General features: G+C 40.0%; 2 protein-coding genes across 5 annotated transcripts in view; both read left to right on the top strand.

Moving 5' to 3' along the window:
- The window catches only part of Ddx18 (DEAD-box helicase 18), a 25,178-nt gene extending 21,947 nt beyond the window's left edge, over positions 1-3,231 (top strand). For 2 of the 4 annotated variants that reach the window (XM_020172061.2, XM_074070567.1), the window contains exons 14-15: positions 1-1,865; positions 1,994-3,231. The exon at positions 1-1,865 is cut by the window's left edge and continues 6,563 nt beyond it. The gene's annotated coding sequence lies outside the window, so the exon portion shown is untranslated. The other 2 variants (XM_074070568.1, XM_020172060.2) reach the window with 2 other exon arrangements.
- Positions 3,232-21,841: 18,610 nt separating this feature from the next.
- LOC109691844 (5-hydroxytryptamine receptor 5B) lies at positions 21,842-71,749 on the top strand. The gene is made up of 2 exons (XM_074070572.1): positions 21,842-22,986; positions 70,219-71,749. The coding sequence occupies exons 1-2, from the start codon at positions 22,213-22,215 to the stop codon at positions 70,552-70,554; spliced, it is 1,110 nt and encodes a 369-aa protein (XP_073926673.1). The 5' UTR covers positions 21,842-22,212; the 3' UTR covers positions 70,555-71,749.
- Positions 71,750-72,089: the final 340 nt, after the last annotated feature.

Below are 72,089 nucleotides of genomic sequence, written 5' to 3'. Positions count from 1 at the left end.
TGTCACAACTGGAAGATGCTACTAGCATCTATAGGGTAGAGGCCAGGAATGGGCTCAACATCCTACAGTACCAAGGATAGCACCACAATGCAGATTATCCAGCCCCAAATGTCAGTAGTGCTGAGGCTAGAAAACCCTGTGAAGACCATCCTCGAGAGTGTCTTTGTACCCTCATGTCTTACAAGCACAGTATGAGTTCAATAAATAGATATTAAACAGAAAAGAAGTCAGAAAGAGGTGCTGATGTATGGGGAGAGGAAGATAGACTTAGTTTGGAGTAAGTCAGTTTTGAGAATTCAGGCACATATCCAGGGGTAGCTCTAACATGGGGACTACACATCTGAAGAGAGTTTGGAGCAAGACATTTAGATCCATTCATTCATGCATAATCATTCTTTGAGTAACAATTTTGTGTGAGGCACTCACCTAGAAGTGTAGCAACAGAGATGAACAACGTGATCCCTATATGTGAGGAACTCATAGTCCACATAGAGAAGAAGACAGAAGAGTAAATACATCATGAGCAAGCTTTTTGGGAGCCCAGAGGCTGGGCAGATAGAAGAACTCATGGACAACATGAGCATTGTCTGGAAATAGGAAGGATCAGTAATGGTGTCTTGGGTAAAGTAAGGGATGGGCAGGATATTCCAGGTAGCCAGAACACCTTGTGCAAAGAGAAAATGGTGGAAATGCCTGGCTGGGGCACAATGAGAGCACCATGTGGCAGAGGAGTAAGGTGAGCACAGCAGGTGGGACCAAGACAGTGCATTGATTATTATTCTATAATGGGAGATAGGTAGGAAGTATTTATATGTTTTTTGGAGACCCAGCATCCTTTTTTTTTTTTTTTTTTGTCGTTTTAGTAATAGCACCAATTTTCCTTGGAGAATTATCTCTGCTCCCTCTTCTCTGCCCCTATTGGAAGTGTAGGCATAAGAAAGAACGGGACCAATGAGGCTTTCTCAAATACAACTTAAAATTTCAGGAGTTGTAATGCAATCATTGGAAAAAATAAACAGTTGAAGTTTGTTAACTACAGCATCTGAATCCCAGTGGGATTGTCAAATAATTTTTGTGTCCCACCCCCAGAGCTGCTGGTTTCTGACTTCTCTAAGTCAGATTCTCAAGCTTTCTCTTTGATTCCATGAGCCTTTTTCTAATTTTTTTTCTTGAGTTAGGTAATCACTTTCTGTTACTTGTGACCAGGGCACCTTAATAAAGTCAGAGAGATCAAGTACAGAAAGGAAGCTTTCCAGTCACTATAGCAAATACCTAAGATAATCAACTTTCAAGAGAAAGGGTTTATTTTGGCTCACAGTTTTGGAGTTGCGAGACCATGATTGGCTAGCCTCTTTGTGTTTGGGCCCATGTGAAACAGTACATCATGGCAGCAGCCTGTGGCAAAGCAAGACAACTCACCTTATGGCCAGGATGCAAAAGCGAGGGAGAATGAGAAGGAGACTAGGGTCACACAATCGCTTTCAAGGCATGCCTTCAATAACCTAAAAACCTCCCATTAGGCCTCACCTCTTAAGGATTGTACCACCTCCCACTAGTTTATCCCTGAGGATCAAGTCTCCAACATGTGGGTCTTTGGGGGACATTCAAGATTCAAGTCTTAACAGAGAGAGCAAGTGGCCTGAGAGTTGGAGGAAAGACAATGAACCCTACTGATAACAAGCACAGTGGACACTTGTCAACTGTTTAGGAAAGGTAAAATGTAGCAGATACTCAACCCCTTTTTATTTGTGTGTTGAAGAAAAATAAAACCCCTAATTTCCATTGGTCTTCAGTTACAGAGTCCCTGGTTTTGACCCTACACATGGCTGCCTGGGCAAAGGCAACCCTGTCTTGCCTCCCCTCAGGTAAGTGTAGCCAGCTAGCTAAGTTCTAGCCACTAAGATGTCAGAAGAATCCATGTGTGACTTTTGAAAAGTTGCCTAGAAAGATACAGTCATGTTATTTTGTGTTATTTTCTCCCATCACCTTCCAGGTTGAAGGGCAGAAATGACACCTGAAGAGTGAGCCACCATAATGGACAATGCAGTTGCTAAACATGGTAACATTCCAGGTAGAAGGAACTTGAGTGCCTGGTAACCATGGAGTCACCACATTGGCATTGGACTCATTGCCTCCACACTTAATTTAGATGACACAGAAAATTAAGGTTTGTCTTATTTAAGCCTTGCTATCTTCTTTGTATGTGTGTATGCACACACATGTGCACGTCTGTGTCACATGTAACCGACATTACCTTAGCTGATTTGGATGTGGGGCCCTCCTTACAGTGTGTAGTTGTGGTGAAAGGCTATGCCCTATGCTGAGTCAGTATCCAAAATGGAAGGACAGTTCTTCCTTTTCCATGGATGTCAAGCCATGGGCCTGAGACCTGGGCTCTCTCATAGGTGCAAAGTAACTTACGGAAAGTCAGGACAGTGAAGGTTGCCATACAGCAGTCACATAGCATCCAACACAGCAGTGGTGTCCTAGCCACTCTCCTATTTCAAAAATGGTTGTTGAACTGCCAACTTATCTAGCTTAAGGTGTAGCCAGGAAAGATAACATTGTTAGTTATTTAGGATAGAAGAGTCTTTGGTATATCCTTAGTCAAAGGGGAAGAAAATTCCAAAAGGGAGAGAGATTGAAGATGAAAATAGCATGTTTTCCTCTTGTGAAAGGCACTGTAAATAATACTTCACATGGGTTTCTTTCATAAGAGCCACTCTGAGCGTCTTTGACATTTCAGTGGTAGGGTAGTATTCTAGCTCTCCTGACTCCAGATCCTGGAGAGTTTCTAGCTCCCCAGGAAACCATGTGAGACACCAAGCTTCTTAGAACAGGCATACCTGAGAGCTTTGGGGGTCTTTGTAGGCTGGATAATGGCCCCTCAATGATGTCTACATCCTAATGCCCAAAAACCATGAAAATGCTGTATTACCTTGCATGTCAAAAGGGACTTTGCAGATGTGATTAAATTGATGAGTTTGAGATGGGGACATTATTCCAGGTTGTCTAGATATATCTAATATAATCACAAATGTTCTTACAAAGACCATCCTAAAGAGTCAGAGAGGAAAGAAGGCTGTCAAAGCTGAAGCAGATAAGGAAATAGATTCTCCCCTAGAACTTCCAGAGGAGCTCAGTTCTGCTAACACCTTCATTTTAGCTCAGAGAGACTCAGTTTGGACTTGTGACCACTGTAAGACAATAAATTTGTATTGTTCTACACCACTAGCTTGCGGAATTTTTGTTACATGATAAACTAGTATAACATTTTCCCACCTCTTCCAGTTAAGGGACTCATTTGCACATGTGCACATTTGTGAGGATCCTTGTCAATCATTTGAAAGAGAGAAGGCACAAATGCTAGGACTTCTGTATTTTACCTTGGGGCAGGGTTTAACAGTAGTGGAAACTTGGATCTAAGTATTGATGGAACGCCACAGGATTTGAAGAAACTTTAAAACAAGCTATGTTTTGACCCTAAATTAGACATCTGCCAGTCTTATTACAGACTGTTCTGCAAACCCCATGTGGCTAGGATTTGAATTCGCCAACCTTCCCAGCTTTAAAGAATGTTTTCTCGTAATGCTAGCTGGATCAAATCCTTTCTCATCTGTAACAGAAGGAGACAACAAAGTACCAACGTTTTTTGTTTTCCTTAATTCTTTCATGGGCCTTTTGGTGATAAGTGGTTGGAGTACTCAGGGTTTTAGTCCAAATTCTTTTTCTTCAACTTGAAGTAACCTCTTTACATGACAGAATATGTGAGCAATAGGTGAACCAAATCACACTACTGAAGATGCCTGGGAGAAAATACTAATAACCTGAGAAAGTCTAATCATTTTCTAGAACCTCAGAGCTGCTAACACAGAAGGATGTTTGATTTCTCTGAGTGATCAGAAAGTGCTGTCACTGCCAGCTCTTATAAAAGACAGTGTAGGAAGCTGCACATCATCCCTAAGAGAAGGGATGGACAAATGGGACTATGTGAAAATTAAAAAGCTTCTGAAAAGCAAAAGAAATGGGCTCTAAACTGAAGAGACCACCCACAGAGTGGGAGAAAATACTCACTTGCTATACATCAGACAAAGGATGAGGATATCCAGTTGTTCCAGAACCATTTGTTGAAGATACTCTTTTCCCCCACTGAAAGGTCTTGACGTTATTGTCAAAAATCAGTTGACTTTAGACATGTGGGATATTCCTGGACTTTAAATTCTTTGCCACTGGTCTTTGTATCTATCCAGAGTGCCAATCACAACACTGTTGTGATTACTGTGGCCTTCTAGTAAGTTTTGAATCTTCAACTGCATTCTTTATTTTTTAAACTGTGTTTGATTTTCCCAGGTTCCTTGAGATTCCATATGAAAACTGGGATTTGTTTTCCCATTTTTTCAAAAAAGGATGTTGTGATTTTGATAGGGATTGAGTTGAATATGTAGATCATTTGGGGGGGTAGAGTATCGATATCTTAATATTATTTCCCAATACCTGTAAATGGGATGTTATTACATTTATTTAGGTCTGTTTAAATGTGTTTTAGCAATATTTTGCAGTTTTCATGCACAAGTCTTACATCTTTTTGGTTAAATTTATTTCCCCTCCACATTGCTCATTGCTTGTGTATAAAATGACTCATTTCTACATATTGATTTTACATCCCACAAATTTGCTGAGTTCATTGATTAGCTCCAATGATGTTTATTTAAACACATACACATTAGTGTTTTCTATCTATAAGGTCATGTCATCTGCAAATAGAGATCGTTTTGCTTCTTCCTTTCCCATTTGGATACCTTGTATTTCTTTTTCTCTTGCCTAATTGAGCTACTCAGTTGAACAGAGGTGGTGAAAGTGGGCATCCTTGTCTTATTCCTAATGATAGGTGGAAAGCTTTCAGTCTTTCACCGCTTAGTATGATATTAGCTGTGCTTTTATATACATCTTTGATTATAGAGAAAGCTCCCATCTCATGACCCTTCTAAGAGGCATTTTATATTTAAAGGGTGTTGAATTTGTGAAAAGCCTGCTCTACAGGCAAGCATAATTGTTTTTAAAGATTTGGAAACAACATCTAAAGGTCATCTTGTCCCCTCCCCTGTTCCATGTTGAAACAACACAGGAAATAGAACCAAGTTTTATTTTTCTCTGTGATGGACATTCATTGACTCTCTCTGGAGCTGGTAATGGAAATAATGGCTAATATTTGATGATGTTTTTAAAGAAACAGAAATTTTCCAGGCTTTTTCATAGAATTGGTCATAACACAGTGAAAGATGAGGCTGGTTGTAGATATTTCTATTGCCTGTATCATTTCACCTTCAATAAAGAACACCAGGTGCTGGGAATTTCATTTTACCAACAGAATATAAATATTACTCAAAAAAGACAATAAAGACTGGCATCTCTTTTGACTAGATGAGCTCAAATGTCAAATGGCTCAGGAAACAGAGAAATCTCCACTGGACCATACAAACATAACACAAGAAACTCAAAAAAGAAAGACAGAGAAAGACAGAAAATCCTCCATGACAAGATTATCTTGGAGGTGAAAAGCAATTTGAATGTAAAGCTTCAAAACACAAAATGTGCGCAGCTTAAGCCCAGTTGAGTCTTTTGGCTATTTTTTCTTCACTCTTTTATGTGTGATTTAAATTTGCCTACTTCCAGAAAGATTTATCAGGAAAAAATAAACAATAGAGATAGTTTATAAAATTATAGCAAAATAAAGGAAAAATACATTCAAAAAATTCTACAATAAAGAGTTAAATAGGGGCCACAATGAGAAACCACTTTACACCTAATAGGTTATTATTTTATGTTTTTCCTCTTACATATAGTATTATTTTTAAATGCATGAATTAACAAATGTTGGCCAGGATGTAAAGAAACTTAATCATTGCTGGTGGAATGAAAACAGGGCAGCTGTTGTGAAAAACAATTTGGTGATTCCGCAATAAGTTGAACATAGAACTATCATATGACCCTAGCAACTCAACTCCTAAGAGATGAAAACAGGGACTCTGACACTTACATTCATTGCAGAATTATTCACAATAGCCAGAAATTATAAACAAACCAAGGGTCTAGCTACAGATGAATGGACAAACAAAACATAGTTTATACATTTCAGTTGAAGATTATTCAGCTATAAAAATAGGAGTGAAATTCTGATACATGCTACAAAATGGAAAAACCTTGAAAATGTTATGTTCAGTGAAAATAGCTAAATACAAAAAGATAAATATTATACAAACCCACTTACATGAAATACCTTATAGGCAAAACTCACAAAGAAAAAAAATAAAGAGTTGAGGATACCTGGGTCTGGGGAGAGGGGAAAATGGGGAGTTATTGCTTAATCATTACAGAGCTTATTTGGAGGGATGAAAAAAATGGTGGTGGTTGCACACATTGTAAATGTAATTCATGCCTCTGAATTGTATATATAAAAATTATTAAAATGGCAAATTTATATCATATATGTATATACTTTACTACATTAAAGCACTAAACAAAAATTATCATTCTAAACATCCTGATGCCTAAGGCAAGACAGGAAATGAGATTCACAGGCCAACAAGTTCAAGGCTGCTGGCTCTTGTCCCAGAAGGACTAGACTCCACTTAGGGTATTGTTTAGTGGTAGAATGCTGTGTTAGGCACATATGAGGCCCTAGGCTTGATCCCTAGCACCACAAAAATAAATACATAAATAAACAAAGGACTAGCAAACTGAGGTCAGTTCTAATACTACCCAAGACTTGGTCTTCTACCAGATGCCCACCCCATTCGTACCCTTTGGTCACAACAAGTTATAGAAACTATGAACAGGTTGGTGCAAACCATGCACCTTAATGAGGAGGAAACTCAGGGTGGAGTAGTATGGCCCCTTTATGAACGTCAGTTCATCTCCCCCCAAATATGGAGTTTAGGACGTAAGATAATTTGGGAAGCAACAAAGAGAATTCGACACACTTGGGAACTTCCCAGGCGACAGCACCTTAGATACACTCAGAAGTTGTGGTCTGGAAAACCCTAAGCCCTCAGTTCCAACTCTCTCACCTTCATCCCCATTCCCTGGTTACAAACTAGGCACAATTGAAATCTCTTTAGCAATTCCAGTTCATCTGGCCAGTTCCATCAAGTGTTTCTTTTTCTCCTTCCCTCTGTGCCACCTGAGTCCAGGCTCCATTCATCCCCCATCAGATGAGTGTAATTACCACCTGTTATGGTCTAGATCTTCAATGCCCTCCAAAGGCCCATGGAGTTATTCCAAAATAGTGGCGCCTTTAACAGGTAGGGCATAGTTGAAGATCTTTAGGTTATTAGGGACATTCTATTGATGGAGATTGTGGAACCCTGGTCCCTTCCTCTTTTGGCTGCAAAGTAAGTGTTTTTGCTCTGTCACATACCTACACCATGAGGTGCTACTTCGCCACAGGCACAAAAACAATGGGTTAATCAATGAAATAAGAACCTCCAAACCTGTGAGCCAAAACAGACCTTTGCTCTTCATAAGTTTATGTTCTCAAGTATTTATTACAGTCATGGAAGATTGACTAACATACTCCCCAACAGATTTCCTTCCCCAAATTTAGTTCTAATGCCAGCCTATCATGTTATCTGCTGGTGAACTGATACTTCTGAGCACACAAACACAAGAGGGGGAAAATATGGTGTTGGGGCCTGGGAAAATCCTTCCAACTACCATCATGATCACCAAAATGTCAGGAGGGGCACATGAAACTACGATGGAGCCACCAAATGTTCATAAAACAGTGACCCACATTTTGAAATGAGTCACCATTCTACCTTACAATGAAGTAAGATGTAGAAGATTTTTGTTGAGCAAAATTAGGAGTGATTTTTCAACTGCTGGCATCAAGTGTTATCATGACATTTCTGTCCACCCAGCCCCAACAATTATTTAGTGTCACTTAAACCTAGGTAAGATTCATCATGTCCCTCTTCTGCTCAGTATACCTAATTGCTCCTCACCACTGGCTGTCAAAGTTCTTCCAAATTGATCTAACCACAATCTAGCTTAGCCAAACCACGGAGCTAGCTCTGCTTTGTCCACATAAAACTTACTGTTTTACAAGCTGGGGTGGTGGGGGAGAGCGGGCATTATTTTCAGATCATATAAGCCATTCTCTTCACCTGTAATGCCCTGTGTTGTGCCTCCTCCTTTCCAAATCCTACCCATGGACAAGTGCAGGAAGTCCAGGAAGCCTTCTCTGACTACTCTAACCCCTTTGATGTTTTTCTGTGGATGTGTTGTTTGAATGGTAAATTATGACACTACATTAGCCACTCATTGCTCTCAGCCTGTGATGTGCATTTCTTTTGTACATCAAATTGTGTCTTCTGCATTCATCTCATGTTGGGTATTGCTGGTCAAGTTCCCCAAAACACAGACTCTGAGACAGATTACTGTAGGAAGCTTTTTTGAGGGAGTATCCTTAGGAGAGAATTTTGTATAGGCAGTAAAGAAAGGTTTGGGCCAAGGTAGGAGCTAAACTATGACACAGTTTCAACAAAAATCCCAACTAACCCTACTGGGGCATTCTGGAGCACAGATGACCCTCCAGATTTGTCTCAAGTTGGAGTAAGGAACCTGGGTCTTTATACCCTGTATTGGTGGTGGCTCAGGGCTGCTCCTGACAGGTACTTCAAGCTTGGGTGCTTCGATTCTATAAGGTGCTGGGGGCTGAGGGTTGATTGTTACAGCTTCCCCAGCAGCAAGGGGAATAAGTCCTTTAGTCCTGATAGGAGGATCTTGCTGTCAACTCTGATGGCCTAAAAAGAGAGAGCAGGAAGAGAAAAGAATGGAGGGAGAAGAGGAATGAAGAGAAGTCCATCACCTCATCTGTAGGTTTTCTTTGGGAGCAGAGTGAGGTAAGGTAGTCATTTCAAGAGGGATGTGAGCCAAGAGCAGGCTGGGGGCAGAGTAGCCATGTGCAGAGCAGCTAAGCCTCCTGAACTCAGGACACTCCTCTTGACTGCCTTCTTTCAGCACCTAGAGTTGACAAATCAAGCCTTGGGTCATGCTACTGAATGAAAAGTGGGAATCAAACAAAGACAGAGAACCTTGGAAGTCTTCTCTGTTTCTCTATACCTCTCAGAAGCCAAAGAAAAATTTCATAGTAAGAAAATAATCCAGCACATAAACAATATTCTTAAAAGCAAAACTTGGCCAAAAAGAAGACTATCTAAAGACCAGACTTTCTATAAAACCCAGAATAAAGTTCAGACTTTGCACAATAAAAAAAGAGTGTGCTGGAATGTGTTGGAATCAGAAATTATGAGCATTAAAGAACCTCCCAGGGAGAGGTGAGATAAAGGCTCTCTCCTTTCACCCACAGGAGATCAAATTCTAGGAAAGAAAAGAATCAGAACAACTGAAGAGGGCAGAGAGCAGAGAGCAAGGATGCAGAGACCAAACCCAGCCAGCTGGGATGACCTCCACAACTTGAAAGTTTTATTCCCTCTTTCTAACTTAGAGCTAGCTGTCAGTCTTAGAGTACACCAGGGAAACTGGAACCTCCAAGGCCTTTCTCTGTGGCTCTAGAATTTGAATTTATTTCAGAGACACTCCAAGGAGAGATAAAAGGCCAGAGCTTCCAGAAATCAGAAACTTTTGCTCCAGAGATCCTGGGCAGAATTGGGTTTTTCATCTTGGAGAGTGAAGTAAGATAGCTATTGAGAGATTTTTCCTAGAATCTATACTTAAACCCATGCTTCTTTCAAAATATTTAATGCTTTTCTTTAAAACATTACAGACATAATTCATCAATAAACAACATATTGGAGGGATATTTTTATGGTTCTTTGTAAACATCCTGTAACTCTATACGTGAAATTTTTCAAGTATCATTTTGTCCAGCTTTCTTTTTCTAATCTATACTTCTCTCAATAATGCACTTCATAATTTCCAGATTACAAGCTTAGACTACTTTGATTCATGTTGTTATTTAAGCAGTTTTCTGATTTGCTTCTTTGGAGTGAGAAATTGCATTTATTGGTCTTTCTAGGGCTGGTGGTTCCATTACAAAATTTGGGACTCAATTCCCTGGTCCTTGCCACCCTCAACTCTGCAGGGCACAGGATGAAAATCAGTCCGCAGGGGGAATGTAGGTAACTCGCAGACTTCATTCCAGCCTTTCTACCTAAAGTTGCCTTCCTTGAACTACTTTTAAAATGCAGAAAAGGGCCAACTGAGACATACTCTCTCTTTTGTGCACTCCCTCTCCACCTTATTCTTCTTCTGTTCCCTCGCTACTGATAGGGATGCCAGATGAACCAGAGAGAGTAAGGAACATGGAATATCGGCTTGAGCAAAGCTCTCAGCTGCCTCTCATCCACATAGCACGTGACCTGCGTGACCTGTTTGTGCAGGGTCCTGGCAGCAGGTGGGTGGTCTTTATTATCATCGATTCTGAAGAGCTTTCAGATCTTCACCCAGGATCTTTGCTTGAAGTCTCTGAATGAGAAAGCTTTCAAGTTTAAGGACTGAGGTTTGAATGGATGGAAATATAAAAAAAATGACCTTTGGTCATGTAAAAGGAAGCATCTGGGGAGGTGGAGAGGAAGGAACACATCTGCTAATTAAAACTCTGAGCGAGTAGGAGGAGGAACAATTACTCAAAGGCACTATCTCTCCCCATATTCCTGCAAACAAATTAGCTTCAACACCCACACAGTAGGAAAAACAAACGCCAATTATGCCTAGTTGCTTCCTTGAACATGTTTTCTCTTCCCATATCCATCTGATTGTTAGCATTACTTTGATAGCAGGCTGGAGGTAGGCCGATTGCTTATTTGGAGAAATTATTTCCTCCCACTTTTATTCTAAAACAAATCTACAGCAGTGAGGAGGCTGGAAGCAGCATCAAGCCCAGAACAGTTTCCTCAGAGCAAAAGCCTCTGGATGGTTGAGTACCAATAATAATTGTTTATCGCATAGGAGAGGAGAATGCTTTTTTAATTGGTAGATTTCAGTGGAAAACATAATTAGAGGAGATGACACTATGGCATATGTATTATCATACATGTAACATATAAAGGATAAAAAAATCTAGATTTATCCTCATCTATAGATGTAATAGAGTATCTGGCTTAGACTAGGCCATGTAATTTTTTTTCTTGGTTGTTTCCAAGTTTTTGTACTTATTTAATAATGTGTAAAGCTACTATAAACAACCATGTACAGGTTTTTGTGTGGACATTTTATTTTCTTTTGTTTCCATGTGTTTTGGAAACCTTAATAAAGACATGTAGTGGGTGGGGAAGGGAGACAGCTATTTTAAAGTTGCAGGCAGCTTTTTGGTTTCTCCGGAGATGGAGGTTTGCCTTTCACCTCTGAAGACAGGCAGTTCCTTTGAGCCTTTAGATTATGTCGAGGTAAAGCAGCAATTCTTTCTAGAACACTAAGGAGAGGAACATTTCCTGTGTATAGCATGCTTTTCTGCTGATTATGTCCCCTTTGGGGGAAATATTCATTACTCTAAACATAGACTGCACTGTACCTAAAAAAGTTTTGTTTATTCTCAAGGTATATATGTATGTGTAAGTGTATACCTTATGTGTGTGTAGGGACTTGTATAGGTGTATGTGTGCATAGGTGTGTGTACATATGGATTCTTATTCAAAAAGTGGACCAACTGTGGATGGGAACTTAATGGAACAAGGATGGGAACAGGAGGAACACAGTGGTGCATTTTCATTTCATATTCTCTTATTTAAAGCTTCACACCAGGTATCAGGGCATATAGAGTAACTGTCACCTCAGGAAATGCATCTCTTTCGGGGCTTTGGTATTTTCTAGGTGAGGGGAAGGACAAAGGCAGGCCTCAGGAGGATCCTTCATCTCTGACGGGAGTGGACATTTGGGTGTCACCACCCTAGAAATGGATGGAAATGAGGAGTGAGGGGGCAAGGTTCAAACTCCAGGGTAGGGTGAGATCCTAAAGGACTCTGAGTATAGGGAGATGGCTATGCCTCTCAATGTGCAAACATGGAACAGCCATATCCAGTCCCAGTGATTTTGTCCATATGATTCCTTATAAAACAGATGGGTTCTCACTGGGAAACTGAGGAAAGGTGCCAATGCCAATGCTGCAGCTTACTTTGGGAGGCTGCAGGGGGGGCAACCTGGTAGGACTAAAACTTTCTGTGGTCTAGCAGAACAGTTAAAAGGGACATACCATCTGGAAACATTTGCATTACCTAGATTGATGGTTCTAATGGGTAATTCTGCCCTGTAGGGTACATTTGTCATGTGTTATGATTTGAAAATGAAATGTCACCCACAGTCTCCTGTATTAAATACTTGGTCCTCAGCTGGTGGGGCTATTTGGGGAGGTTTTGGAAACTCTAGGAGGTGAAGCCTAGTCAGAGAAAGTAGGTCACTGTGGTGGGCCTTTGAAGGCTTATCCCGTCCTTCCTTGCTTTCCCTTAGCTCTGTTTCCTGTCCACCATGAGGTGAACAACATCCTCTACCACATGTTCTACCTTCATGATGTTCTTGCCTCACCACAAGCCCAGAAACAAAGGAGCCAAGTTGACCATGGATTTAACACTCTAAAAACATGAGCCCAAATAAATGCTTCCTCACTTAAGTAATTCTTACTGATATTTTGTCACAGCAATGACAAAAGTATACAGAAAATTCTTGTCATGAGTGGGGTCATTATTGTGACTAAACCTGACCATGTGGTCCAGAAGCCTTTTTAACTGGTTTGTAGGAGTACTTTGGAAGAGTTTGGAGAAGGGGCTAGAGAAAGCCTAGGATGCTATAATCAGAAACTAATGAGTGATTCTGATTGGGAGCACAGAAGACCATAATGCTGAGAGGCATATAAAGAGTAAAGACTGTGCTCAGAAGGTTTCAGGTGGAAATGAGGACTCTACTGGGAATTGAATTACAGGTCATTCATTTTATATTCATTCTGTATTTATATAGAATTTGTCTATATTTTGTCCATGTCCTGAATCTTTGAGTGAGGCTAAATTTAAAAGTAATGGACTAGTATGATGGTTCATGCTCATAATCCCAGCACTAGGAAGGCTGAGGCAGGAGGATCAGGAGTTTAAGGCCTGCCCAGGCTTCATAACCCTGTCTCAAAAAATTAATAACACAACACAACATAAAATAGTAACAGACTAACTAATTTGGTAAAGGAGATTGTAAGACAGTGTAGCATTCATGCTGTAGCATGGATACTGCTGGCTGCTTTTTGCCAGGTTTATGGTGAGAACTGAAGGCAAAAATTAGAGAAGACAGACTTGAAAATTTTGCAATTTGACTAGAAAAGCCAGTGAAAAGTCGAGGCTAAGGAAGACATAATTTCTCAAGAAATTAGTGCTGTTAAAAGAAGCCAACTATTTTGGGAGGTTCTGGAAACTTTAGGAGGTGGGGCCTAGCTGCAGAAGGTAGGTCATCAGGGGCATTCCCTTGAAGGTTAAACCAGGTCTCTAGTCCTTGCTCTCTGTTTCCTGTCCTCTATGAGGTAAACAGTTTTCCCCTCCACATGCTTCTGTTGCCATGATGTCTTATCATGGACCCAGCATCAAGTCAGCCAAGGGCTAAATTCTCTCAAACTGTGAGCCAAAATAAATGATTCCTCCTTTAAATTTTCCTTTCAGGTTATTTTTGTCACAGCAATGAGAAAAGTAACTAATATAACATGTCTGGAATCATTTTTTTTGTTGTCACATCTTTGGGGCCATTAGCATCTAGTGGGTAGAGGTCAAAGGGGTCATTACACATCCAACAATGCACAAGACATTCCCCATGACAAAGAATCACCCACCCTACAATGTCCATAATGCTTAGGTTGAGAAACCCTGACCAAAGTAGAATTAGGAAATGCAGTTAGATGTTCATGTGCAAAAGTAATGAAAACTGAACCTGAAAAATATTGGCAGTGTTAATATAAAGAGGGAAGGTTACCTGCAAAAGACGACATGACAAAGTGTGTTTATTGATAGCTTCATGTGTGCCTAGTTTTTTGTTGTTGTTGTTCCCAGTAACAAACAGGACAAACTTCTTGTCCTCATGGAGTGTGTGTTCTAATTGAGAGGACAGACCCTAAAAATAATGCCCTTTTCAGGTTGTCATTATAGTAGTTGTCATGAACTACTTCATTTAATCCTCCCAACACACTTATGAGCTTTGTGCTATCAGAATCCACTGAGGCAAATAGGAGTAAGCAGCTTGCACAAGGTCTCACAGAACTGATCTGGGCGCTTTGTGGCATTTAAATTTCCTCTTATAATTAGATGGACTGTAGAACTTAACTGGTTACAAGATTTGGATAGCACGATTTAATATCTCTTGCTTCTTCATGCACACAGTGGAGGCAATAAATCTCATCTGATATAGATATCACAGAGGGTTGTGAAAACTAATTGCATTAATTTACATATATTACTTAGGACAGTGTTTGGCATACAGTGAAGATGAATAAGTTATATCAGGGAAATGAAAAGTAAAGAATGACTGAGAATTCCACCTAATACCAGTGGTTCTCAAAGTGTTGTTTCTTAGACCAGTGACATCAGCATCCCCAGGTACTTGTTGGAAATGTAAACTCTTGGCCCCCAGCCCAGACCTAACTCTGGGGGTGAGGCCAGAAATCTCCAGTTTAGCCAGTTCTTCAGATGACTCTGATGTGTGTTGACCCTTGAGAACCAAGGAACAACCATTCCGAGGAGGTGATGTTGTAGCTGTGTCACAGGAATGACTCCCAACCTGTGTGAATGTCTCCCCTGACTATAAATGTTAAAAATAAATAAATAAATAAAAATAAAATCAACTCTTTATATGTTTTCCCTTCTCTTTTGCTGCTTCTTTATTTTTACTTGCTTCATGCTCAGCAAATACCTTCTTTTCATCCTGTATGAGCCAGATGTTTTCCCTGATATCCTGAAACACCCAGAACTGTTCTTCATCTTCAGTGAGCTTTGTATCTTTCTTCCCCTTCCTTCCCTCTCTCATTCTTTCCCTTCTTCCATCCTTCAGATTTACTGAACCTTCTAGGGGCTTGAGAGGGCCCTGGTCATATTCTCAAGGTGTCTGCCATCTCGTGGAGAGGCAGAAACAGGTCCCTGCACAGCAGTGGCTTCAGGGTCTGGGGAGAAGGTACACCAGCGAGGTCAGGAGGTCTGAGGCTGGGGAAGCTGTGGGGAACAGGACCAGCTTCTCAAAGGAGGTAACACTTGGTCTGAGACTTGATGAAACAGGAAAAGGACTTGATAAAATAATATTAAAAATCATCTGGAAGAAAACACAAGAGCTATAATATCAAACAATGAATGCTTTTTTAATAACAGCACAAAAGATAATCATGGGAGATACACGGTAATAACAAAGAGAAATGAAAGGACCAACTGAATAAAGGATTACAAAAATGTTCTACTTAGGTCTTTTTTAAAATGAAACCTTGGCAGACCTGAAGTAAATGAACAATCATTGGCCAGAATTAATGAATTATCATTTAAGCATTGTTGAGCACTTTCTAATCATTCTCTGTTAGTGATTTTTTTTTCCTTTTTTTAATTGTTGTGCTGGGGAAACATTGCTGCATTTACAAAAGTTCTTACAATATGTCAAATATGTAACAGTTGAATTCACCCTCTCCTTTATTCTCCTTTATCCCCCACCCCCATTTCTGGAATAGTTTCAACAGGTCTCATTTTTCCATTTCCATTCATATGTACACAGAATTTGTACTACATTCACCCTTCTATATCCTTTCCCCTCCCACTGGCAATAACTCCTCCCACCCCAGACAGGACCTGTTCTGCCCTCCTGTTCTCCAATTTTGCAAAAAAGAGAAAGACACTTTTGTTTGTTTAAGATAGCTACACAGGGAGTTTCCTTGTGACATTTCCATGTATATATGAATTATAATCTGAATTGGTTCCTCTCTTCCATTTTTCTCCTTTCTACCTTAGTCCCTTTCTTACGATGATTTCAGCAGGTTTAAAAATTGGTTTTGTTTTTCTTAATTTGCTGGCAAGTCTTTGTTTACTCTCCTCCTTCTTCCAGGCATGCCTCCTTCCTCCTCTCTCTCCACCATTTCATAAAAATCTTCCCTGTACTTAAGGGCCAGGTCAAAAGGTGCCTTCCTCAAGAGATCTACTCTGTTCCTCCTACTTAGAAGTAATTTCTCTCCCCTAGAAAAACTGTATTGATACTTCTAATCCACTTTAGCACATTTTGCTGCCTTGCAGTTATGACAGAAACAGATTTGCTTTCTGGTAAATGGGAAGTCCTCTGGGATCCGAACAGCCTCATGCCTACATCTTTGTACCACCACAAAGTCTCACACTCATGTGATTAGGGGCAAGCCCCCATGGACAGGATTGCACACTGTGCAGGTTAGAAGACTGGGCCACCATCTCCTACTATATATAACAATGGCACCAGGAGAATTGAATAATTACATTTGTAATATATTCATAAACTTTAATAATGGAAATAGGAAAGAGTAAAGTAATTTGTGATTACTGAGTAAGTTGAAGATAGTGATGGAGATGAGATCTACTATAACAAAGAAAATTTCTTCAATAAAATATAAATAGAATAAATGCAAAAGAGCAACAGAAAAATTATGTGACATCAGATGAAAACATACTGTCTAACTGCATTAAAGCTGTATCCACAAAGTCAGTACCTACATTCCTTCAAAATGCGTAGGTGCAACAAAAGAATACAATAAATATATATATATAGATATAAATATAAAGATAATAAATCACCATGTAAGAAAGATGCACCCTGTTAGCCATTAGCAAACTTCAAATTAAACCAATTAAAGTACATTGTTCTATGCCAATTAAACATTTTTTCTAATGATAAAAATTGATTTTGGCAAGGCTGTCCATCTCTCTCTCTCTCTCTCTCTCTCTCTCTCTCTCTCGCTCATTTCTCCAAAGTCAGAGCTAAGAGAACAGTGAATCCATTAAATCTCTCAGAGGTACAATTTAGAAATATGTAAAAAGAAGAGTCATACCATTACTACTCAGTTATTAAATTTGGAAGAAAATGTAGCAAGGAAATAATCTCCAAAGAGGAAATTTTCTGTTATTAATTATAAAAAATCAGTAAACAGAATGCCTGCCAAGTACTGCTTAAGGTCTGTGATTTTACCCTACTGAAAGCTGACAAGCTGCCCTGTTTCTGTTTCATAGATGCTGGCAGAGGACATGAAACTCCTGGGTCAGAGATAAAGGACTATTACTCTAGGCAAAAGCTCTAGCCAGAGCTTCATGGTTGTTTGCACTGTTCCCCAAGTTTCCCAAAGGCCTGGGGGCATGACAGAAAGGGTCCATGCTGGAATCTTTCACAGGCAGTGCCTGGGTGAGTCCCAGAGGACCACCCAGCCTGGGATTCACCACTTTACTTGTAAGCTTTCCCTCTGCCCTGGAAGGGGGTGGAGGGAGATGCTACCTTATCTTTTAAGGCTTTCCACAAACTCAGCAATGAGAAATGGTCAGGGTAATGAACAGTCCTGGCCTTGTATTCTTTTTTAATGATTTTATTAGCATATAATAGTTGTACAGGGGATATATTGTGATATGTATATGTGTGTTTAAAATATATCTTCACTGGATTTACTCTCTCCATCATTCTCCCTCTTCCTCCCTTCCTACCCTTCTTAGAACAATTTCAACAGGATTCATTCTTTTATTTTAATATATGGATACTAAATGCATCCACCACATACACCCTCATTCCCCCTTTCCATGTGCCCACATCCCTCCCACAGGTACCCATCCCCAGAAAAGTTTTCCCTCCTGCCCTTCATTTTTTAAAAAATTAAATGTATATTAATAGTCTAAAGGGGTCTCTCCTTAGTACTTAAAGTCTGTGTTTATGGTGCTTTTATCAGGTTAACCCCCTCCCCTCTGTTACTTACTCATTACCTACCACCATGCTCTCCTAATACTCAACAGTTTACTATACAGTGCGCTGTATTATAATCATATATAGATAGGTTTGAGTATTTTTCACTTTCTAACATTTTCTTTATCCCTCCAACCTCCTATAGCCCCCTCAGACTCACTAATACAATTTTGTTGTCCCCATCACTATCTGTGTATGTGTGTATGTTTCTATATATACATTTACCTTATAGGTCTAGCTTTCATGTGAGCGAAAACATGTGACTTTTTTTGTTTGGCTTATTTTGCTTAACATGTTCCATCTATCTACCTGCAAACACATAATTTTATTCTTCCTTATGGCTGAACAAAACTCCATTGTGTATATATTCCACACTTTCTTAATCCACTCATCAGTTGTGGGGCATCTGGGATGCTTCCAAAGCTTGGCTATTGTGAACAGTGCTGTAGTAAACATGGGTGTGCAAGTGGCTCCATCATATCCTGGAGCACGTTCTTTTGCATATATCTGGGCTTGCATTCTTGACAGGCTCAACAAGATGTGCAGGTAGACTCAGGCTCACGGATGACCTCACCCAGCAATCTATCATTCATTCATTCATTCATTCAAAAAACTCATTTAAATGTGTTGAGTCACCTACTGTGACACTAAGGATACCACAGATTCCCAGCAGAAGAAGAGTTAACATTTTAGTGGGGAAGGCAGAGAAATGGAAGGAAACTAAATAAACAGTATGATGCCATCTCTGTGAGGAACTGTGAGGTGAAAGGAAGTTGAGTGGTGGGATAGAGAGCATTGTTAAGTAGCGTGATGGGTTGTGGATCCAATGGGCAGGGAAGGCCTGTCTGAGGGGAAGGCATCTAGGCAGAGGGCACACCTGAGAAGGGAGCATACTGTCATGCTCAAGGCAGCAGGAGTCAGTGTAGCTGGACTGCAGTCAGCAGGAGAAGCGAGGTCAGAGGTGAAAGGAGGCTTGGGATTGAGACACAATAGAGTTTTCTAAAGGACAAGCATGTGGACTTTTTATATAAAACTATTTGCATAAAAGAGTTAAATGAAAACCATCATACAGAACCTCCAGTTCAGTATGGAGGGCAGATTGGTGCTCTGGACGAGTGGGGAATTGGGGAATCAGAGAGCTGAAGTCCCACGAACAGTCTCAAAGCACAAGCTTTGAGTCAGCTTGGGCTGCTATAGCAAATATCGTTGATTGGGGGGGAGGGGATTAAACAATAGTAGTTTATTTCTCCCAGTCTGGATTAAAGTGCCAGCTGATCGCTTCCTGGCTTGTGGGCAGGGCCTTTCTGCCGAGTCTTCACATGATGGAGCAAGAGAGTGAGCTCTCTAGTGTCTCTTCTTAAAGGATACAATCCTATCAGGTCAAGGCTTCCCCCTCTATGGCCCTCCGCCCCCATAGGCCTCAGCTCCAAATTCAGTCACATTTGGGGTTAGGATTTCAACATGTAAATTTGGAGGGAGGGGGAATGTAATTCAATTAATTGCAGCAAGCTGGCAAATCTCTCTCCACTTTTTATCTACAGAAGGGAATGATGTCTAAAAAGACTGCTGATAAATTCAACTGTGAAAGTGTGTGAAATAGTATTTTTTACAAGTATTTGAGAGATTAAAACAAAAATATGATATGCATCAAAGATTAGAAGAGAACTGACTCTTAAGGTCTAGACTTGGATTTCAAAAGAGCAGGAACGGTCATTTTTATTGAACACTTACTCAAGCCTGTGTTGCCAGCTCTACCCAACTTGCATTTTACAACAATCTCATGACAAATACAATTATCCCCATTTTTTAAGATGAGAAAACTATATCAGCCTAAGTTTCTCAAAGTTTCCCAAGTGATAAATGATGTGATATAAAAAGTGAAACTATGAAGAGAATATACAGTAGCATGAAAAGTGTTGAGAAATCGACAAAATAAAAAATTGATATTAAGCATGAAAAATGTATGTGGAGAGGAGCAAAACCTGAGCATGAAAGCATGTCATCCATCTGCTGGTGCAATATGAATGTTTGTTCATATTTAATATTTTTGCTCTTCTTACCATGTTTGTTCAAGAAAATGGGGAGAGTATCATTATAAAAGTATTTCAAAGGCTAATCTCCATTTTTCTTTTAAAGGATTCTTCTCATTGCATTAACTCTCTCCAAATCTTCCAAAATCCAGCATCTCCAGGACCAACATCAAACCCTTCTCCTCAGGCAGTTATATTCTGAATGTTTATCTCTTCCCATTTCAACCACATCCATTCCCACAGCAGCCAGACCCACCTGCTTTGATGTTCTGTATCTCAGTTCCTTCCCTACACCTCAGGAAAACTTCAGTAGCCTCCTCCTTCAAGAAGCCTCCCTCAGGGCCCCCATCTCTATGACCCTGAACTGTACCATTTCTGACATTTTTATCAGGGACTTGAGGTTTAAGCCTGTAAATTCAAGTATTTTTACTTTGACTCCCTTGAACCTTGCTTTTTATGTCCTGTAAGTGTGCTGTTCTCGCTGTGTAAGCAAGAACTGTCATACCCAGTAAGAATATAGAAAGGACAGGCTTGTGAGCAGATGAGGAAGGGAAGAGAAAGGAGAAGGACATTCTTGGAGTGTCCTACCTGCAGGACGAGATTGCCCAGCTGCCAAGGGTAGGGTTGCTAGAAGATCAAGGCAAGAAAGTCCCTCTATCTGCTGCAGCTGGGTGGTCTTACCAGAACATTCTTTATGGGAGCTCAGTTTCAGGGCTCAGGGCCCACTGGCTCTAGGGAGCGTCCAGCTTGGTCAGTTCTGCTGCCCTGAAAAGGGAAGAGGAATGTGGGTGGGTTTTGGGTTCCTTGTTTTCTATTCCACTCCTAAGAACAGAGTATAGCTTTAGAGTGATTTAATTATGCACGTTTTAAAAAAGTGTGAAGCTGAAAAGTGTGAGGTTGGTGGAGGATTAGGGTAATTTCATCTTTCTAAACTGTTTTCTAAAGACAGTGTCTGCACAGTCTAGAAAACAAGCATTGATGTGAGCAGGTTCTGTGCAGCAGTCAGTCTGGCAATATGACCTAAAAATGCATTTGGTTTGCTTCTCCAGAAAAACGCCTTTCAGGTTTTTCATCATTAATCAATAAAATACCTGTTAACTATAAAAAATAAAATAAATTGTACGTGTAACAAGAAAAAAAAGTGTTTTCTACCTTTGGCTAAGGGTCAATAAAAATAACTCTAGGGCTGGGGGTGTAGCTCAGTGGTAGCTCATGTACCTAGCATGCACAAGGCCTTGGGTTCATCCCTAGGGCCCCAAAAACTACACCTCCACCCAAACCTTCCAGCTTGAATGTGGAAGACAAAGTGGGGAACATTAGAAACTGAAAAGGGGGTAGGGATGGAGTCATGGGACTTTTGGTGTATTATGGGTGAGGAATGGAGCTAGTGAAGAGGTTAGAAACTCTCTCACTCTGGTCTCTGCCAAACTGATCAAGAGCTATGTTCATTTTGCATGGACCCTGCAGTGAACTTCTTAGGGCACCGCGATGCTCCAGGACAGAAGTGCTGTGGGCGACGCCACAGAGTGGGGATGGGTGAAGGAGTTTTCCATTTCACATACTGCAAGACCTGAGTCTCCTACAGGTAGATTCCAGATTCCACGAAACCAGAACCCATTTGGCCAGGACAGGATGGGACCCGATGTCTTCAATGTCTGACTGAGCTACCAGGAGGGGCAGAGGAACCCGCGGAGGTGGCGAGTAAGAAATTCCTACGTGATTATAAATTTTTCCCGGAGTCTACCTCAGTTAGATTCTCTCTGCTCGCTGAATCACCGAGACGAGCAGGGAGAAAGCTGCAGACCCGACTCTTACTGGTGGATTTTCTAAGCCGCCCCCGCCCTCCCCAGCCCGCACCAAGTGCCCCTCTGCTCTAGCCCCCGCGGGGGAGGGGGTAACTCTGAAAGCCCCGCCCCTGAGTGCGGACACTAAGCCGCGCTCTCGGGTTCCCAGCCATCTGACACAGGTTGCCCCAGGGACAACGACGCGAGATACTAAGGGCTGGCGCGCCTTAGTGGAGCTGGACTTATCCCCCCTCCCCACCCGCACACACACACTTTTGCAAAAGAGGATCCCTGAGGGTTCCAGGCACAAGTGCCAAAGGGAGGCTGCAGCCCAAAAGAGGAACCAGGGTAGGGCGACCGAGACCTCTCTCTGTCCTTCCTTGGCACTCAGTGCCCCTCCTACTTATCCACTTTAACGGTCCACGCCGAGCTCCCGGACAACGCGTGCATTCCTGCCCAGCAACCCAAGCCAGCGCGCCATGGAAGCCTCTAACCTCTCAGCTTCCACCACCGGCGTCGCCCTTCTCCTGGGACTGGAGATCTGCAGCGGTAGCCCAAGCCCCGGCGGGGTCGTTGGATCGACTCCAGGTGGCGCCGTCCTGCCTGGCCGGGAGCCTCCCTTCTCCGTCTTCACGGTGCTGGTGGTGTCGCTCCTGGTATTGCTGATCGCTGCCACTTTCTTGTGGAATCTGCTGGTACTGGTCACCATCTTACGCGTCCGTGCCTTCCATCGTGTGCCGCATAACTTGGTGGCCTCGACGGCCATATCGGACGTACTAGTGGCAGCCCTGGTCATGCCACTGAGCCTGGTGAGCGAGCTGTCGGCTGGACGACGTTGGCAGCTGGGCAGGAGTCTGTGCCACGTGTGGATCTCCTTCGACGTACTGTGCTGCACTGCCAGCATCTGGAACGTGGCAGCCATCGCCCTGGACCGCTACTGGACCATTACGCGGCACCTGCAGTACACGCTGCGCACCCGCCGGCGTGCCGCCACGCTCATGATTGCGCTCACTTGGGCGCTGTCGGCTCTCATCGCTCTCGCCCCGCTGCTGTTTGGTTGGGGCGAGGCGTATGACGCTGGGCTTCAGCGCTGCCAGGTGAGCCAAGAACCCTCCTACGCCGTGTTCTCCACTTGTGGCGCCTTTTACCTGCCCCTTGGCGTGGTGCTATTTGTCTACTGGAAGATCTACAAGGCGGCTAAGTTTCGCTTCGGCCGCCGCCGGGCTGTGCTGCCGTTGCCCGCCACCATGCAGGTGAGGGACCAGCTGTGGTGTTGGGTATCCGTGACGCTGTGAGAGTAGGAAGTCTGGGGAAAGGAAGAGTGGGTGGAAGCTTGTATACGAGGAACGCGCGACAATGTTGACCGCCAACGCACCTGCAGGGCACCAGGAGTTTGCCATCTGCTAGTTAGAAGAGCACACAGAGCGGTTTATCGCTTGCACTTCTGGCGCGCACGCGCAAAGGGTCACCACTTCCGTGGTGCGAGCCTGGGAAAGGGTTTCATCCTCTGCATACTAGGGCTGGAACCCAAGCTGACATTGCTATTCCTTGGAAAGGAAGAGGGCTTGCATGTGCAGCCTTTCTGGATAGGTCACATCTAATTAGATGCGCTCGCTGTGTCTTTCCCCCCTGGAGTGGTTGTGTCCAGGTCAGGCTTGGAGCGGTCAATTGCTAGGTTCTGGCAAGACCAGAGTGTGTAGGACTGTGGTGAACTGGAATTAGTCTTGCTACATGTCTGTGCCCATTCGCCCTTTATTGTCTGTCTCCCCCAGACCCCAATGCAGTGACCTTACTCATCAGCCCTAACTGACTCCGTCCCTACCAGGGGAAAAAATGAGAATAAAAAAATCCAAGTATCATTTTCTTTGGTTATCCCAATCTCAGTGCAATACTCTAGTGAGATGGGGGAAAAACAGAATTGTGGGATGCAATCCCAGTTTGAGATATCCCATGCTTAATATCCGTGTGTCTTGTTTCCTTGTCTTTAAGCAAGTTAATTCCTACTTCATAAAGGTCTGGGTGAGAAGTACATGAAATGAAGAATGTAAGGTACCCGGCACAGTGCCTGGCAGAACTGGCTAGAGTAAAGGAGATAACCAGGTGTTTACTGATAATCTGTAAAGAAGGGACAATCTCATTGGAAATGAATGAGATGAAGAAACTTGGTAGACCTCTGGATATAAATTACTATTCTGTGTGGAGCTTTTTGTCCTTGGCTAGGCCTAATAGATGCTATTGACCATCTAACCCTAGAATTCCAACTCTTTTTTTTTTTTTTAGGAGTCTATGCTTGAGGCAGCAAGCTCCTAGTCCTAGAGAACAATAGGATTCATTGTCCTTTTTAAAATACAATATATAGACCTGGAGAAGAGATGTAATAGAGGGGAACAGACAGGGCAAGTAAATCTTTTGTTATTCGTTTTGTTTTAATTTTAGAAAATTAACCCAGATACTTAGGCTACCAGACAAGAACCTGTGCTTTTAAAAGCAGGCTCTTTTTCTTTTTAATTAAATGATAGAGAAATTTTTAACATAAAATAGGAATGTCAAGACTATAATTGGAAAGTGTTGGGAGGGAGAGCATTATTCAGAATTAATGATTTCTTTGAAAGGTCCCTCGGAAATGCCTACAGTGATTATAGCTTTTCTGTCTGATGCTGAGGTAGAGCTGACTTTTAATAGCTACATCAATCCAGTGTACACACAGAGAAATGGATGCCGGAAAGGCTTTACTATTCATTTTTGACAGACTCCTTTTAGGAAGGTGACATAAAGAAGAGGCGACCAGATGGGAGACTGGCCAATCAGGAGTGGCTGGTGATGCAAAGATTTCCAGGAAGCAGGGACAGTGCTATGGTCTCATCACTCCTGGCAGCTGGGACCTGGGCAAGCCCTCCTCCAGTCTGAGCCTCAACTTCTGTAATATACATAATTGGTCCATAATGTCTAAGAGCCTTGAATCACAGGGTGCTGGGACAGTATATGAGATAGTGTTCTAGAGCAACCCTTTTCTTTGGGCTCCATCAAGCCCTCACTCAAAATCCCAAGTAATGTTCCTTAATTAGCATTTGCAAGCCCTCTGGCTACAAGACACCAAAAACAGATTTTTAAAATAAAGTGCCAGAAATACTTTTTCTGTACTCTCTTCCCACCTGCTTTTTTTCTGCACACCAGGGGAAAGGAATTGGATTGAATTTAAGTGCTGCAAAGTGTCTAACTGCTTTCTGGGGGTGGCAGAGTCTCTGAAGATGAGATTGTGTACATCCTTCGTCTTTTGTAAGAATTCTATGGCTGGGACCCAACTTGAAAATATTATCAGAAAAGAATCTGCAACAGCTCCTGAACAGTGATTTATCCTTTGCTGGAAAATGCAGTTTTTGAAAATAAAGAAGGAAAAAATATTGACTCAGTGAATTCTGTCTTCCAGGCACTGTTTTTGATGCTTTAAATTCACCTCTTATTGAATACTCATGATCTAACAAAGTTTGTCACCCACTATCTCTAACAGTCAGGATATGCTATAACATATAACCCCCAAGCAAACAGAAGTTTATTTCACTCTCATGCAAAGTTCAGCATGGGTCTTTTGGCTTCCTGCATAAGTTTCCTGCAGGCAGTAACTCTTGGATTTGGGCCAGTTGTCATTTTTTAGCTATGCTATCTTGAATATGTGGCTTCTAAAATTGCTGTGGAAGTAGGAGAGATATGGAGATTGACCAGCTTTTAACTATCTTCTCTGAAGTTGACACACCACTTCCCACTTCTGTCCAGTCTTTTAGGAAGCTTTTGGCTACTGTGAACTTGAGGAAAGCACACTGATATTTGATGAGCCCTCATTTTACAGATGAGAAACTGAAAGCACAAAAAGTTAGTCCATCCAATACCACATAGCTATCAGATGGAGAAGCTGATGTCTGCACCAGATCTAGAATCACTGCTGTTTTCATTGCTTTTTCTTTACTGCATGGTATTTCCAGGCACTAATCTGAGGTCTTTCCCTCGGCCCATGCATACATCACTTGGAAAGGAATGAGGCAGCATTTCCCAGTCAAGGAAGAGTCCAAAACTATTCATATGAACTCCCCTTTCCAGGAGAGCTGAAGGCAGCTGGCACTTCTCTTAGGAAGCAGGTTTAATTCTTAATTTGGTGCCCTTTCTATTAACCTCATCCACACTGAGATACTAAGTCCTACACAGAGTATAATCAGCTCCCTACCCAAAGCAACCCCCATGGGTTATGCTGTTATGATTGTCTCCTACTGCCCAGCACCCTTTACTTGTTAGGAAGAGAAAAAAAACAAAGTCAACAGAGGTGATTTAAAAATATCATGTCAAATATTTTGCAGCTTATTTTTAAAATTCTTGTCAATTGCTTGTTTGATTTCTGTGCACAAGTTGGTACTGGACCTGGTTATCCATCAAAATAGGCCCACTACCAAGAGTGACAAATGTTTCAGGGGCAAATGACAATGTTTTAATTTTAACTTCTTTTAAAATTAGAAGAAAACTCAATGTAATAATAATTCATATGTAATAATGAATCCAGATTTGATTGTATTCATTTTTATAATAGTATGGTCATACAATATAATTTTAAATATTTTTAACGAAGGAAGGGGCCCATGGAAGCAAAGATGCCTATGGCCCCCGGTAGTCAGATACCCTTGGTACCTTTCACGCATTGTCAGTCCACAAGCATGTATTTAAAGAGTGTACACAGTGGTAAGAGCATGAGATCTGGAAACAAGAAGACCTGGATTTTAATTCTTTTTGTGCCTTTCATTAGCAGGTTAGCCAAATAACTTAATCTAAGTCTGCATTTCTCCCATATGCAAAGTGAAAATATTACTGTCTCATACTACACATTTTTTTTCTTTTGGCAGTACTGGGGGGGTTTGAACTCAGGGCATCACACTTGCTAGGCAGGCACTCTACCACTTGAGACACTCAGCTGGCCCTTTGTGCTATACATGTAAAGAGTAAATAGTGTATGTGGAATACTTAACTAGTAAACTATAAATGATAGCTGTTGTATTACTTTCATTATAATTTTTTTAATCTTTTTACAAAGTATAAGTAATAAAATTATTTTATTTCCCTTACTGCTATTACTTACCATTTTTGTTTGTGTAGCAAGTTATCTCAAAGCTTAGTGGCTTCAAAAAATAAATGTGTTAGCTCACAGTTAACATTAGGAACAATGTAGTTGGGTAGTTCTGGCCCAAGGTCTCCCATGGTTGTCATCAAGAGGTCACATGAAGGTCAGTTACTGGAAGGCTTGGTTGGAGCTGGAGGTTTTGCTTCCAGCGTGACTGACTCACATACTAATGGCAGTAGACCGCAGTTCCATGCCAAAAGAACATCTTCATAGGGTTGCCTGAGTGTCATCTCAACATGGCCTGTTGTTTCTCTCAGAGCAAGCAATCCAAGAGAACAAGGCAAGGACAAAACTACAATACCTTTTATGATCTTGGAAGTCATATATGATCACTTCCACATATCCTATTCATTAGAAGTAAGTCACTAAATCCAGCCTACACTCCAGGCAAAGGGAATTAGGATGCACCCTTGGGAGAAGTGTCAGTCAACTGGTGGACATTTTGAACATGATGATTGAGTATGGTAGCCTCTGAGGTTCCAAAGAATGAGCAAGCAGGGCTCTGCTTTGAATGGGATTGATTTTAGTAGACTACAACTATAAAATTAATACATGCAATGACTTCTCTGCCAGAAGTCACAATGTTTCCTAAAAGATTGAATAGTGAATGAAGAACCACTTTATAATGTGAAGGACAAAATAAATGCATAATACTGAACTACAAGGTTTATGTCAAATTGGCGCTTGGTTTTACAAAGATGTGAGTTCTAAACCAATCCTCTATATTGACATTTTTTTGGAACCATGACCTGCTGCTATAAAGTTTATGTGTTGTAAGCACTGAGTAACCTGAAATCTGTACAGAGTGCATTGTTTATTTAAAATTCACAAATAATAAATGAATAAATGTATATATTTATAGGAGTTCTGTTAGTTTTCCAATGCTGTAATGAAATACCTGAAGCCAAGTAACTTACAAAAAGTAGATTCCTTTAGCTCACAGTTTTGGAGACTGAAAGTCCAAAAAGTATTGCACTAGAACTGCTAATGGTCCCCACTGGTTGCATCACCTCATGACAGATGGTATCATGGCAGGAGCACATGGACATGGGACAAGATGGGAAGTCAGAATCAAGTCCAAGAGGGGCTGTTCATTTAGAAGAACCCACTCTCAAGAACTGCAGTCCCACAGGAGAACCCAGTCCTTCTGAGGACATGCCCCACAATGACCTAATGACCTCCCACTAGGCCTCACTCTTAAGGGTTCCTCCACTTCTCACCATGGACACACTGGGAACCAACCTTCCAACATATGAACTCTTCAGGACAAACGACATCCACACCACAGTAGGTACAATGTTATCACACACACACACACACACACACACACACGCACATGCACACAGTGGAACGATTATATCAACCCAATTAACATATTCATCACCTCACATATTATTCTTAATAGTATGGACACTTAACATCTATTAGCAATTAAAAATATATAACAAAATGTATGATATATTTATTTATTGATTTGTTTATGATGGACCATCCTTGCATCTCAGGGATGAGTCCCACCTGAAAATGGTAAATGATCCTTTTAATGTTTTATTGAACTTGTTAATGTTTTGTTGAGGATTTTTGCATCTGTATTCTTCAGGGATATTGGCCTGTAATTTTCTTTTCTTATAGTGCCCTTGTCCAAGCCTGTCATGTTTTTGTTGCTTGTCCAGTGCTTACTTCTCCTGTGGACCACCTAAAGCCTAAATAGCTGGTGGTATTGTAGATACAGCCACCCAACTGGGGTTCAGATACGGAAAGAGGACAATAGAGAATCAACACTTTTGTTCTAATTCTGGCTACTAAAAACCTGTGAGCTTAAACACACCGTGATGCTGTGCTAAAAAGTTATTTTAATTAGAATATTAAATTTTCTGAATCAAATTGTATTCCTGGAAATAAACCTCTGACTTCGGTTTTGATTTTTTTAAGACAAGCACCTAATAGTTTGAGAATTGGTATGCTAAGGAGCATTTCCTCTGCTTTTTCAGAAATACCTCTAACTCTCCATTCTCTATAAAATTCTCCCTTCCTCCTCTTCATCATTATTTTGTCTTTCCTTTTTCACTTCCATTTCTCTTTTCTCTCCTATTAGATTATTGGGAGAGTGGAAGGGGGAAAGAGAAACAAAGAGGATGTAGACAAGCATGGTACAGGAATTGTGTGTTTTCACAAATGACCTTGCAGTAAGCTAGTTCTTAAATCTGTATAGTTTCTGGAGAAGGTTGAGCCTCTCAGTGGAAAGATGCAAACTCCAAATTTCTTAATTTTCTGGTAGATCACATAATTTCTTGAAAAGTAAAGAAAGCTCTGAACTTGCTGCATAGTAAGGTATGTAGCTGCTAGCTCACTCAATTTGCATGCCCTTCCCTGGAGAATGATGCTCACTTGGCCTTCTTGCTGGCTCATCTCAGGGATGGAACCCATAGTGCAGTAGTAACCAGGACTGTCTGAGGCAGGGATGGCCCTCATTTGTGGTGATATGGCCTAGTAAAAGGCATATCAAAACACTGAGGCTGGACAATGCATCTACAAAAGACAAAATCTCCATTTGCTCCCATTCAACTTCTCTGTGTGGCCAAGGAGCCCAGAGACCTAAATAAGAATTGTGGATTCGACAGAGGACCTTCCATTGACATGGACACGTAAAAGGGAATGATTTTTAGATCATATGATATTAAAGCTGAAAACACAAAAGTAAATTTACCTGAATTCCCTTGATTATATTTCTCCCTTCTTAGCATCAATTCCAGTGGATACATAGTCATGCCAGAGTGATTAAATAACCAACAGCAATAAAAAAATCCATTATTCCAAATATCAGAATTATAACAACTGTTCCCTAAGTCATGACCATACCCAAAAGCAAAAAAGCATATTCTGTTGTGTATTCTATTAGACGATAAGGGAACAGTTTATTTGCATCAAGCCTAACAATGCTCTGCTTTTATTTTTGAAATAATCTTTATTTGGTTGGTTTCTTTTGCACAAGAGAAGCATCTGAGAAAATTTCCTGTTCTAGGTTGTCAGACAAGCTAGACAACTTCTGTTTATTTTGGGTGATATTTTTATTAGTTATCTCTTGAAAGTACTTATATATAGAAATCAGACTTGGAGCTTGGCTATTGAAGAGAAAATGAAACTCCATTGCTCTAAGCCCTGACTTGAGGGCTCTGGTTAGAAACAGAGCATTCTAGTTATAACCCAGCTTCCCTTCAACCCTGATTGGGACGCTCTTAACGTCTCTCCCTTCTCACGGATTTTTAAAAATCTTTTATTCATATGTGCATACAATGTTTGGGTCATTTCTCCCTTTCCCTCCTCCCACCCCCCTCCCCTCCCTTTCCCCCTTCGCTTTCAGGCAGGAACTGTTCTGCCCTTATCTCTAATTTTGTTGAAGAGAGAGTATAAACAATAATAAGAAGGACAAAGCATTTTTGCTAGTTGAGATAAGGATAGCCATACCGATTCCTAGCATTGCTTCCATGTACATATGTGTTACATTCTAAGTTGATTCTTCTCGAACTGACCTTTTCTCAGCTCCTGGTCCCCTTCTCCTATTGGCCTCTGTCGCTTTAAAGTTTCTGCATTAGTTCCTTTGCATTCAGGACATCAGATAGTATCATGTTTTTTGGGTTTCTTACTTATCCTCATACCTCCCTTGTGTGCTCTTGCCTTACCATGTGACCCAAGTCCAACCACATTGCTGTATTTTTGCTCTTGATCTAAAGTCCACATATGAGGGAGAACATATGATTTCTGGTCTTCTGAGCCTGGCTAATCTCGTTCAGGATGATGTTCTTCAGTTCCATCCATTTACTTGCAAATGATAAGATTTCAATCTTCTTCATGGCTGAGTAAAATTCCATTGTAAATAAATACATTTTCTTCTTTTTTTTTTAATTTGAGACTTTTTTTTATTCATATGTGCATACAATGCTTGGGTCATTTCTCCCCCCTCCCCCCACCCCCTCCCTTACCACCCACCCCGCCCCGTCCCTCTCCCCCCCATCCCCTCAATACCCAGCAGAAACTATTTTGCCCTTATCTCTAATTTTGTTGAGAGTATAAGTCATAATAGGAAGGAACAAGGGTTTTTGCTAGTTGAAATAAGGATAGCTATACAGGGAGTTGACTCACATTAATTTCCTGTGCGTATGTGTTACCTTCTAGGTTAATTCTTCTTGATTTAACCTTTTCTCTAGTTCCTGGTCCCCTTTTCCTATTGGCCTCAGTTGCTTTTAAGGTATCTGCTTTAGTTTCTCTTCGTTGAGGGCAACAAATGCTATCTATTTTTTTAGGTGTCTTACCTATCCTCATATCTCCCTTGTGTACTCTCGCTTTAATCTTGTGATCAAAGTCCAATCACCTTGTTGTGTTTGCCCTTGATCTAATGTCCGCATATGAGGGAGAACATAAGATTTTTGGTCTTTTGGGCCAGGCTAACCTCACTCAGAATGATGTTCTCCAATTCCATCCATTTACCAGCGAATGATAACATTTTGTTCTTTTTCATGGCTGAGTAAAATTCCATGTGTATAAATACCACATTTTCTTAATGCATTCATCAGTGCTGGGGCATCTTGGCTGTTTCCATAACTTGGCTATTGTGAATAGTGCCGCAATAAACATGGGTGTGGCAGGTGCCTCTGCAGTAACCTGTGTTACATTCCTTTGGGTTTATCCACAGGAGTGGGATTGCTGGATCATATGGCAGATCTATGTTTAGATTCTTAAGAAGCTTCCAAATTTTTTTCCAGAGTGGTTGCACTAGTTTGCATTCCCACCAGCAGTGTAAGAGGGTTCCTTTTTCCCCACATCCTCAGCAACACCTATTGTTGGTGGTGTTTCTAATGATGGCTATTCTAACAGGGATGAGGTGGAATCTTAGTGTGGTTTTGATTTGCATTTTCCTTTATGGCTAGAGATGGTGAGCATTTTTTCATGTGTTTTTTTTTTGGCCATTTCAATTTCTTCTTTTGAGAAAGTTCTGTTTAGTTCAGTTGCCCATTTCTCTGTTGGTTCATTAATTTTGGGAGAGTTTAGTTTTTTGAACTCCCTGTATAGTCTGGTTATCAGTCCTTTGTCTGATTTGTAGCTGACAAATATTTTCTCCCACTCTGTGGGTGGTCTCTTCAGTTTAGAGACCATTTCTTTTGTTGTCCCACAGATGTTGTAGGGCTTGCTTAGACACTAAGATTAGGGAGTTACCTGACATCAGCCATATAGAGAGTCTTGCTGTACTAGGTTTCTGCAAACTGGTCAGTTCTGAAAGTAGTTAGGAATCCTTCTCCCCCTTTCTGTTTTTCTTTTCTGCTTCTAATTATTAAAATGTTTATATGATATTAGAGAATTACAAATGTTTATAGGTTGTTTGTGTGGCTTTTTTTTACAGAAAGAAGAATGGGGGACATTAAGTGGATATTTATTTAGGTCCTATCCTGTACTAATGTCTCATTGTAATCCTCACAATATGCCTAAGACTTGATCACCAGAGATCAAGTGTGGAATTTTCCACTTGTGGTGTCATATAAATGCTCAAGAAGTTTTGGATTTGGGGGCATTTTGGATTTCATATTTTTGGATTACAGGTGCTCAAGGAGTAAGATCTTAAGGTTTTGCTGTAAGGATGAATTTGTGGCATTCACTGCAAGTGTTCAGCACAGTGTCTGGTTGGTTTGAAGGTACTTCTTTATTTTATTTGTGTATATTAGTTGTACAAAGAGGTTTCATTGTGATATTTCCATATATGCATAGAATATACTTTAATTATACTCATCCCTTCTTTTACTCTTTCTTATCTCCCCTGCTTACCTCTCGCTTTTTTACAACTCAGTGGGTTCTATTATGCTATTTTCATACATGCATATAATGTACTTTGATCATATTTGCCCCCATTTCCCTTTCACTGGTCACCCCACAAATAGTCCCCCTTTTACACACACACACACACACACACACACAAACATACACACACACTAGATCTAGATTCCACACATGAGAAAAAAATGTGAAATTTGTCTTTCTGAATCTGGCTTGTTTTGCTTAACCTAATCTCTAATTCTATCCATTTTTCTTCAAATGTCATAATTTCATTCTTATTTCTGTCTGAATGCTCCATTGTATGTGCATGCCATATTATCCGTTCATCAACTGGTGGGCATCTAGGCTGATTCCATAGCTTGGCTATTGTGAATAGTGCTGCAATAAACATGGGTGTGCAGGTGTCTCTAGTGTATGCTGACTTACGTTCCTTAGATATATACCCAGGAGTGAAATAGCAGGATCATATGTTACTTCAAATTTTGGTTTTTGGAGGAACTTCCATAGTGATTTATATAGAGGTTGCACTAAGTTACATTCTCACCAATAGTATATGAGGGTTCCTTTTTTACCACATCCTCACCAGCATTTGTTGTTATTTATTTTCTTGAAGATAGCCATTCTGACTGGGGTAAGATGGAATCTCAGTTATTTTTTAGGTGGAACCTGGTGTTTGACCTGACACTTGAGTCACAACTCCAGGACCCTTAGTGATTGCATTTTCATTATGATTAAGGACATTCAATATATCTTCATGTATTTATTTGCCATTTATACATCTTTTTTTGAGAACTCTCTTCAATTCATTTGCTCACTTGCTACTAGATTATTTGTTCTTTCAGTTTTTAATTTTTTGAGCTCTTCATATATTTTGGATAATAACCTTTTATCAGATGAATAGCAGGCATAGATTTTCTTCCATCTGTCAGCTGGGTCTTCATTCCAGTGATTGTTTCCTTTGGTGTGCAGAAGTCTTTTAGTTTGGTGTAATACCATTTGTCAATTCTTGCTCTTATTTCCTGAGCTATTGGAATTCTATTAAAGAAGTTGTTGCCTATGTCCAAATTTTCAAATGTTTTCTTCCAATATTTTAAAGTTTCAGGTCTTCCATTAAGGTCTTTGATCCATTTTGAATTGATTTTTGTACAGGGAGGGAGATAGGGACCTTGTTTTAGTCTCTAAAAGAGACCTTGTGAAGAGGATGTCTTTTCTCCAACACATTTTTTTGGCACCTTTGTAGCTGTGTGGGCTTATTTCTGGGTCTTCTATTCCACTGGTTTGTGTGTCTGTTTTTTGTGCCAATATCATACTCTTTTTGTTACTATGGCTCTGTAGTATAATTTGAAGTCAGGTATTATGATACCTACACCATTGCTCTTTTTACTCTGGATTGTTTTGGCTATTTGGAGTCTTCTTTGCTTCCATATGGATTTCAGGATTGATTTTTGTATTTCTAGAATATCATTGGAATTTAGATGGTGATTGCATTGAATCTGAAGGTCACTATTGGTAATATGGCCATCTTTACAATATTACTTCTGCTGATCCATGAACATTGGAGGTCTTTACATGTTTCAGTGTCTTCCATTTTTTCCTCAATGTGTTATGGCTTTTAGTTTGCATCTATTGTGATTGAGATTGTCATCCAATTTTTTTTCTCAGTGATTTTGTTATTGGTATATAAAAAAGCTACTGATTTTTGTATGTTTATTTTGTATCCTGCTACTTTGCTGAAAGTGTTTATCAGTTCTAAGAGATTTTGGTGGAGTCTTTTCTTTTGAGTAAAGAATCATATCATCTATGAATAGGGATTATTTGACTTCCTCCTTTCCTATTTGCTCTCTTACTTTATTTCTCTCTTATTTTATTGCTCTGGCTAAGATCTCAATTGAATAAGAGATGAGAGAGTGGACACTCTTGTTTTGTTCCTTATTTTAGAAGAAATGCCTGCAGTTGTTCCCATTTATTATAATTTTAATTATAGATTTGTCAAGTACATTTATTTGTAGTTTTTTGGGGGGCTTTTACCATGAAGGGATGTTAAATTCTGTCAAAAGCTTTTCTGCATCTATTGAGATGATTGTGTGATTTTTGTCCTTAATTCTATTTATTTGCTGTACTATATTTATTGATTTGCAGGCTGAACCATTGCATCTCAAGTTGGTATGGCCAACTTGATCATGGTGTATGATCACTTTTTTCCTCTTTATTCATATGTGCGTACATTGTTTGGGTCATTTCTCCCCCTGCCCCCCGCCCCCTCTCTTTCCCTCTTACTCCCCTTGCTTCCAGACGGAACCTGTTCTGCTCTTTTCTCCAATTTTGTTGAAGAGAAGACATAAGCAATAATAAGAACGACAAGCATTTTTGCTAGTTAAGATAAGGATAGCTGTACAGAGAGATTCCTAGCATTCTTTCCATGCACAGGTGTATTACACACAACCTGAATTGATTCATCTCTACTTGACCTCTTCATTACTTCCCAGTCACCTTCCCATATTGAACTCTGTCACTTTAAGGTTTCTGTATTGGCTCCTCTGCAGTGGGGACATCAAAAACTTTTAAGTTTTGGGTTTTCTACTAATCCCCATTCCTCCCGTATGTGCTCTCCCCTTAGCATGTGACCCAAGTCAAACAAACACATTACTGCCTTTTCCCTAGATCTAAAGTCCACATATGAGGGAGAACATATGATTTTTGGTCTTCTGAGCCTGGCTAACCTTGCTCAGGATGATGTTCTCCAGTTCCATCCATTTACCAGCGAATGATAAGATTTCATTCTTCTTCATGGCTGAGTAAAATTCCATTGTGTATAGATACCACATTTTCTTAATCCATTCATCAGTGGTGGGGCATCTTGGCTGTTTCCATAACTTGGCTATTGTGAATAGCGCTGCAATAAACGTGGGTGTGCAGGAAGGATATACCTTCCTTTGGGTATATCCTTAGGAGGAGGATTGCTAGATCATATGGCATCTATGTTTAATTTTTTAAGAAGCCTCCATATTGTTTTCCAGAGTGGTTGCACTAGCTTGCATTCCCACCAGCAGTGTACAAGGGTTCCTTTTTCTCCACATCCTCACCAACACCTGTTGTTGATGGTGTTTTTGATGATAGCTATTCTAACAGGTGTGAGGTGGAATGTTAGTGTAGTTTTGATTTGTATTTCCTTTATGGCAAGAGATGATGAGCAGATTTTCATGTGTTTTTTGACCATTTCAATTTCTTCTTTTGAGAAAGTTTTGTTTAGTTCAGTTGCCCATTTCTTTATTGGTTCATTGATTTTTGGAGACTTTAGTTTTTTGAGCTCCCTGTATATTCTGGTTATCAGTCCTTTGTCTGATGTATAGCTGGCAAATATCTTCTCCCACTCTGTGGGTGGTCTCTTCAGTTTAGAGACCATTTCTTTTGTTGTGCAGAAGCTTTTTAATTTTATGTAGTCCCATTTGTACATCCTTTTTCTTAGTTGCTGAGCTGCTGGGGTTCTATTGAGGAAGTCCTTGCCTATACCTATTGCTTCCAGGTATTGCTCTTTCCTGTACTAACTTCAGAATTTCAGGTCTGATACTAAGATCCTTGATCCATTTTGAGTTGAAACTGGTACAGGGTGATAAACATGGATCTAGTTTCAGTGTTTTGCAGGCAGATAATGACTTTTCTCAACAACATTTGTTGAAGAGGCTGTCTTTTCTCCATCGTATGTCTTTGGTGCCTTTGTCAAAAGTAAGGTGGGCATAGTTGTGTGGATTCATATCCGGATCCTCTGTTCTGTTCTACTGGTCTTCATATTTGCTTTTGTGCCAGTAGTACCATGCTGTTTTTATTGCTATTGCTTTGTAATATTGTTTGAAGTCGGGTATTGTGATACCTCCAGCATTGCTCTTTTTGCTGATTATTGCCGTGGCTATTCGCTGTCTCTTGTATTTCCATATGAACTTATGGTAGATTTTTCAATCTCTCTGATGAATGTCATTGGAATTTTGATGGGAATTACATTAAACATGTAGATTACTTTTGGGAGTATAGACATTTTTACTATGTTGATTCTACCAATACGTGAGCACAGGAGATCTTTCCACCTTCTAGTCTTCCTCGATCTCTTTCTTCAGGGGTTTGTAGTTCTCCTTTGCACGTGATTCACATCATTCGTTAAGTTTACTCCTAGGTATTTGATTTTTTTGAGGCTATTGGAAATCAAATTGTTTCCATATACTCTTTCTCAATTTGTTCGTTGTTGCTGTATAGAAAAGCTAATGATTTTTGTAAGTTGATTTTATATCCTGCCACCTTGCTATACCTGTTTATGGTGTCTAGGAGTTTTGGGGTAGGGTTTTTTGAGTCTTTAAGATATAGGATCATGTTGTCTGCAAATAGGGATATTTTGACAGTTTCTTGACCTATTTGTACTCCTTTTATTTTTTCTTCTTGCCTAATTGCTCTGGCTAGGAATTTCAAGACTATGTTGAATAGGAGTTAGGATAGTGGGCACCCTTGTCTCATTCCTGATTTTAGGGGAAATGGTTTCAGTTTTTCACCGTTAAGTATGATGTTGGCTATAGATTTGTAATGTATAGCCTTACAATGTTGAGGTACATTCCTTCTATTCCTAATTTTCTTAGAGCTTTTATCATGAAGTGGTGTTGGATCTTATCAAAGGCTTTTTCTGCATCTATTGAGATGATCAAGTGGTTGTTGTCTTTGCTTCTGTTAATGTGCTGTATTACACTTATAGATTTGTGTATGTTGAACCACTCCTGCATCTCTGAGATGAAGCCAACTTGGTTATGGTGAATGATCTTTCTGATATGTTGTTGGATTCGGTTTGCAGTTATTTTGTTGAGGATTTTTGCATCGATGTTCATTAAGGAGATTGGCCTATAGTTCTCCTTTTTGGAGGTATCTTTGGTTTTGGGATGAGTGTAATACTGGCTTCATAAAATGAGTTAGGCAGTGTTCCTTCCCTTTCTATTTCATGGAAAAGTTCAAGGAGAGTTGGTATTAGTTCTTCTTTAAAGGTCTGATAGAATTCAGCAGAGAATCCATCAGGTCCTGGACTTTTCTTTTTTGGGAGACTATTGCTGCTTCAATTTCATTTTGTGCTATAGATCTATTCAGGTGATTAATATCCTCCTGGTTCAATTTTGGGTGGTCATAAGTATCTAGAAATCTGTCCATTTCTTCAAGATTTTCAAATTTATTGGAATATAGTTTCTCAAAGTAGTCTCTGATGATTCCTTGGATTTCCATGGTGTTTGTTGTTATTTCCCCTTTTGCATTTCTGATTTTACAGATTTGGGTTTTTTCTCTCCTCATTTTAGTCAAGTTTGCCAGGGGTTTGTCAATCTTGTTTATTATTTTTTTTTCAAAGAACTAGCTTTTTGTTTCATTGATTCTTTGTATGGTTTTGTTTGTTTGTTTGTTTTTATTTCATTAACGTTGGCCCTTATTTTTATTATTTCTCTCCTTTTGCTTGTTTTGGGATTTACTTATTCTTGTTTTTCTAGGAGTTAGCGGTGTAGCATTAGGTCATTGATTTTAGATCTTTCTGTCCTTTTAAAGTATGCACTCATGGTATAAACTTTCCTTTTAGGACTGCCTTTGCTGTGTCCCATAGGTTCTGGTAGGTCTTATTTTCATTTTTATTAACTTCCACGAACCTTTTAATTTCCTCTTTTATTTCATCTGTGACCCACTGATCATTGAGCAATGTGTTGTTTAGCTTCTGATTGTTTGCATGTTTTCTACTGTTATTTTTGTTGTTGAGTTCTAGTCTTAATGCATTATGGTCAGATAGAATGCATGGGATTATTTCTATTTTCTTATATTTGCTGAGGTTTGCTTAGTTCCCTAAGATATGATCAGTTTTGGTGAAGGTTCCATGGGCTGCTGAGAAGAATGTATATTGTACAGAAGTTGGGTGAAATATTCTGTAGACATCAGCTAGGTCCATTTCATCTATGGTGTGATTTAGTTCTAGAATTTCTTTATTGATTTTTTGTTTGGATGACCTATCTATTGGTGAAGGGGGGGGGGGTATTAAAGTCTGCCACTACCACTGTATTGGAGTCTATATATGCTTTTAAGTTCTTCAGAGTATGTTTGATGAAGTTGGGTGCACTAATATTGGGTGCATATAGGTTGATAATGGTTATTTCCTTTTGGTGTATTTCACCATTTATTAGTGTGGAGTGTCCTTCTTTATCTTGTTTGATCAATGTAAGTTTGAAGTCTACTTTGTCCAAGACAAGTATTGCTATTCCTGCCTGTTTTCAGGGACCATTGGCTTGGCAAATCTTCTTCCTCCCTTTTACCCTAAGCCAGTGCTTGTTTCTGTCAATGAGATGGGTCTCCTGTAAACAACAGATTGTTGGATCTTCCTTTTTAATCCAGTTTGCCAAACGGTGTCTTTTGATGGGGGAATTAAGTCCATTAACATTCAGTGTTAGTATTGATAGGTATGTGGTGATTCCTGTCATTTAGTTGTTTTTGTTGTTTAAGGGTTTGATTGTGTGCAGCTGAATCAATGTTACTCTCTACTTTCTTGTCTTTTCTCCTCCTGTGGTTTGGTACTGCTTGTCTTCTCATGGTTTTGTTTGCTTTCATTATCTGTGTGCAGAATTCCTTGAAGAATCTTTTGTAGTAGTGGCTTGGTGGTCATATATTGTTTTAGTTTCTGCTTATAGTGGAAGACTTTTATTGCTCCATCTATTTTGAATGATAGTTTTGCTGGGTAGAGTATCCTAGGGTTGAAGATATTTTCATTCAGTGCCCGGAATACCTTACTCCATGCCCTTCTTGCTTTTAAGGTTTCCATTGAGAAATCTGTGATTTTGATGGGTTTACCTTCATATGTTATTTATTTTTTTCCTCGCTTACAGCCTTCAGTATTCATCCTCTATTCTCTGTGCTTGTTGTTTTAATGATAATATGTCATGGGGTTAGTTCTATTTTGGTCAAGTCTGTTTGGTGTCCTGGAAGCTTCCTGTACTTGAATGGGCACAGCTTTCTCTAGGTTTGGGAAGTTTTCTGTTATTATTTTGTTGGATATATTACGAATCCCTTTTGCTTGCACCTCTTCTTCTTCAGTGCCCATGGTTTTCAGGTTTTTGATGGAGTTGGTGAGTTCTTGAATATTCCTTTCACAGGTCTTGAGTTGTTTGACTAATAGCTCTTCAGGTTTTCCTTTAATTTCCATTTTATCTTCAACTTCTGAGATTCTGTCTTCTGCTTGTTCTAGTGTGCTGGAGTGACCTTCCATTATGTTTTGTATTTGTTTCATTCTTTTTTCTGAGATTTTCCATATCATGGGTCACTTATTCTTTAATATTGTCTATTTTTGTCTTTAATTTATTTATCTCTTATTTATAGTGTTCTCTGTTTCACTTTGGTGATTATTTAGGGCTCCTGTGAGTTTATTTATTTGTTTCTGTGTCTTCTTGTATTCTTTATTTTTGCTGTCTTGAAATTTCTTGAGTGCCTCTTGTACGTTTTGGTTGACCATGTCTAGTAACATCTCCATAAAATTCTCAGTGATTACTTGCAGCATTTCTTCTCTGAGGCTGTTCTTGTGGGCATCATTGGATTCCTTGGTGTTGTTTATCTTTGTTTTGTTGGAGTCCAGAACTGGGTATCCATTTTTTCATTTCCCTCTGAATCCTGTATTAAATTATTTTGGGGGGGAGAATGTTTTCCATCCCTTTTTTGTCTTCCCATTGCTCCACTTGGTACTGTGCAACTGTGTTCTTGATAGGCTAATTGGTGGTTTCAGTCACCTGTTTTCTTTCCCTTGGTTTAATTTTGTTTTGTGTCTATATTGGGTTTGTAGCTAAGTGTGTGTGTGTTATTTCTGTTCCTGGTCTGGGTGTAATTTAGTATTTGCTAATTCACAATAGTAAAACTAGCACACACACAAAAAAATCAACATGGAGAGATGGACAAACAAACAAGAAACAGAGCAAACAAACAAAAATTCTGGGTTCAGGAATAATAGAATTTCAGTCTTATTTTAAGTTCTGGTGTTACTCCTCCAGCATCCAATCCTGGTGTTTGTATGTAAGCAGAAGCTCTGTCTTGTAGTCTCACCAGGTTGTTCCAGGTTGTTGGGTAGTGTTTTGTATTTTTTTTTTGTTCTGTTTTTCAGAGGCAGCTCTTGGTCAGCTCCTCCCTCAGTGGGGTGAGGCAGTTTAAGTTTGTATGTTGTCCTCAGGTTCCAGAATCGACTCTGTAGCCCACCAACTGTCCTCTTTGGAGTTGGGTTTTCACCGTGCTTGATTGATTACTGGGGGCTTGTTTCTTTGCCTTGCCCTTTTCCTCTGGGGCACGATCAGTGATCCATCAGTCTGCCTTGTGCTGTCAGTGTGTTGTAATGGTTTGTTGATTATTTTTCAATTTTGTCATGTTGTTTGACTTTGGATGTTGCTCACTGGCTCAGGAGATGAGCTTTGTGGACCACTACCTGCCCTATTTCAGGCAGCAGCTTATCACCTGCTCGCTGTTGGCCCTTCTGCCTTTCCAGCTTTTGTTTACTGAAAGTTCATGCAGATATCAGCTCCTTGCTCCTCCTCACTTCTCTGGTGCGCTTTCAGCAACTCTGTCCCTCTGCTGTTAGTTTTTAGTTCCTTGTTTTTTTTTTTTTTGTTGAAGGGGGGAGTCAGTCTGCCCAAGGGTTATGCTAGTTTATCCCAGGGGTGCCTGGGGGAATACTGCATGGTGTTCACTTGTGGGTCTGCTGAATGTCTCCCAAGCAGGTTTGGAGCCAGCATCTGGCGGTGCAGGAGCCCTCCTGTTTTCTCAGTGTAACATGGCATGGAGAAGCTTTCCAAGGGCTAGGTGTTCAGAATGTTGAAGTTTTGATTGTCCTTGCTGCTTTATTTCTGCCAAGTGTGGCTCCAGTGTCTCAGTGAGGTTTTGGAGTCTCAGAGCTCATGCTGTCTGCTTCTGCACCCTAGTCACCATCTTTAAGAAAATTCTGGGTTCACTGGATGACTTCCACAATAACTTTGAAAGGTGCCATTCCAAATAAACAGAACACAGTTATTCATTTCCACAGACACCTGGAATGCTGCTGGCCAGTACTTTTGGCAAAATAAAAAGTGGATGATACCAATAGATGATCTTCCTGGAGAGTTGTTGAGAAAAGCTGGGATCTTCCAAGACTTTTGTTGTCTTCTCATATGTGATCTTTTTAATGTACTGTTGAATTCTTTCAGGAAGTTGGTCTACAGTTTTTTTTTCTTCCTTCCTTTCTTCTTCTTTCCTTCCTCCCTCCCTCCCTCCCTCTCTTTCTTTTTCTTTCTTTCATCCTTACCTGGTTTTGATATCAGGGTAATACTGGTCTTGTAAAATGAGTTTGGTAGAGTTCTCGCTTTCTCTACTTTATAAAAGTTTGAGAAGTACTGGAATACTTCTTTAAAGGTCTGGTCAAATTCAAGCATGAATCCATCTGGTCCTGGACTTTTGTTTTCTGGGAGATTATTACTGTTTTGATCTCATTCTCATTGTGGATGTCTTTAGGTTTTTAAAATATCCTTGGTTTAATTTTGTTAGTCATATGTTTGTAGAAATTTATCCATTTCTTCTAAATTTTCCAGTTTCCTTAAGTATGAGTTTTCAAAATATTCTCTAATGATTCTTTGAGTTTCATTGGTATTTTTTTAATATCCCCCTTTTCATTTCTAATTTTATTAAATTGGGGTATCTCCCTCTTTCTTTTGGTTAGATTGGGGCTAAGGGTTTATCAGTCTTATTCATCTTTTCAAAGAACCATATCTTTGTTTCATTGATTCTTTGTATTGTTCTTTTGGTCTCTATTTTATTAATTTATGCCCTGGTATTTATAATTTCTTTATGACCACTGATTTTGGGTTTGGCTTGTTCTTGTTTTCCTAAGACCTTAAGATATACCATTAGGCTATTTGAGATCTCTGTTTTTTTAATGTAGGTACTCATAGCTATAAGCTTTCCTCTTAACAGTGCCTTTGCTATGTCCCAAAGGTTCTTGTAAGTTGTATTTTCATTTGATTCTAGGAATTACAATTTTTTGACTGTTAATATAATGATATGTTCATGTTAAGTAGAAAAATAAAGACAGGTCACATAGCACAAACTTTTAAAATATGAATATATAATCATACAAAAAGAACTAGATGCACAAATGGTACAGCATGCAAGGCAAGGAGCAAGGAGATATATTTAAACTTGACTATATAATACACAGTTTATTCTTATGTAAGTGTTTTTATGTTTGTCAATCCTCCAAAGATAATTTATTTATTTTTTTATTGTTGTGCTGAGTGGGGGTACTTTGTGGCATCCACAAAAGTTCTTACAGTATAACAAAACTATCATACTTGAATTCACCCCCTCAATCATTCTCCTTTATCTCCCCTCCCCCCATTCCTGGAATAGTTTTGACAGATCTTGTTTTTCCATTTACATATATATGTACACAGTATTTGCACTATATTCACCCTCCTACACCCTTTCCCCACATCCTCTCCTCCCTTCCACTGGTACCAACCCCCACAGATAGGACCTGTTCTGCCTATCTTTTCTCCAATTTTGTAAAAAAGAAAGAAAGAAAGAAAGAAAAAATGACATTTTTTGTTGTTTAAGATAGCTACACAGAAGGTTTCCTTATGACACTTCCAGGTATATATGTATTATAACCCAAATTGATTCATCTGTATTTTTCTTCTTTTTATCTTAATCCTCCTTCTTATGGTAATTTCAACAGGTTTAAAAATTCTATATGTGTATAGAGAGTACATCAATCATATTCACCTTAATGTCCTTCTTTTACCTTCCCCCTCTTGTATGTGTCCTTCCCCTACTGTCATCTGTTTTTCATAATATTGCTGTATTTGTATTAGGTCTATATTCCACATATGAGAGAAAACATGCAGCTTTCGACCTTCTGAACCTGGCTAATATCACTTAAGATGATGTTCTCCAGCTCCATCCATTTACCTGCAAATGAAAAAATGTCATTTTTCCTTGTGGCTAAATAAAATTCCATTGTACATAAATACCACATTTTCTTAATCCATTTATCAGTAGTGGGTCATCTTGGCTATTTCCATAGCTTGGCTATTGTGCATAGTGCTGTGATAAACATAGGTGTGCAGGTACCTTTATTGTAACTTGACCTACAAGGAATTACAAAATTTCATCCCTGATATCTTCAGTGACCCACTGATTAGTCAAAAGTATATTGTTCATTCTCCATGTGTTTATGTAGTTTCTCTTGCTATTGATTTCTAATTTTATTCCATTATGATCTGTTATTTTGACTTTTTTGTATTTGTTAGGACTTGTTTATGTCCTAAAATGTGATATGTTTTGGAGAACTAAATCACATTTGGAAGAAGTTCCATAGACTGTTGGGTGGAATATTCTGCAGATGTTGTTTAAGTCCACTTGATCTATGGTATAGCTTATTTCTGAGATCTCTGTTGATTTTTATTGTCTAGATGATCTATTGATGAGAATGGGGTGGTGAAGTAATCCACTATTACTGTATGTGGGCCAAGCCTTCATACCTAGCGGTGTTTATGAAGTTAGGTATGCTGATGTTTGGTGTATATATATATTTATAATCATTATATCATCTTCCTGGATTGTTCCCTTTATTAATACATAGTCACTTTATTTCTTCTTTTGGTTTGAAGTCTACTTTTCATATATGAGTGTAGCTTCTCCTGCTTGATTTTGACTTCTTCTTACTTGGTATATCATTTTCCATCCTTCATTTTTAGTCTGTGTATCTTTGCCTGCGAGGTGTGTTTCTTATAGACAATAAACAAATGGATCTTGTTTTTTAATCCAGTCAACCAATCTGTATCTTTTGATTGGTGTATTAAGACCATTTATATTAAGAATTATTATTGATTGATATTTTCTGGTTCTTGTGATTTTTTTTCCAGGTTGATTTGAGTATGGTTTCTTCTTTTATTTCATTCATTTTTCTTAGGATTTTGCTGGTTTGCTGAGTTCAGTATGTTTGATTCTTCCCTAATTCTCATGTGATCATGTATTTCTCTCATGAAATTTATTCTTTCTAAAGCTCTCATTTTTGTGACTGTCTTTCTTACTCCCCTATGCATAATATTCTTTAAGTATCTTCTACCATGCTGGCCTGTTGGTCATGAGTTGCTTTAGTTTATGTTTATCTTGGAAGGTCTTTATTTACCTTTGATTTTTTAAGGACCACTTTGCTAGATATAGTAACATTGGTTGGTAATTACTTTCTTTTGGAGCTTGAAATATATCATTCCATGATTTCCTTGGTTTTAGTGTTTCTGCTGAGAGGTCTGAGGTAATTCTAATGTGTTTGCCTTTGTAAGGTTAAGTTGGCATTTTTATGTTACAGCTTTCAATATCCTTTCTTTGTCCTGTAGTCTTGGCTTTTAACTATAATGTAGTGTGTAAAGGTTCTTTTATAGTCATGTATATTTGAGGTTCTAATTGTGCCTGTATTTAGATGTCCATATTTTTTTTTCAAGAGTTGAGAAATTTTCTGCTATTTCATTGAATACATTTTCTTTGCCTTTAGTTTGTATCTCAGATCCTTCATCTACCCCATTGATTCTTAGATTTGGTCTCTTGATCATGACCCAGAATTCTTGGAAGTTGTGGTCATGTTTAGTCTTTTTCTTTGTTGCTGTCTGCATATATTTACCCAACCTTATTGTCAATCCCTGATATTCTTTCTTCTGTTTGATCTGGTCTATTGGTTAATGCTTTCTACTGGATATTTTTTTTATTTATTGGGCTTTTCATTTCCAACATTTCCTTCTGTGTTTTTCCAGAATAGTATCTCTGTTGAATTTTTCATTCATGTTGCTGACTTCCTCATCCAAGACTTGAATTTACTTATTTACTTCATTCAGTGGCTTGTTTGAATCCTCTTTGAGATTGTTGGTCAATTTTAAAAGTAGACTTTTGCATTCCTTTTTTGGCATTTCAGCCATTCCAGTATCTTTGGATTTTTTTAAAATTAAAGTTATGAGCTTTTGAGGAGTTATATAGCCTTTTTCCATATTTCTTGTATTTCTATGTTACAATTTACACATCTGTTGGAGGTGGGTATCTCTTTTACTACCACTCAGAGGAGAGAAAGCAGATACCAGAAACAAAATTAATCAGATATTTAAATGTACTAAAAATAATTCAAAACAGCAATTACCTTCATACTAAAGTTACGGAAGAAATTAGAGTTCTTGTGGGATAAATGAGCATTTAAAAATATTAAAGGTATAGGTATTAAAAATTAAGTAATAAAAAGAAGAGGTTGGTGAAAAAAGAAAGACAGGGAAAGGGGTGGATGTATATGGGATGAAGGTATAAGGAGTAATAGTATAGTAACAGACAACACAATGTAGTAATAGAGAACACAGCATAAATAGAATATTCAGGAGAAAGAAAAACTAGTCCATATTTCTAGGATGAGGGTAGATACTGGCTAGGCCTCATCTGGCCAGTGGGTGTTTGCCTACAATCTCTGGCCCTCTGAGTTCTGTCTGTGGCTCCCCTAATTTGTTTGCTTTCAGTTCTCCTCTGGGCATTGGCCTGCCCATGATTTCCCTCTGGTACAATGTGGGCACAGTGTTGGCTAAGGCTTCAGGCATTGGGCAATAGTTCAGAAGGATAGAGCATCTCCAGGTGCACAGTAGCAGCTCTAAGGATGCAGTGGGTAGCTCTGGGTGCTCAGTAGCATCTCCAGGAAGTGGAGCATCTCTGGATGTGCAGAAGCAGCTCCAGGAGGAGGGGAGTCTTGGGGGACATAGCAGCAGTTCCAGGAGTAGGGTGGCTCCAACCAATGCCAGTGGCTTCATAAGGATGTACAACTTTTGCTTCATAGCAGTAGCTTCCAGGGACAACATGGCTGTAGGTATATGAAAGTAGCTCAGCAGGGTGGGTTGGCTCTGGGAAGGTGTGTTGCACTCCCTACCCAAGTATGTAGGACAGAGGCTCCACACATGGGGTTGGTCAGTGTGTGTCCCACAAAGTTTTCACTCTCCACCTGAGTGTACAAGGAAGGGGTTCAGGGCATGGAGTAGTTCTGGGCTTGCCTGGAGAAATACTTACACTCTCTAACCAGTATGCCAAGTGGGTACACTTGTTGCAGAGGGGGACAGGGTGTGTGGCTTGCACTCTTCACCCAAGTAGTTCTGTGTTTGTGCATCTAAGTCCTCACTGATTTTCTGGGTCCACACTGATTCTCAGGGTGGTTTTCTGCTTAGCTGATGGAGTTGGGAAAGTCTTTGGGAGTAGGAGATACTTAAAAAGGAGGGCCTTCTGTTCTCCCTAGCTAGAATACCTGTCTTTAAGGTCTCTCTTAAGTAGACTCCCCTCCACAACTCTAGTGAATAAGTCAGGAGGTGTTGGGAGCCCCATTTGTGGCATCTGCTTGCTGCATGGGATGCAAACTATTTTAAATTTTATTTTTTTCTGAGTGCCAGTTTGTATGTCTGTGGGATCTCCCAAGAGGGCATTCATCTTCTCTTTTGCTTGCAGCCCTATTTGGGGCATTTCCCCCACTACCACCATTTTACCTAACACTATATCAGGGTCCTTTGTTTCTTTTATAGATCCTAAATTCAGTATTTCTCAGCCTCCCTTGCTCTCTGTCTACTCTAACGTTTCCTTCCCCTGCCCTTGTAAGCCACCTGCCTATTTTTACTGCCACATACCTGAAGTTTTGTTTCAGATTCCCAGAGTCAGAGGAAAGCAGTGGGTGTTTCTAATCTCTCATCTCTCTTTCCCATGGAGTCTGTTTCTCAGGAATGCTGATGTTGCTTCTCAGTGTCTATTTTCCCTATGGACATTACATTTTGAACTGAAAAAGCCAAACTAGTTAGTCACCTGGTGAAGCAGGATTATCCACAATTGGTTGAGGTTGTTCTAGAGGCTGCGTTGTCTTCCAACATCACTGCACAGGGTGTACTAGTCTCTGGCTGAAAATCTGCAAATATAGGGTTTCTTGAAAACAGATATCTTGATGGAACAAAGGTAGGTGGACTCTGCTTACTGCTTCTGTGGTGGAGCCAGGTATGTTATTAATTAATTAATTAATTAATTTGGGCAGTTCTGGGGTTTGAACTCAAGGCCTCATGCTTGCTGGGCAGGCACTCTACCGTTTGAGCTACTCTGCAAGCCCTTTTTTTGTGTTGGGTATTTTAGAGACAGGATCTCATGAACTATTTGCCTGGGATGGCTTTGGACCATGATCCTCCTGATCTCTGCCTCCTGAGTAGCTAGGATGATAGGCATGAGCCACCAGTGCCCAGAAAGCCAGATATGTTTTAAATGAACATAGTTGATCAGTAGACTTGCCTTTTCTGCTTCTCTTTCCCCAGGATTGCTTTGCACATAATTTACCCCATCCACTTTTCACTTCAGTAGTGTAATAGGGATTTGGAATTTGCATTACACAGTGGAGAAACTCAAATGCCTGGTCCTGTAAATGAGCAGAAAAATTTCTGTAAACATGCCCAATAATGAGCTTAGTGGGAGGAAAATGGTGGAGTGTGGGGAATCAGTTTCCATTTGTCATGCTTTGCTAATATTTTGCTCTCCTGATGGATAGTTAAATATTCATGGAGCGATGTCAGAATAGCATGTTTTGTCACTTATACTTCCTGTGGTGATTTGCTGATGGTCTACTGTGATGGGTACTGAGTCCCTCTAAAGGCGGAAGGTGATGGGCAGCATCATTGCCTGTGCACTGGGAAACTTTGGAATGGCTGATTAAAGAAGGGCTATGGATGGCAGGCAGTTCTCAGCTGACTCTTCAAAAGGTATATGTTTGCCATATGAGGGGAAGAGATTCTGTTCTGATGTTGTAATCATTTGCCTTTTCATTCTCTCTGTCCAGGTGACAGTCAGGTAGGAGACTTGGTTCATTACCAGCAAAGGAAAAGACTCTTCTTTTGCCCAGATTTCCATTATCTATTTTTAGATTTATTTAGTGATTTTCCAAACAAACAGATCTGTGAGTCTTAGGAGAAAGGGTACAGAAGATAGAATCTGAAAGTAGCTCAGAGAGAAGAGTCCTGGTTCTGTATAGACAGGTCATCTGGAAACACTTGCTTCTGCTCAGCTTTAACTGTCCTGATCCAGGTGATACAAGTCAATGTGCTGAGGAAAAAAAAATCAAAAGTCAATGTGCCCTGTACTCCTGTGGTGTTCTGATAGTTGCTTCCAGTTGTTGTTCTGGGAAACTCAAGCAGAGACACAGGACACTTGATGCAAGGAAGCAATGTTTTATGTGCCAGCTTAGACTAAGCAGACTTGCGTCCAAAGCCTGAGCCCTGACAACAAAAGGGTCTCACTTTATATACCCTTGAAAGCAGGTTACAGAGGCAATAAAATTAAAAAAACAACAACAAAACATATAGCATATATGTGGCTATATGCAATTCTATAGTCTACTTCACCCTAATACTAAGTGCCCTTCTACCCCTAGTACTATGTGACCTTCACATTTGGATTCTTTAGGTTTTACCTCTCTGCTATGCCATCCCTTCCCCCCTGCTACTTTATCAGAACACAGGCTTGTCTGTTTCTCTTCTGGTCCTTCTCCTTGCTACATTATTCCCCCCTTTGATGCTTGAGCCCACCTAGGGTCAAAGGGCATCTTCTTGATTTAGTGGTTTATATTTCCATAGTATCATTACATGGAAGGCCATTTTCCTTTCAACTGTGGCCTCAATGAGACTGGAGATAGACCTTATAATCAGGGGGCCAGAGAGGGCAAAATCAGACAAGCCCCTAAAATCAAAAGTATAACACTTATGAGGGTTTTAAATCCCCCAAATGTTGAAAGACATCCTCCAAATAATTCTCCAGGGTTCCAACCTTTCCAAGTCTGGACTGGGACGTGGGTGATTTTTCTCATTTGGTCTATGATTTCTTTTATGATCTTTCCTTCATCATCTATCTGTAAGCAGCAGTTGCTTAGGTTAAATTTTCCACAAACTCCTTCCTCAGAAGCAAGCAAATAGTGTAAGGCCAAGAGATTCTGATACATGGCATTACACATGTTAGTTCTCTGCTTAGCCAATAAATTGAGGGCTCTTGCAGTCTCATTAGTTATAATTTTAACAACAGCCTGTAACTTGATGATACAGTTCAACATACAGAGGGGAGTATGGTGCCCCTGAGACCCATCCTGTGCCCAAGTGGCTGGGCCATAATAATGGATTATATACTCAGGGGACCATTCGCCATCCTTCCAGTTGCCAATTTGTAAGGCATGCTGTTTTCTTTGGGCTTCCCAGCTTTCATATACTGGAACTCCTAAGAGTTCCTCCCTGGCAAGTGGAAGCAGGAAGAAGGATGGACATATTGACCCCAACATATAAAATCCTGACCAGTTCAAGGGAAGTACAGTGTACACTGTTTTCCCACATATCCAGTATAGTTCACCTGGGGCTCTCCATTTGATGTCTGTGTTGACATCTTTCCAGGCCTGTTGAGATGAGAGAAATTGGACAAGGGATGGGGGTTTGGTTCAGCATGGTTTGGAAATCCCCACCATTGTGTTTTCCAGGTAGTTACATTATAGACTCTTAGGCCCAGGCATGCCAGACTTCCAACAGAAGTGTTTAGTTGTCCTTCCCATTGGACAAGACAGTTCTTTATGATAATTGAGGTTTTGAGAAGCCAAACCCCAGTATCCAGCTGGGGTATCTTGTCTCATTATAGGGATCATGGGGATCCAACTCTCTAGTCTCCCAGGTCCATTGATCTCCCATATTAGTTCCCCGCATACATAACAGGAAGTGATTTTTAAAGATTGAGCTATAATTTCTGCTAGTTCTAGAATCAGATTTCTGGTAGTAGTGGAGATGGGGACACAGTTCTTTCCATTTCTTCATAGAAGGAGTGAAAAACCTGGTGGGATGAGGCTTTATGGGAGACTGTGATTCTTTTAAAGTACAATATAGTCCCCGCATCTTTGCCCTGCCTAAAGATATGTATGGCAATCTGCCAGTCATTTTTCCACTTAGGGTCTTCTGGATCAAGGATGGTAAAATTAACAAGATTACAGGACCCTTAGTGACACCCCAAGGTAGTGACATCCTTGTGAAGGAGCGTATCTTATCTTTACTTTGCCACGTGGTCCAAGAGACATATCCCCAGCTGGGGCAGGGAAGGGCACATTCAGAAATCTTGGTTATCTCACACATATACTTATCACTGAAACTGAAATCCTGTTCTCAAGATAGGCCTCCACATGGTTTCCATTGGTGCTCTCTTACTTACTGCATACAGGTGAGATGACTAGTCATGTTCTAGGGCCCCACACACATCAAATTGCATTGACACAGGCTGTTTTGGATTGATGATCTGGACCCTTTGAATTATGTGGCTTTCTTGTCATGGTTACTGACTTATAGCCATTCATCATATGGGGAGTACTATGGGTTGAAACAAGTATATTGGCCCTCTTGCAGGCAGATAGAATAAGTGGTTTCGTTATGCCTGCAGGTCCCCGAGACTGTTCCTTGGCAGGAGAAATGAGTGTGATAAAGCAGGGTCCAAGTAACCCCCTGACCCAGTTGAGTTATGCAAATATATGGGTCACAGGATGAGGGTTCAGGGTTCTGGGACCATAAAGGGAAACCACATCAGTAACAATAAACAGTAATTATGCATCCTGCCCAAAAGAGGTAGAAGAAAGCTAATAAAAATTTTTTCACTGTGAGTCTAGTCAGAAGGGGCAGATTCTGCCAAACCTGTGGTGAAGATTAGGATGAGAACTACAGTAATGGATACAGACAAGGGGTGACAATGCATTACAGTAAACTAACTGACATAGAAAACAGTTTGTCTATCCCATTAGACAGTTGATTCCTCAAGCTTCAGCTGTGTGTAGACTAAGCTTCTGGAGTGACAAGAGCAGGGCTTCCATCTTGTTCATGGTCCCCTGTTGTTTCCTAAGTAGGCCTCAGCAGCAGCATCCAAAGTGACCACTGCATAACCAGCAAAGTGTGTGCTGTCCTGGACAAAGTTGCTGCCATCTGTGAAATATTGGCATCCAGACTGCCGATAGGCTGATTGGTTAGATCTGGCTGGCTTGAGGAAAATCTCATCCATGATCTCTATGCAGTCATGCTCCAGGGGGGCCTGAGTCAATCGGCAATAAGTGGCTGGATTTAGAGTCATAACAACCTCCAGCAGGATGTGCAGATTTTCACATAGCATACTCTGATATTTGACCACCCAAGAGTTGGTCAGCCAATAATTTCCCTTATACTCCATGAGTGTCAGGATGGAGTGAGGAACTCAAGACAGTGAGTTCTTGTCTTAGGGTGAGCTTGTCTGCTTCTGTCACCAGGGCAGTGGTGGCTGCTAGGGCACACAGGCAAGGTGTACAGCCGTGGAAAACACATCAAGTTGTTTTGACAAGTAAGCCACCAGATGGTGCCAGGGACCCCGTAACTGAGTCACTACCCCAATAGCTGTTCCCTTTCACTCATGGACATACAGGAAAAAGCGCTTCACCATATCTGGCAGACCTAGAGCTAGGGGCATTTGTGAATGCCTTCTTGATTTCTTTAAAGGCTTTCTCTTGCTCCTTCCGCCATACTAAAGACTCCCATTCTCCCTCCTTTTTGGCTTCATAGAGGGGTTTGGCCAAATGGAAGTAGTCAGGGATCCAGATTTTGCAGAAACCTGCAAAACTCCCAAAAACATTCTGATTTGCTGGTGGGTCTTAGGGACTGGGATGGAACATACAGCCTGTTTCCTCTCAGGGCTGAGCCTGCATTATCCCTGGAACAGATGAAAATTGAGATATTTGACAGTGTTTTGGTAATCTGGTCCTTTTTTCCTAGAGACTTTGTATCCTGCCTCCCATAAAAAAGAAAGGAAAGGCATTTCCCTTCCATACAGTCCTCCTGAGTTGGTCCAGCCAGCAGGAAGTCAACTAAGTACTTGAGGAGTGTGCAGCCATGCTGGTCAGCTGAGAAGCCCATACACCTGGAATCTTGAAGGGAAGCTCAGGAATCTCAAGAGGCCTCCCTTCAGGGAAATAAGCTGCCATTCCTCTTCTTGTACAACTGTGAGGATTAGAGTCTTTGCCTCAGGTCCTCTCAAACTTAAAACTGCTGTGCCATCCAAATCAAAAGTTATCTGTGCCCTCAGTTTGCATAACAAGTCCCTGCCCATCAGGCCTGTAAGGCAATCAGGGATATAAAGGAATTCATGCCTAACTTCATGACTCCCAAGATTGCATTGTCTAGTCATTAAGAATGGGTGGTAGACTGGGTCCTCTGTAGCCCCAATAATAGTTGTATGCTTGTTGGAAAGAGGACCCACTGTTTGGGTCACAAATGTTCAGCACTTATGTCCACCACAAGATCAATGGGGTGGGCCACTATTTTGATTCAGACCATAGGCTCCTGGGGGCCCAGTAGAATGGAGCCCAGTCTGTCCTAGTCCTCCTTATAGCCTTCCAGGCCTACCAGACTGACAATGTTTTCCTCTCTGGGGCTGGCTCCCCTGTGGGAGGGTTGATATTTTCCTTCAACAACCTGGCCTCTGCCTCTGGTCTGAGAGTCATTTAGGGAGTCCCTGGCCATTTGGGAATATTCATTCTTCCAGTGCCCTTCCTGATGACAGTAGGCACAATAATTTCTCTCTAGTTCCTCCCTGGGGGGTATCTTTGAGGCATTTGTCATCATCCTCAGGGATTGCCTCTGCCTTTGCATGGATTAGCTCAACCATTGCCCACCTGACTGTCCAGCAGGGGCTGCTGCAAGGAGGTCCACTTTCCTTTTCATCTTCCTATCAGCCTCCCAGCTAGCCCCCTGATTTCAAATGACAAAAACCTTTGTGGCCTCCTCCAGAAGCTGGCTAGTGTTCATTCCAGTGAATCCCTCCAGTTTCTGCAATTTTGCCTTATGTCTCCCTAGGCCTGGCCAACAAGAGCAGTGTAAATCATCCACTGATTTTCTGTGGCTTCCAGGTCAAAGAGGGTGTAACAATGGAAGCCTTCACACAAATGTTCATAGAACTGTCTGGGACTCTCATCTGGCCCTTGGAGGATTTCTGATGTTTTGTTCATGTTCATGGCCTTTCCCCTCCTTCCTTCATGCCTCCCAGTAAAGCCTCCTGATATTGCTCAAGTTGCCAGTAATCTCAGTCATCATTAAGGTCCCAGTGGGGGTCTTTCTTGGGGAAATGGCCTGAGCATATGTTTGGGCACTTAGAGTGCACTCAGGGGCATGATCTTCTAACCACTTTAGAGCTGCCAACGTTATACAGAGTCACTTGTCAGTATTAAATAAAGTCAGAAGAAGCTGTCAACAGTCTGTCCAGGTGGGTTTGTGAGTCTGGATGATAAACTGCATCAAATCAGGGCCTGAGGCTTTTCTGTGAAGGAGGGGGTGTGATGTTCCCAGTTGACGAGGTTTGTGGTGGTGAAGGGCTCATAGACAAATGTCCATCCTCTTCCTTGCATTTGGCCTTCCTGGTCATAATACATGGGGCTCTGAGCTTCCCTCAGGGGCATCTGGAGGGTAGAGGGGGTCTGAGGAGAGGAGGGGTCCTCAAGGAGACTGGTTAGATGTTCCCAATTGAGTGGGGAATGTGGAGTGAGCACAGGTGGACTCAGAGTGGGAATGGAGTCCAGGGCTCAGGAATGTCATGGGAGTTGAGGACCCAGAAGCTTCTGAACAGATTTTACAGGTGTAACTGTCCCTTGAGCTTCCCCATCCAGCATCAGAGGTGGGGTTGCACAACTGGGTACTGATGGCAGAGGTAGATAAAGTGGCACATACGACAGGGGTATTTCCTTGGGTTCCTCAGCCATTATAGGCTCCTTTGTTTTCTCTCTACACTTGGAAGTTGCAGCCACCCTAATTCTACAGGCCTCTCCCAGATAGGGCGTTAGCCATGTGGGCTGACTGAGGACAGCATCCTGCCAGCAGGATATAGGGAAATTGATCTAGTTGCCCAGACCTTCCTACAATTACCCTATAAATTTCACTAACCACAGTTTTATCCAGTGACCCTTCTGGGGATCACCCTACACCAACAGCAGACCAATCTACTTCACAAAGGGCCATAAGCTTGTTAGGAGTTAATTTAACTCCATAGTCTCTATTAAATCCCTTTTTAAAGTTTTTAACCACACACTCCAAGGGAGTGTTCTTACTCCAATTTCCACGCATCTCCTCCTGTTACCAGACAGCAAGACAGACACAAGGTGGGGGGGATGGGGATGGAGGAGAGGTAAAGGGGGCTTCTTCTTCGACACACAAGGGAGAATAGTACGTGCCCCTTATTGGTGACCTGGACTCTGTTGTCTGGCCAGGAACTGCACCTACACAGGGTCCTCACCGCCTTTGTCCATCTCTGGCCACTTCCCTCACAGGGATTTAGGTGTCTCTTTGGTTGAAGTGAATCCATATAAACCCCAGACTGGAGGCCCTGTTAGGGCTCACCCTTTGGCATGAGTTCACCATGGACCTACAGATTGGGACTCTGCACTCACTTCACAGCTGGCTGCATCTCAGGCTCTCACTTTCACATAGTCTCACACAGCACGGTACTTCCACCTGTTCCCTGAACCTGAGAGACACAGTTTCACCCCCAAAGGCAGTTACTAGGGTATCTCACTGAGAGTTGATCAGACCTCCCTTCTGCCTCCCGAGGCAGGCCTGAGTTGGAACCCAAGTTCTTACCAGTCTGACGGGTGGCATTCCCCTCACTGGTTCCTGTGCCTCACCAGATACTGTTGTGCGTCCAAGGCCCTCACCCCACTCACTGGGAGGAAGAGTCCCTCCTCCAGATCAAACTGTGTTGCGCTTGGTGGGACCTCTTCTCCTGGTGGTCCAGAGGACACAGCTGGTGACAAGGTGAAAAACCACTGTTTCTGCTATCCCAGAAGAACCCCCAAGAAATGTTATGGGAAACTTGAACAGAGACATGGGATACTTGAAGCAAGGAGGCAATGTTTTATTGTGTTGGCACAGACTCAGAGGACCCGTGTCCAAAGGCTGAGCCCCTAGAACAAAGGAGTATCACCTTATATACTCTTGCAAGCAGGTTACAGAGGCAATAAAATAAATAAAAACAAAGTTTATCCTATATATGGTTATATGCAATCCTATAGGCTACTTCACCCTAGTGCTAGTGCCCTGCTACCACTAGTGCTATGTGACTAGTTTGGATTCTTTAGGTTTTATCTTTCTGCTATGCTATCTCTTCTTATCAGAATGCAGGCCTGTCTGTTTCTGTTCTTTTCCTCCTCCTGCATCATTGTGTCTGGGAGAAGAGCAGGACACAATCATTGCCTGGGAGATTTTTGCCTCTGTACATTCAGCAGTGTCTGTTGTGAAGACTGACAGCATTCTGAAGAGGAAGAGAAACACAGATGCAATCCACTGTATTCCTGGGCACTACCAAGCAAGGTTGCTGATTCCGGGTAGTGGTTCTATGGAGATACACTTCCTTCCTTAAGATTGAGAGAGGAAGGGAAGAACTGACATCACACACATAATCACACAAATTGCTGCAAAAAAGGAAAATATGGCAACAAAACATGGAGCCTAGACTGAGTTCAGAGGGTCAGAGAAGGCTACTCTGAAGTCTAAGGGGGTTAAACAAGAGTTAACCAGAGAACAGGACAAGCAGGAATAGTAGCTAGTTATGGACCCAAAGGCATTTGCAGTTTCTTTTAAAGCTAGACAAAGCAGAATTATCACACTGAATATACACTGAATGCTTTTACCACAGTAATTATACAATGTTGCAATGTTAATGTTTCTCTAATGTGAAGGCCAGGACTGGGTCTGTTCTATAGGTGGTTCCAATCCCAGCCCTCTCTGTGCATATGAAATGTGTGGCTGCATGTGTCAGGGGTTGTGCTAGGTACCAACTATGCATTCACAATTCATCTCCCTGGCAGTCTGCTCATGTGGGGGGAGAGAACTTTAATCATTCCACATCATAGATGGGGAGCAGGCTTGGAAAGGCAGATCAGAGGCTCAAGTCTGGTTTTGATACCAAGGCTCCCACTGTTATTATTTGGCGTTGTGAGGACTTTTATTCTGTTTCCTGAAGAATCTTTACACCTTACCTTAACCTACATTTTCAGTTACTTTTTCATCTAATGGTTTTTTGATGGCTCATGGTATACATATTTATTTATTTAGTTAGTTAGTTAGTTAGTTATTGATGGTGCTAGGGTTTAAGCTTAGTGCATGGTAGGCAAGTGCTCTCCCACTGAGCTACATTCTATACAAATATTTCTTGAATGAAGCTGGAAAACTGGGTAATACTAGAGTAGCCTCATATTGTTTTAGTTGCACAGCATTATATTTTACTTATCTAAATAAATAAATTTTATTTTTAGAGCAGTTTTAGTTTCACCAGAAAACTGGGCACACAGTAGAATTTCTTCATGTACTTTCTGTCCCATACACATGCAGCCTCCTCACTATCAACATCTCCACACACTGAAAATCATTAACACTCAAAAGTCCGTAATTCACATTCAGGTTCACTCTCTGTGTTGAACATTCTGAGTTTGGAGAAATGTATAATGGCATGAGTCCACCACTGTGGTATCATACAGAATAATTTCACTGCCCTGAAAATCCTTTATGCTCTGCCCATTTGTTCCAGTCTCTGGCAATCACTGATTTTTTTTTCTCTTGTCTCTATAATGCCATATAGTTGGAATCATGCAGCATAGCCATTTAGATTTTTTTTTTTCACTTAGCTGATAGGTATTAAGTTTCCTCCATGACTTTTCATGGCTCAGTAGTTCATTTCTTTTTAAAACTGAATAATATTCCATTGTCTGGAATTTATGTATTTACCTACTGAAAGGCATCTTGGTTGCTCCCAAATGTTGGCAATTATAAATAAAGCTACATAAATAAATTCCTGTGCAGGATTTTGCATGAACATAAGCTTCCATTTCTTTTGGATAAATACCATGAAGCACAATTGCTGGATTGTGTGGTACAGAGTAGGTTTAATTTTGTAAGAATCTTCTAAGGTGGTTGTACCCTTTTGCATTCCCACCAGCAATGAATAATTTACTGTTGCTCTATATTCTAGCCAGAATTTGTTGTCAGTGTTCTGGATTTTGACCACTGTAATAGATGTAATAGTGGCTTGTTTTGATTTGCATTTATCTGATGATATGATGTGAAAGATCTTTCATAAGCTTTTATGACATGTATATTTTCTTGGGATGTCTATAAGGTTTTTGGCCCATTTTCAAAACAGGTTGTTATGTATTCTTACTCTTGAGTTTTAAGATTTCTTTGTATATTTTGGATAATAGTCTTTTATCCTAATGTATCTTTGTCAAACATATTCCTTTAGACTATGGCTTGTTTTCAGTCCTCTTGACAGAGTTTTTGACAGAACAGAAAACTTGAATTTTAATGAAATTTAGTATATCAATTCCTTTTTAATTGCCTTTGATGTTGCATCTAAAAAATCATCATCAAACCCAAGATCAATGAAGATTTTCTCCTATATTGTCTTCTAAGAACTTTATGTTTTTGCTTTGCATTCAGATTATGATCCATTTCCAGTTAATTTTTTTGTGAAGGGTACTAGTTCTAGGTCTATATCCATTATAGACCTAGACATTACAAACATCCTCTGGATGTCCAGTGGTTCTGGTACTTTATGTTGAAAAGACCATCTTTCATCCAATGTGATGCCTTTGTCCCTTTGTCAGAGATCAGTTGACTGTACTTATATGAGGCTATTTCTGGCTCTCTATTCTGCTCCACTGATATTCTGTATTTGCCTGTTCTTTCATCAGTACAACACTGTCTTGATTACTGTAGCTTTATTGTATGTCTTGAAATTGGGTCATGTCAGTCCTCCCACTTTGTTCTCCTTCATTATTGTGTTGGGCTATTCTGAGTCTTTCGATTCTCCATACAAACTTCAGAATTAATTTGCTAATATTCTCTAAATAACTTTCTGGGATTTTGGTTGGGATTGTTCTAAATTTATAGATTAAGTTGGATAGAATGGACACACTTATTCACTTGATTCTTTGCTTAGTCTTGCAGTTAGATGCTAATGTAAATGATACTGTGTTTTTATTTTCAAATTCTATGTGTTCATGATTGGTATATAACTTTTTTGTATTAACTTTACATCCATAAACCTTGATATAATCAATTATTAGTTCTAAGGTTTTTGTTGATTCGTTCAGGTTTTCTTTGTCATCTGTAAGCATTTTATTTCTTCCTTCCAAATCTGTTTACTTTTTTTGTCTTATTACCTTAGTTAAGACTTTGAATACACTGCTGGAAAGCCATGGTAAGTACAGATACTTGCATTGTTACTGATATTTGTGGGAAAACTAGTTTCTCATCATTAAATATGTTAGCCATAGGGTTTTTTGTTGTTATTGTTGTTTTTGGTAGCTATTCTGTATCAAGTTGAGGACATTTCCCTCTATTCATTCATTGAAAATTTTTAGCATGAATGACGGTGTTGGAGTTTGTCAAATTCTTTTCTCCTTCTATTGCTGTGGCCGTGTGATTTTTCTTCATCTTATTGATGTGATGGATCACCTTAATTGATTTTGGAATGTGGAACTAGCCTTGCATACCTGGGATAAATCCCACTTAGTTATAGTGTATAATTTTTTTGTACACTGTTGCATTCAAATTGCTAATACCTGATTTTTTTTTGCATGTGTTCATAAGAAATGTTGCTGGTAGTTTTCCAGTAATACCTGTCGGGCTTTGGCATTAGGGTAATGTTGGTCTCACAGAATGTTTGAAAGTACACTCCACCCTCTGCCTCTATCTTTGAAAGAGATTACAGAGAATTAATATTTAGTAGAATTAGCCAGTGAACCCATCTGAATCTAGAGCTTTCTGTTTTGGAAGGTTATTAATTTGTTTTTAATAGAAGCTTATTTAGATCATCTACTTCTTATTGCATGATTTTTGGCAGCTTGTGTCTTTCAAGAGATTGGTCCATTTCATTAGGTTATCTTATTTGTAGGCAATGTTGCTCATAGTACTCACTTACCTGTTTAATGTCTCTGGAATTTGTAGTGGTGTCCTATCACTTTTTTAATATCAATTTGTGTCATTTTCCCTCTTAGCCTGTCTTGAGGCTTTTTAAAAAAAAAAAAACAAAAAACCCCAAACATCTTTTCAAAGAAACAGATTTTGGATTCATTGATTTTCTCCATTGGTTTTCAGTTATAAGCACCGATTTCTTCTTTTTTTCTTCTTACTTTGTACTTAATTTGCTCCTTTTTCCTTCTAGTTACTTGAGGTGGAAACTTAGAATAATGATTTTAGATATGTTTCTTTCCTATTATACACATTCGATGCTATAAATTCTCCTCTAAGTATAGTTTTTGCTGCATCGCAAACATTTTGATGTCTCGTTTTTACTTAGTTGAAATATTTTTAAGTTCTTGAGTTCTCTTCTTTGATTTCTGTTTAGAAGTATTTCCCCACATTTTGGGGGATTTTCAAACTATCCTTCTGTTATTAATTTCAAGTTTTAATTCTATTGACATTTGAGACCAGGTACTGTATAATTTCTATTCTTTTAAATTTGTTAAGGTGTGCTTTATGGTCCATGTGGTCTATCTTGCTGAATGGTCTATGTAAGCTGGAGAATGTATAATCTGCTGTTGGTGGATGAAGTAGTCTATAGTTGTCAGTTATATTCACGATTGATGGTACAGTTGAGTTCAGCTACGTCCTTACTGATTTTCTGCCTGATGAATCTGCCAGTTCTTATAGAGAGCTGTTGAAGTCTCCAAATCCAATGCCGGATTCATCTATTTCTCCTTGCAGTTCTACCAGTTTTTGCCTTGTGTATTTTGATGCTCTATACATATTAGCGATTATTAAGTCTTCTTGGGAGCATTGATCCTATTATCATGTAATGCTTCTCTGAATCCCTAGATTGCCTTATTTGGAAGTCTGAAACTAATAGCTACTCCCACTTTTTTTCTTTTTTTTTTAATTTTTTTTTTCATTTTTCTTTTATTATTCATATGTGCATACAAGGCTTGGTTCATTTCTCCCCCCTGCCCCCACCCCCTCCCTTACCACCCACTCCACCCCCTCCCACTCCCCCCCCTCAATACCCAGCAGAAACTGTTTTGCCCTTATCTCTAATTTTGTTGTAGAGAGAGTATAAGCAATAATAGGAAGGAACAAGGGGTTTTGCTGGTTGAGATAAGGATAGCTATACAGGGCATTGACTCACATTGATTTCCTGTGCGTGGGTGTTACCTTCTAGGTTAATTCTTTTTGATCTAACCTTTTCTCTAGTTCCTGGTCCCCTTTTCCTATTGGCCTCAGTTGCTTTAAGGTATCTGCTTTAGTTTCTCTGCGTTAAGGGCAACAAATGCTAGCTAGTTTTTTAGGTGTCTTACCTATCCTCACCCCTCCCTTGTGTGCTCTCGCTTTTATCATGTGCTCATAGTCCAATCCCCTTGTTGTGTTTGCCCTTGATCTAATGTCCACATATGAGGGAGAACATACGATTTTTGGTCTTTTGGGCCAGGCTAACCTCACTCAGAATGATGTTCTCCAATTCCATCCATTTACCAGCGAATGATAACATTTCGTTCTTCTTCATGGCTGCATAAAATTCCATTGTGTATAGATACCACATTTTCTTAATCCATTCGTCAGTGCTGGGGCATCTTGGCTGTTTCCATAACTTGGCTATTGTGAATAGTGCCGCAATAAACATGGATGTGCAGGTGCCTCTGGAGTAACAGTCTTTTGGGTATATCCCCAAGAGTGGTATTGCTGGATCAAATGGTAGATCGATGTCCAGCTTTTTAAGTAGCCTCCAAATTTTTTTCCAGAGTGGTTGTACTAGTCTACATTCCCACCAACAGTGTAAGAGGGTTCCTTTTTCCCCGCATCCTCACCAACACCTGTTGGTGGTGGTGTTGCTGATGATGGCTATTCTAACAGGGGTGAGGTGGAATCTTAGTGTGGTTTTAATTTGCATTTCCTTTATTGCTAGAGATGGTGAGCATTTTTTCATGTGTTTTCTGGCCATTTGAATTTCTTCTTTTGAGAAAGTTCTGTTTAGTTCACATGCCCATTTCTTTATTGGTTCATTAGTTTTGGGAGAATTTAGTTTTTTAAGTTCCCTGTATATTCTGGTTATCAGTCCTTTGTCTGATGTATAATTGGCAAATATTTTCTCCCACTCTGTGGGTGTTCTCTTCAGTTTAGAGACCATTTCTTTTGATGAACAGAAGCTTTTTAGTTTTATGAGGTCCCATTTATCTATGCTATCTCTTAGTTGCTGTGCTGCTGGGGTTTCATTGAGAAAGTTCTTACCTATACCTACTAACTCCAGAGTATTTCCTACTCTTTCTTGTATCAACTTAAGAGTTTGGGGTCTGATATTAAGATCCTTGATCCATTTTGAGTTAATCTTGGTATAGGGTGATATACATGGATCTAGTTTCAGTTTTTTGCAGACTGCTAACCAGTTTTCCCAGCAGTTTTTGTTGAAGAGGCTGCTATTTCTCCATCGTATATTTTTAGCTCCTTTGTCAAAGATAAGTTGCTTATAGTTGTGTGGCTTCATATCTGGATCCTCTATTCTGTTCCACTGGTCTTCATGTCTGTTTTTGTGCCAGTACCATGCTGTTTTTATTGTTATTGCTTTGTAATATAGTTTGAAGTCAGGTATTGTGATACCTCCTGCATTGTTCTTTTGACTGAGTATTGCCTTGGCTATTCGTGGCCTCTTGTGTTTCCATATAAATTTCACAGTAGATTTTTCAATCTCTTTAATGAATGTCATTGGAATTTTGATGGGAATTGCATTAAACATGTAGATTACTTTGGGGAGTATCGACATTTTTACTATGTTGATTCTACCAATCCATGAGCATGGGAGATCTCTCCACTTTCTATAGTCTTCCTCAGTCTCTTTCTTCAGAAGTGTATAGTTTTCCTTGTAGAGGTCATTCACATCTTTTGTTAGGTTTACACCTAGGTATTTGATTTTTTTTGAGGCTATTGTAAATGGAATTGTTTTCATATATTCTTTTTCAGTTTGTTCATTATTAGTGTATAGAAATGCTAATGATTTTTCTATGTTGATTTTATATCCTGCTACCTTGCTATAGCTATTGATGATGTCTAGAAGCTTCTGAGTAGAGTTTTTTGGGTCTTTAAGGTATAGGATCATGTCGTCTGCAAACAGGGATATTTTGACAGTTTCTTTACCTATTTGTATTCCTTTTATTCCTTCTTCTTGCCTAATTGCTCTGGCTAGGAATTCCAGTACTATGTTGAATAGGAGTGGAGATAGTGGGCATCCTTGTCTGGTTCCTGATTTTAGAGGGAATGGTTTTAATTTTTCTCCGTTAAGTATAATGCTGGCTGTAGGTTTGTCATATATAGCTTTTATAATGTTGAGGAACTTTCCTTCTATTCCTAGTTTTCTTAGAGCTTTTATCATGAAATGATGTTGGATCTTATCAAAGGCTTTTTCTGCATCTATTGAGATGATCAAGTGGTTTTTGTCTTTGCTTCTGTTAATGTGGTTTATTACGTTTATTGATTTTCGTATGTTGAACCACCCCTGCATCCCTGGGATGAAGCCTACCTGGTCGTGGTGAATAATCTTTTTGATGTGTTGCTGAATTCGATTTGCCATTATTTTGTTGAGGATTTTTGCATCAATGTTCATTAAAGAGATTGGCCTATAGTTCTCCTTTTTGGAGATGTCTTTGCCTGGTTTTGGGATAAGTGTAATACTGGCTTCATAAAATGTGTTTGGCAGCTTTCCTTCCCTTTCTATTTCATGGAACAGTTTAAGGAGGGTTGGTATCAGTTCTTCTTTAAAGGTCTGATAGAATTCAGCAGAGAATCCATCAGGTCCTGGACTTTTCTTTTTGGGGAGACTCTTGATTGCTGCTTCAATTTCATTTTGTGTTATAGGTCTATTCAGGTGATTAATTTCCTCTTGGTTCAGTTTTGGATGATCATATGTATCTAGAAATCTGTCCATTTCTTTTAGATTTTCAAATTTATTTGAATATAGGTTCTCAAAGTAGTCTCTGATGATTTCCTGGACTTCCATGGTGTTTGTTGTTATCTCCCCTTTTGCATTCCTGATTCTACTAATTTGGGTTTTTTCTCTCCTCATTTTAGTCAGGTTTGCCAGGGGTCTATCGATCTTGTTTATTTTTTCAAAGAACCAACTTTTTGTTTCATTAATTCTTTGTATGGTTTTTTTGGTTTCTATTTCATTGATTTCAGCTCTTATTTTTATTATTTCTCTCCTTCTATTTGTTTTGGGATTTGCTTGTTCTTGTTTTTCTAGGAGTTTGAGATGTATCATTAGGTCATTGATTTGGGATCTTTCAATCTTTTTAATATATGCACTCATGGCTATAAACTTTCCACTCAAGACTGCCTTAGCTGTGTCCCATAGGTTCCGGTAGATTGTGTTTTCATTTTCATTGACTTCTAGGAACTTTTTAATTTCCTCTTTTATTGCATCGATGATCCATTCTTCATTAAGTAATGAGTTATTTAGTTTCCAGCTGTTTGCATGTTTTTTGTCTTTACTTTTGTTGTTGAGTTCTACTTTTACTGCATTGTGGTCAGATAGTATGCACGGTATTATTTCTATTTTCTTATATTTGCTGAGGCTTGCTTTGTGCCCTAGGATATGATCTATTTTGGAGAAGGTTCCATGGGCTGTTGAGAAGAATGTATATTGTGTAGAGGTTGGATGAAATGTTCTGTAGACATCTACTAGGTCCACTTGATCTATTGCATATTTTAGATCTTGGATTTCTTTATTGAGTTTTTGTTTGGATGACCTATCTATTGATGATAATGGAGTGTTAAAGTCTCCCACAACCACTGTGTTGGCGTTTACATATGCTTTTAGGTCTTTCAGGGTATGTTTGATGAAATTGGGTGCGTTGACATTGGGTGCGTACAGATTGATGATTATTATTTCCTTTTGGTCTATTTCCCCTTTTATTAGTATGGAATGTCCTTCTTTATCACGTTTGATCAATGTAGGTTTGAAGTCTACTTTGTCAGAGATAAGTATTGCTACTCCTGCTTGTTTTCGGGGGCCATTGGCTTGGTAAATCTTCTTCCAGCCTTTCATCCTAAGCATATGCTTATTTCTGTCGGTGAGATGAGTCTCCTGTAAGCAACAAATTGTTGGATCTTATTTTTTAATCCATTTTGTCAAACGGTGTCTTTTGATGGGTGAATTAAGTCCATTAACATTAAGTGTTAGTACTGATAGGTATGTGGTGATTCCTGCCATTTAGTTATCTTAGTTGTTTGAAGGTTTGATTGTGTGTACCTAACTTGATGTTACTCTCTACTGTCTTGCTTTTTCTTATCCTGTGGTTTGGTGCTGCCTGCCTTTTCATGGTTAAGTTGGGTGTCACTTTCTGTGTGCAGGATCCCTTGCAGAATCTTTTGTAATGGTGGCTTTGTGGTCACATATTGTTTTAGTTTCTGCTTATCATGGAAGACTTTTATTGCTCCATCTATTTTGAATGATAGCTTTGCTGGGTAGAGTATCCTGGGGTTGAAGTTATTTTCATTCAGTGCCCGGAAGATCTCACCCCACGCTCTTCTTGCTTTTAATGTTTCTGTTGAGAAGTCTGCTGTGATTTTGATGGGTTTACCTTTGTATGTTACTTGTTTTTTCTCTCTTACAGCCTTCAATATTCTTTCCTTAGTTTCTGAACTTGTTGTTTTAATGATGATATGTCATGGAGTAGTTCTATTTTGATCTGGTCTGTTTGGTGTCCTGGAGGCCTCTTGCATTTGTATGGGAATATCTTTCTCTAGATTTGGGAAATTTTCCGTTATTATTTTGTTGAATATATTACGCATTCCCTTTGCTTGCACCTCTTCTCCTTCTTCGATGCTCATGATTCTCAAGTTTGGTCTTTTGATGGAGTCAGTGAGTTCTTGTACTTTCTTTTCACATGTCTTGAGTTGTTTAATTAATAGTTCTTTGGTTTTTCCTTTAATTACCATTTCATCTTCAAGTTCTGAGATTCTGTCTTCTGTTTGTTCTATTCTGCTGGATTGGCCTTCCATTTTGTTTTGCAGTTCTGTTTCATTCTTGTTTCTGAGGTTTTCCATATCCTGGCAGTTTTCTTCTTTATTGTTGTCTATTTTTGTCCTGAGTTCATTTATCCATTTATTCATTGTGTTCTCTCTTTCACTTTGGTGTTTATACAGTGCTTCTATGGTGTCCTTTATTTCTTCTTTTGCTTTTTCAAATTCTCTATTTTTATTGTCTTGGAATTTCCTGAGTGTCTCCTGTACATTTTGGTTGACCCTATCCAGTATCATCTCTATAAAATTCTCATTGAGTACTTGTAGTATGTCTTCTTTTAAATTATTCTTGTGGGCTTCACTGGGTCCTTTGGCATAGTTTATCTTCATTTTGTTGGAGTCTGGATCTGAGTTTCTGTTCTCTTCATTCCCCTCTGGTTCCTGTACTAATTTTTTGCTGTGGGGAAACTGGTTTCCTTGTTTTTTCTGTCTTCCTGTCATTGTCCTTGGTGTTGTTACTGTCTCTGTACTGTGTGTAATTAAGTATTTTCTAGCTTGTAATAATAACAATGGTAATATTGAGAATGGAAGAGTGAGCCGAGATGGAAAGCAAGAAGTTAAAGAAAAGGTGGAAACAAATATACAGACAAGAGAGAGAAAGCAGAACAAGGTATCAGACAAGAGAGTTTCAAAGGTATAAACAGGGAGTGTTAGTGTACTAATCGACAGTTAGCTGAACAGACAATAGAGAGACAGAGAGAGGATTGAAAATCAAAGATAAAAAAAAAATAAGTATATGAAAGTAATATCTATTTATAAAAATGAATTAAAATAAAATGGAAAATAGAAAATTAAAAAAAAAACAAAAAACAAAAAACTTCCAAGTTTATATGCAATGCAATTTCAGTCTTAATAATTTGGATGTCCGTCTCAATCTCCAGTCCTGGAGTTGGTGCCTCAGATGTTGTTCGGTAGTTGTCTCATCAAAGGGGATGCATAAAGTAGAACAAAACTACACTCACACAGAAGAAAAAAAAAAAAAAAAAGCCCCACCAAGTGTCCCCAGTTCAAATGCAATACAGTTTCAGTAAGTTTTTCGGCTTGCAGGTGTAATTCAGTTGTTCTCTCATCAAAGGTAGGGAGAAAAAGAAAAAAAAGCGTCTGGAGGCAGTTCTGAGAGTGGTATCTGCAACTGTGGCTTGCCTGCCTGCTGCTCTCAGCCTGTAGCTGGCGGCGTTATTTATGCAGATCTCTGGGGTGAGCTAGCACTCACCTGGTCCCACAGCTTTGTTTGCTCAGAGTTCTCCTGTGCGGGGAGCCTCTGCCACAGGCTTTCCCCTTTCCAAGGACTGGGAAAGGTGCCACTGCCCTGCGTTGTCAGGCCTGCGTGTTTATTTACAGTTCACGTGGGAAGTGGGTCTTCCCTCCTCTCACAAGCGTCCCCGCTCCTGGTTGCTGGGCGCGCCCCGCTCCCACCAGAGCCTCTCCGGCCCGCCCGGCTCGTTTATTTACAGTCCCGGGAAGGATTCCCTTCCCCCAATCTTTAGCGCTCAGAGCGCCCCACCATCTTTCCAGCGTGTCTTAACTGTTCTTATTGCTTAGTACTCAGTTTCTCTTTTTTTTTTCCCGGGTGGAGGTCAGTCTGTCCAGGGGCCTATGCTGCTCTGGTCCAGGCTTGTCTGTGGGGGAACCGTGGTACCGCGAAGCTCACCTGGTCCGCGTCTTCCCAAGCCGTATGGGCGCCGGCCACTGGCGGCCCCGGGGGCCCTCCTCGGTTCTCCGTTCAACGTGAAGTGGAGATTCTCTGCGCCGGCTGGAGATGTGGAGGAGTCAAAGTTATGCCTTTTCTCGGTGATTATACCTGCAAAGTGTGTCTCCAGCGTCTCTCCAGGATTTCACTATAGGAGGCTCACTTTCTGCTTCCTACCTCTAGCCGCCATCTTGGAATTCCTTCTCTACTCCCACTTTCTTTTGATTAGTTTCCATATGGGGTATCTTTCTCCCTTTTAATCTAAAAGTGCATTTATATTTAAAGTAGGTCTCTTGTAGATAACATATATTTTGGTCTTGTTTTTTGATCCACTCTGACAATCAGTGTTTGTTTTATATTATTTTTTATTATTGTTGTGCTAGAGGTACATTGTGGCATTTACAAAAGTTCTTACAATATATCAGGTATATCATAACTGAATTCATCCCCTCCATCATTCTCTTTATCCCCTCTCCCCCATTCTGAGAATAGTCTCAACAGGTTTAATTTTTTCCATTTACATACATGAGTATACAGTATTTGCACCATAGTCACCCACAATCTGTGTTTTAAGTAGTGCATTTAGACTACTTATATTCGGTGATTATTGACAAAGTTGGGATAATATTTATTATATTTGTTACCATTTTCTACCTATTCTCCTTGTTCTTTATTCCTTTAGTCTAACCCTTTTTTCTACCTTTTGAAGTTTTAAGAATTTTATGATTTTATTTTCTCTCCTTCCTTAGCATATCAGGTATACATCTTTCTTTACTTATTTTAGTGGTTGCTTTTGAGTTTGCAATATACATGTATAGCTAATCCAAGTCCATGGTCAAATAATAGTACAGTTAGTATAAGCACCATATAATAGCAAAATCCTAATTCCTCTCTTATCCTGGCATCATTGCTGCTATTCATTTCACTTATAGATAAGTGCATATGTATATTTATGTGTATATATATATATATATATATTTCAAAAACATTTACTATTATTTTAACCAAACTTACCAAGTAGCTCAAAAAATAAAAGGTTTTATTCTCACTTCATTTATTCATTCTGATTCTCTTTATTTATGAGTCCAAGATTCTAAGCTATACATTTTTCATTCTTTCTAAAGGACTTCATTTGATACTTCTTGCAAAGTATGTCTATTGGCAAAACAGATCCCTCAATTTTTGCCTGAGCAAATCCTTATTTTGCATTTATAAAGGATAATTTTATAGAGTAAAGAATTCTAAGTTGGAGGATTCCCCCCTCCAACACTAAATATTTTACTTCACTCTCTTCTTGCTTCTATGATTTCTGAGAAGCCAGATATATTTTTTAATCTTTGCTCCTATATAAAATGTTTTGTTTCCTTGGCATCTTTCAAATTTTTTTTTAATTTTTGTTTTTCTGATGTTAAGTATGATAGGACTAAGTGTAGGTTTTTTTTGTTGTCATTCATTATTCTTTTTTTTTTTTTTTACCTTCTTGGAGTGGTAGTTTGGTGGCTGACATTAATTATGGAAATTTTCACCAATTAAGGCTCAGATATTGTTTTGGTTCCACTCTCTTCTCTTCCTGGTATTCTCATGACATGTACGTTACACCTTTGGTAGCTATCTCACAGCTCTTGGATAATCCTGAGCTTTTTTTCTCCCAGTCTTTTGTTTTGGCAGTTCAGTTTTGAAAGACTCAAGCTTAGAGATTCTTTCTCAGCTATGTTCAGTCTACTAATGAGCCCATTAAAGGCATTCTTTATTTCTGTTACAGTGTTTCTGGTCTCTAGCATTTATTACTATTTCTTGGAATTACCCTTTCTTTGCTTAGATTACCCATCTGTTCTTGAATGTTGCCTGTTTTTCCTGTTAAAGCCTTTAGCATTTATAGTTTTTAAAAATTTATGATCTAATAATTCCAACATTATAGCCATATATTTCTGATGCTTGTTCTCTTCCAACTGTGCTTTTTGCATTTTAGTATGCCTCACAATTTTTTGTTGAAAAAGGGGACATGATGTACTGGGTAAAAGGCTGTTAGTAATCTAGTAGGTAAGGAACTAGGAGCAGGAAGCATTCTGTAGTTCTAAATAGAATTTAGCCTCTTTGGAGTCTGTGTCCCTGGACTACGAACTTCACCAGAGATTCTCAGTCTACCTCCCCCTCAGATGGGGCAGGAAGGTTAAAGGAGGCTTGGGTATTTCCCTTCCCCCAGGTAGATTTGGCTCTGGTAAATTATTTTCTCATGAGCATAGGCTTTGTCACCAAGAACAGAATGATATGTATTTAAAAATGGATCCTCCTCACCTTTCTACCACCTGCAGGAAGCACAAAGTGATTTTTTCAGTATTCACTATAAGGACATAGTAGAACTCTGGGAGGCAATAAACTTGAAAAAAACGTGCACTGTCAATTTCCACCTCCTTCAATGACTGGGTCCTCTTGTAGCTTTTAACTCTGATTTGTCCACACTGAGCCTGCAGCAATTTGTCAATTACATTTTATGTTTTCTTATCCTGCAGTGGTTTCTGCTTGTGGGTTTCTTTTTTGGCAAGCTGTAATTCTCTGGATTCACCTGTCTTTCCTAGCTTAGGAACAGCATTTAACCTTGTGACCTCATTGCTCTAAGAAGTGTTGATTTTTTAGTTTGTTCATTTTTTTTGCTTGTTCTATTTGTTTTTTAATTCCACATTTCCTTTGCTCCAAGGTGAAGGAGGCACCTCATGAGACTGAGATGGTGTTCACAGCACGTTGCCGAGCAACCATGACCTTTCAGGCGAGTGGAGACTCATGGAGGGAACAGAAGGAGAAGCGAGCAGCCGTGATGGTGGGGATTTTGATTGGTGTGTTTGTGCTATGCTGGATCCCCTTTTTCCTCACGGAGCTCATCAGCCCTCTCTGTGCCTGCAGCCTGCCCCCCATCTGGAAAAGCATATTCCTATGGCTTGGATACTCCAATTCTTTCTTCAACCCCCTGATTTATACAGCTTTTAATAAGAACTACAACAATGCCTTCAAGAGTCTCTTTACCAAGCAGAAATAAAAGGATTGGCAAAACATATAGGTATAATTGTGAGGGGAACTTGTATTTCCCCCATCACTGATCTGGAAGCCTTCCTTCACAGCAGAATACTAATATTGTTTTGAGAACCATACTACTGGGTCTTAACTATAGAAGCAGCAAGGACAGCAAATGTACAGCAAGTGTGTAACTATACCTTCTACCTATGTACATGGCAGACATTGCTATTGGATCATGGTACATTTCCCCATTGAGCAGAAACTCCACCTGTGAATCCTTCAGGACAGAACGTTAGGTAGCTACTGCTAATTGGTTAGAACTGACACAAGAGCTGAATTAATTTGCCTTCCCTTTGTCTAATACCATGTTCCTCACAGTATCTCAGGCCCATCAGGAGACTGTCCCCCCTTTATCCCTCAGACTCAGCTTACCTTTCTCAGCTTTTTACACATCTCCAACATGGCAGCATTTCTGTTTGCAAGATGAGGATAACTTGAAGGTTTGTTTAAAAAAGCATTCAGTGTAACCCACACCTACTGAACCAGACTCTCAAAGAGAAAGTCTGGTAATTCTAATATTATTTTATCTCAATGATTTTTTTTAAAAAATCAATGTGAGATGTGCTGTATGCTTAGGTCACTCTATAGAGTTAGCAAGTTGGCACCCCTAGGGGATGATTTCAATGTGTAGCTAGAGTTGAGAACCCCTTGTGAAGTCTTTTCTCTGTTACTTGCCACAAGGGAGAGCAACTATGACAAACTTTCCCATTACTTCACTATGCTGACTTGAATGTGTAATAAAAAATACTTTTGAGGCATTCTGTTCTAGACTCCAAATCATTTTGTTGTTCACACACTGATATGAGGAAAATGATGGTTGTTGGTAAAACAGAACCTCATGTTGTATAAATAATCTTGAATGAAAAACACTGTGTAATCTTCAGATATGTTCTCAGTAATTGTATGCAACTAACAAATCTCAGTAGTACCTAGAACAAGCCTGAATTTCTTGTTCATATGCCTGTAGCCTGTTTGGGGTTTTACGGCTCTCAGCTGGACTGTTCTGGGCTTAGCTTCAAGCTTCATGTTAGGGCGAAGTGGCCTGCTCCATGTGCCCCTCATCCTCCTTGGAGCCAGCAAGGAATGTTCTTGAGAGAGTGGGGCAAGAGGGTAAGCCAACCATACAAATATATTTTCAAAACTCAAGTCAAGTCTGCTAAAAAACACATAGGCAAGCAAAAGCTCAAAGTCAAGGGATGGAGAATTATACTCCACTGCTATACCAAAGGTCTCTCCTATGGGGGAAATGAATGAAATAAATAATTCTTGAATTTTTAAGAATTAACAAAAAAACATCAGGGTGTTAATACAGCAATAGTAAGTCTTGTGAAACATTTGTTTCAGGTGCATTTACACCTGGATTATTACAGTGGTCCCTTAACAGGGATGCCTGCCTAGTTTTGCTCTTACCTCCTGCAGTCTGTAGTCAACATAGTCCACTAAAGGGAACCCTAGGAAAGTCACTTTTCTTCTCAAAACCCTTCAGTTGCTTCCCAC

Source organism: Castor canadensis, chromosome 4 (assembly GCF_047511655.1).
Source record: "Castor canadensis chromosome 4, mCasCan1.hap1v2, whole genome shotgun sequence".
Taxonomy (NCBI): Eukaryota; Metazoa; Chordata; class Mammalia; order Rodentia; family Castoridae; genus Castor; species Castor canadensis.
The sequence above is the reverse complement of the archived record's forward strand: the minus strand, read 5'-3'. Positions and strand labels throughout refer to the sequence as shown.

Excerpts from the sequence above, each read along its gene's own strand:
- LOC109691844 (XM_074070572.1), top strand. The coding sequence starts at position 22,213 with ATGGAAGCCTCTAACCTCTCAGCTTCCACCACCGGCGTCGCCCTTCTC. Across the intron at positions 22,987-70,218 it reads CGTTGCCCGCCACCATGCAG|GTGAAGGAGGCACCTCATGA; the intron begins GTGAGGGACCAG and ends CTTTGCTCCAAG.